This window comes from Terrapene carolina, unplaced genomic scaffold, assembly GCF_002925995.2.
Source record: "Terrapene carolina triunguis isolate 2854851 unplaced genomic scaffold, T_m_triunguis-2.0 Scaffold96, whole genome shotgun sequence".
NCBI classification, from domain to species: Eukaryota; Metazoa; Chordata; order Testudines; family Emydidae; genus Terrapene; species Terrapene triunguis.
Window position 1 is genome coordinate 58,933,507 of NW_020664447.1, and position 72,089 is coordinate 59,005,595.

The following is a 72,089-nucleotide window of genomic DNA, read 5'->3' on the forward strand; positions in this document are numbered from 1 at the left end:
CTTTTTGGAAGGTTGCAACATGACATTACTTTTTCTTAGAATCCAGAAGAACAACACACAAGAACCAAAAATCAGATAAAAAAAGAAGGCTGCTTCCTAAGGCAGAGAGCCGAAACTCAGCACAAACTTGCTCTAGGCTGGCTCTTTGCAGACTGACTGCTGAAGACCCAGATTGCATGCTTACAGAACCCCTTAGCCTGCAAGTGGGACCAGGAAACCCCTTGCACTTAAAGTGATAGTTTGTTATTTTAACAGTTTTCAGTACATCACAGAGAGCGTTAGCCATCAGTTACTAAGCAAAGGATAGGCACCCAAAAAGAGCAAACAAAACTATTTTCACTGCTATAGTGTGAAGTACCTTTTGACTGAAGGTTGAGTTTGCTGAGACCCAAAAATTCAACTTGCAGTGTCTCAAAAAAGGTATGACAACTGAATCCGGTGGATGATTTTCAAAATTCTTCAGCAGATGTCAATGCTCTTAGCTCACAACATAGTGTGGAGTTGGTTTTAAGAGCCCTACTGCCTTCTAAAAAGGTTGATGTACTAGTCTTACCAGTTTCTGCAGTGCATTGTTCTGTCTCTCTCACAACTGTGTCCTTCGCTAATTTCTTATCCTCATATATAATTACTACTTGAGATAAGTATATGAAAACATCTTCTTAAGTCCTTTGTCCTTCAGATTTTACAATGTGAACCTTGTTCTAAGATGGGTCTTATCAAAACAATTTTAAAAGAGATCTCCTGTGGTCAATAGATAAATGAAATCATAGAAACAATACCTTTCATATAGCCACAAGAGAAACTGTATTTCAGATCTTTGTTTTAATTGAGATTCTTTCCACTCTTATAACTAGCATGCTCATGATCTGAAAGGCTAACATTTCACAAGAAGCACTGTGGTATTTCTTCAAATCTGAATACAGCTTCTCTGTACTGTATACCACCTAAGTGATTTAAGGAATGGACTGCAACATTTATTTGGAGGGTGAGAAAAGTGACAATGTCATTAAAAGGAATTATTTCAGTGAAGCAAAGCATGATTTTTAACTTCCTAAATCTCTACAACTGTTGTACATCTTTCATCTGTGATTAGAGCTGGGCAAAAGGTTTTCCAGCCAAAACTTGTCTTTGTTGCACATTGTTATGAATAAAGACACGTTGGACCCAATTCAGCATTGCCCTGCAACTTGTGTTGTAATTTACACCTCTGCAGAGTATAGTCAAATGCTACCACTCTGATTTGGTAGCACTCTACATCCAACTTTGCATTCACTTTGCAGAGGTAGAAATTATAATACAAGTTGTCTGGAAATAGTGAATTGGGCCCTGAGTGTTCTTACTCCCATGTTCACAGCAGGCACTTCCCAGCTGATCTTTACTGCTCTGATGGGCTATATCAGGGATCGGCAACCTTTAGCATGCGGCTCGCCTGGGTAAGCAGCCTGGCGGGCCAGGCCGGTTTGTTTACCTGCCGCGTCTGCAGGTTCAGCAAATCGTGGCTCCCACTGGCCACGGTTCGCCGTTCCAGTGAGGGCGGTGGAAATGGCAGCCAGCACATCCCTCGGCCCGCACCACTTCCCGCAGCCCCCATTGGCCTGGGACGGCGAACTGCAGCCAGTGGGAGCCGCAATTGGCTGAACCTACGGACGCGGCAGGTAAACTAACCAGCCAGGCTTACCCTGCAAGCTGCATGCCAAAGGTTGCCGACCCCTGGGCTATATCATAGAATCATAGAAGATTAGGGTTGGAAGAGACCTCAGGACATCATCTAGTCCAACCCCCTGCTCAAAGCAGGACCAACCCCAATTAAATCATCCCAGTCTGGGCTTTGTCAAGCCAGGCTTTAAAAACCTCTAAGGATGGAGATTCCACCACCTCCCTAGATAACCCATTCCAGTGCTTCACCACCGTCCCAGTGAAATAGTGTTTCCTAATATCCAACCTAGACCTCCTGCACTGCAACTTGAGATCATTGCTCCTTGTTCTGTCATCTGCCACCACTGAGAACAGCCTAGCTCCATCCTCTTTCAAACCAACTGTACCGGCAGGGCTGCTGATGGGGGCGGGGCAAAAGGGGCAGCTGCCCCGGGACCCGGCAATTTAAAAGGGCCCCAGGCTACCAGCCCCCGCTGCTGCTATTCCGGGGCTCCAGTGGTGATTTAAAGGGCCCGGGGCTCCCAGCCGCCGCCGCCGCCACTACCGCACCTGCGGCCAGAGCTCCGGACCCTTTAAATCACTACCGAAGCCCCAGGTGGCGCAGGCCAGGCAGCGCTCAAGGGCTGGCTGGGGGGATTTTGGCCCCAGCCCTGCCCCTTCTGCCCAAGGTCCCACCCCTTCCGGGGGCCCAGAGTTGCCCCCCCCAACTTGCCCAGGACCCCAGCCACCCTGCGTACCAGTAAGTCATTTAAGTTACTTTCATCCCTGAAGGCTGCTGACTCAAAACAGTTGCCCTGGCTCAAAGTCTTCCCTCCAATCAACCACTCATGGCCCACCTGGAACAAAGCACTCCCAATTCAAAACTTGTCAAACAAACACACACATAATCAAACAGTCCCTGCAAGCAGCAAAGTTGAACAAATGGGCACCGCAGAAAGACACTATATGGTGAGAAAATCTCTCAGACCATTTGGTGCTTTGAAGATCATCACCTTGACTTAGACTCAGATGTGAATAGAAAGCTTTAGAAAAGATCTAACAAAAAGCCAAGCTCAAAACATTAAAAAATGTGGCTTTCCCAACAAGTGTCATCCTATACAACTGAGCCTGCTATACTTGTAGACACAATAGATACTACACACAAATGTGCTATTCTGCCTGGGCAAAGGAATAAGTGTGCAAATATTGTGCAGGTGTGAAGACCAGTTGAAAATATAGTCCATGATGTTTATCTAGGTTCAAAACTCCACTTAATGCATCTCTACCTTCCATAGAAACCACTTCTTCTCTATAAATAGCCTATTTGGAGCAGAGAAGTACATCCTCTGCACTGGGTAGCTAAATTGAGCAAGAAAACAAAATATCTATTTTAAAAGAAAGTCTGATCTTAAGAGAAGAACTAAACAATGGTTCGTGATCCAAACACGTATCTGTTGTGGTTGCAATTTATAAATTGTACCATCTCTCTTTACAAGTCAACTCCAGGAGAATGCTTTGTGGTCCAGTGTTGCTAAGTAACCTTGCTCGTCAGCAGCAGACATTCCAGTAGTAAGCAGTGGCCAGCTTCAAAAATCATTTCTTTGTATTCTATAACTCATTTCTTTAAAAATAATACTGAATATTTTACTATGATTAATCAGATTCAATGCCAGATAATATCAGCTATTGAACACAGAGATTTTTTTCCCCAGAGTAAATAGAACATGTCCAGTATGAGTTATTTTTCTGCTCTTCCTACCTATTTTATCTTTGATCAAATATTTTGATTTTGTTATCACAAACTTATCCCTCTCAGAAACATCTCTTTAATTATTGATTTTAAAATGGTCTCCAAGTTACTATTCCCTTTTCTTTTTAGTGACTTTAGGTGACATACCAATAATATTGTATTATTTGTAATAAATTCTATATTTCAATAACATGTTTCTACTTTGAGATTTCATAAGAGCAGTACTGGATGTTAAAGAGGAATATTTTTCAGCTGAACTGACTACTTTATGACAGTGTCACCTTGTCTATTTCAAATCTTCATCCATATGCAATTGTCTGTACCAGGCTTTAGGTGCTTTAAAACACCTTCTGCATTTCAAAAATCTCTTAGCCCCAACCATGATTAAAATAATTGGCAAACTTAATACCCCTGCAACACATTAGATTCCAAGTATTTTTGCAAAAATTGTGTTTGTTTTGCCAAGTTCCATAATTTTATTAAATATAAATAGTCAAAATTAATTTACATGAGCAAAAAACAGCTTTTCAAGCTAGTGAAGATAGAAGTAGGGCAGGTGGTTCAGATAAAAAGTGGTTTATATTGGATAAAACCTCAGACTTTTTACACAGTAGAACAGGGGTTGGCAACCTATGGCACGTGTGCTGAAGGCAGCACGCGAGCTGATTTTCAGTGGCACTCACCCTGCCCGGGTCCTGGTCACTGGTCCGGGGGGCTCTGCATTTTAATTTAATTTTAAATTAAGCTTCTTAAACATTTTAAAAACCTTATTTACTTTACATACAACAATACTTTAGTTATATATTATAGACTTCTAGGAACTTCTAAAAACGTTAAAATGTATTACTGGCACGCAAAACCTTAAATTAGAGTGAATAAATGAAGACTCGACACACCACTGCCGAAAGGTTGCCGACCCCTGCAGTAGAATATACTACGTTATTTTCTTTTGACCCATTTTTGTCACCTTTACTCACACCAGCTAGCACCTTAGGCCCCAGACTTGCAATCAGATCCATGCAGGAGGACTTTCGCACCTTCAGAGTGCCCCATTACATTGACTGAAGCTCTGTATAAGCTAGGGTTGCCAATTTTGGTTGGATGTATTCCTGGGGGTTTCATCACATCTTTAGTTAAAGATTAATCTTTAATTCCTAGAGACTGCAGGACAGTCCTGGAGGGTTGGCAGCCCTAGTATGAGCACAAGGGCCCACTCACACAGATCTGATTGCCAGTTCAGGGCCTCAGTTCTTAAGTCAGGATCAAAGCCTTAGTCCATGAGTAGTCCCTTCCACCCCGCAAACTGACAACTACTTGCAGAGTAAAAATGCTGAGGAGTAATATTGTAATCTGGCCTTTTGTGAATCTGATGAAATCATGATTTTTTTTCACCATCAATACAAGTTTTTTCTCTATACATCCATGTTATAGCTCACACACACACACACAGTGATTTTGTATCCATATACAGACCCATACATCCGAAGAGGATCTGAGCACTGAAGTCAAAGGCACCAATCCTGTTTTCCTTTACATTGGTGTAAATCAGGAGTAGCGCTATTGAACTCAGTGGCATTACCCAGTTTAAAAATCAGTAAGAGGGGAGAACCAGGCCCAATGGCTTTTGCTGGTGTAAAGCACATTTTAGGATTTGGCTCAAAAAGCCTAAACAACGTTACCCTCTTCCGCTGCGGGTGGGGGTAGGTGTGAGGCAGAACCCATTGTGTAAGAGTGTAGCTACTGACTCAGACTTTTACCTCAAAGTGGTATTGCTGGTCTCATATTCAGCTTTGATGTTCTGCTAAGATGGATAAATATTAGCATAGAGCAGGTGATTATTCAGAGCCTACCTATCCTGAAACTCAGCTGTAGGTATTGGAACAGATGCCTGTCCATGAAACAACAGCCATCATACATTTTCTTGAGTGTAGAGAAGTTTCTTATAACTGTGGACTTCCCTTCTCCCTACCTCTGCTTTGCTGACTTTTTACCACTTAAAAAAAAAAAAAAAAGACTTCTGGATTCAGCCACCATAATGGCTTGATATTAAAATATGTTAAGCTCTTTAAGTGGCTTTTGCTGAAGTTTGCCAGCACCATCACATAAGTGGAGTTCAGAGACAGGGATGCCACCATCAGGCCAAGCAAAATGTGAACTGAACTCCATCAATTAATTGCACACATAGGAAATGGGAAATGACTGCCTAGGAAGGAGGACTGCAGAAAGGGATCTGGGGGTCATAGTGGATCACAAGTTAAATATGAGTGAACAGTGTAACACTGTTGCAAAAAAAAAAAAAGTGCAAACATTCTGGGATGTATTATCAAGAGTGTTGTAAGCAAGACACAAGAAGTAATTCTTCTGCTCTACTCTGTGCTGATTAGGCCTCAACTGGAGTACTATGTCCAGTTCTGGGTGCCACATTCCAGGAAAGATGTGGACAAATTGGAGAAAGTCCAGAGAAGAGCAACAAAAATGATTAAAGGTCTAGAAAACATGGCCTATGAGGGAAGTTTGAAAAAATGGGTTTGTTTAGTCTGGAGAAGAGAAGACTGAGCGGTGACATGATAACAGTTTTCAAGTACATAAAAGATTATTACAAGGAGGAGGGAGAAAAATTGTTCCCCTTAACCTCTGAGGATAGGACAAGAAGCAATGGACTTAAACTGCAGCGAGGGCGGTTTAGGTTGGACATTAGAAAAAACTTCCTAACTGTCAGGGTGGTTAAGCACTGGAATAAATTGCCTAGGGATGTTGTGGAATGTCCATCACTGGAGGTTTTTCAGAGCAGATTAGACAAATACCTGTCACGGATGGTCTAGCTAATACTTAATCCTGCCATGAGTTCAAGAGACTGAACTAGATGATCAGGGCCGGCTCCAGCGTTTTTGCTGCCCCAAGCGGCAGAAAAAAATAAATAAATAAAAAGCCGCGATTGGGGGCACTTCGGCGGCAGCTCTACCGCCACCATTTCATTCTTCGGCGGCAGGTCCTTCCCTCCGAGAGGGACTGAGGGATCCACCGCCGAATTGCCGCTGAAGAGCTGGAAGTGCTGCTCCTTTCCGTTGGCCGCCCCAAGCACCTGCTTACTGCGCTGGTGCCTGGAGCTGGCCCTATAGATGACCTCTTGAAGTCCCTTCCAGTCCTACAGTTCTATGATTCTATCTTTGTCCCTCCCTTACATCATGAAATGCATCTTCTCAAATGATAGCTGAAACTGAGTGGGGCAACTGAGATCTCCCATCCTTCTGGCAGCTGGGAAGGAATGGTTTTTCCACCCTGCACTGGTTACTGGAAATACAAGACTCTCTCACTGTCCAAACTCTCTAGCCTACTACACTCCTTCTGGCTGCTAAAAGAAAGGGTATATTTCCCCCTGTAGTAAGGGATTTCTTTTGGATGGGAGGGGGACTTTTTCCTCCCTCATTGCTTTGTAGATTAACTCAAATAACACCAATCAATTGCAAAGCTTAGCAGCAAATTGAAAATCACTAATGGAACACTGCAGTTGATTCTTCCTATTAGGAGCCAAGAATCATGCATAATGTAACAGGTATTGTTAATTGCTCAGCTGCTGCCATTTAAACAGGTTTTGTAGATATTTAAAATGCATGGCAGGACAGTACACTGAATACTTTATCAACTTCTCTGTAACAGGAGCTTTCCTGTAAGTGGCACTGCAATTTTCATATGGCATTGCATGAAACAATTCAGGATGTCAGTATTCACTGAGTTCCACTATATCCAAGTACCACTTTATTTCATTATATTTTTATACATTATATTTTAAAAGGTATTCAATTTAAAAAAAAACACCACTTTTTTCTGAAAATGTTTTACTTATTATTGTTAAAAGTAAGGCCTAAAAGAATTATAACTGAAAAACATTATTTTTCCTCTGGGTTTTTTTTCTCAGTTTGTTACCTCTGTGCATTTCAGAGTACTATATGAGGTCAGCGTATTTGTTTTCTTCTCCCTAGCCATTCAGTCTGTCAGTTTCCCTTCTTGCTTCTGTTGCTTTCACACAACCAAGGGAAAAATCATTTATAATAAAGGAAATGGGATTGTAAAACCACAACATTTAGCAAACATAAAACCTGCAACTGAATTCATATTTTTTAAAATCAGTTAATTTCACATTTGATGTGGACCCTTTTAATATCACAATTGTATGTATGTGTAATACAGATTATGTTATATCGAATCTATCTTAGCAAAACATATTATTTCTACATATAGTTCAAATTTTCAAATGAGGTAGTTGGTAGGAACAAAGCAGAGTTTTAAAATAGCTGTTGAATGTCAAGAATGTAACACTGAAGGACTGCAACTATTGTAATTCATATTACTAGAAGTGGACTAAGGTGAAGACTGTTTAATGCATATGTATCAAATGGATTTCTTTATGTAGACATATAGACTTAGGGGACTTCCGGTGATGTAACTTAGTCTTTAATTACAGAAGTACCAGATTCTGCTATTCTTATGCATATTAATATTTTACACCATACCTAGAACTATTTAAACCAATGGGACTATTGGCACATTACTCCACGTTTTGTTTTGAAGACTATATTATATTAATGAGAGATCAGCCGAAGAGGCAGGGTTTGGATCTTGACCAGGGTTAGGCCCTGTTCGAGGATGAATGAGGTAATTTTTCTGAGTGTTATCATAAGATTTTGTTGAAAAATGGAGGAAATCCTGAAAGACCAGCTGTTCTCATAAGGATCTCTACCATCTTGGGAAGAATGGCCATTCTCAAACAATTTGAAGTGCATCCAAATAATAACCACACTTTTTCTGGTTTGGGGTCTGACCTAGAACAATAGAAGCAGGTTAGGCGATGAAGACTAGAGCTGGGCTTCTCAAAGGTGCTTAGGGGATGTAACCACCCAACTCCCATTGGAAAAATGAAAAGTTAATGAGATTTGGCCTGTCCAACACCCACCCTAGAATCTTGCCTTTCTGAAATTCGAAAGAGTTCCAATTTTGGATCACTCAAATGTCCACTTTTTAAATTTATGATATATTATTATTTGATACTTTTATTCCAGCACACAGAAATGCCTATCAAAATCAGAGCTGAAAAAACACACAAAGTGGTCTTTTACCTTCCAGTTTGGAAGAATCAGTGTTTGAATTTGGATATGGAAATCATATCCAAATTCAGCTTGATAAAGTTATGATTGTGTTGAACAGAAATGTATTGTTGGCTGCATAGTTCTCTATCTAGGCATTTATAACATGCTCATCACTACAGTGCTTGAGTGCAAACATATTTGCAGAAATCATTAAGGGACAGATTCTGCCACCCCTATTCAGGACATTACTCCTTCTGAAATCAATGGGATTATTTATAGGTAAAATATTGTTTGATCTAGGGCAGGAAAAATTTGGCCCCAAATCTGTAAGTCAAAGTTTTAAAAGAAATTGTAACAGAAATAGTTTATGTACAGCAAGAAAAATACACTACCAGCTTTAAAAGGAAGTTGAATCCAAGTTTATCAGAAAGCATGTTTTTCCCTAAAACTGTACATAAACAGAAATCCATATGGCAAAATGGGTGGGTGTCTTTAAAGGTCTCTCTTGTTCCAAATTGGGGTGTGCACTTTGTAATGAGAGAGTTTCAGGGCTGAAAGTAACTTAAAGGACTTACCGGTACGCTGGAGTCTTGAGCGGGGGCGGGGCCTCAACTGGAAGAGGCGGGGCCTTTCAAGATTTAAAGGCCCTGGGGCTCCGGCTGGGGCTTGGAGACCCAGGGCCTTCAAATCACCCTGAAGCTACCAGCTGCAGAGGCGGTTGGGAGCGCCGGGGCTCAGGAGCAAATTAAAGGGCCCAGGGCTCCAGCCTCCATGGAGCTCCAGGCCCTTTAAATCACCGTGGGAGCCCTGCCGCCGCTACCCCAGGGCGGCAGGGCTCGGGCAGGGATTTAAAGGGCCCGGTGCTCTTGCCACTGCAGGGAGCCCTGGGCCTTTAAAGCGCCGCCAGGAACCCTGCCACTGCTGGGGTAGCGGCAGCAGGGCTCCGGTGGCACTTTAAAGGGCCCGGGGCTCCCCGCAGGGGCTGGAGCCCTGGGCCCTGTAAATCACCGCCAGAGAAGCCGGTCCAGTACGGCACGGCGTACCGGCTCTTGCCAGTACGTCGTACCAGACTGGACCGGCTTACTTTCACCTCTGGAGAGTTTTCAAGACTAGTAACTTTCTGTTTAATATTGAAAAGCAGCTGAAGGAGAAATATTTTAAATCACATTAAACTGTTTGTAAATATACTGGAAATTATCAGAGCTATGGTTGGCATACATTTAAATAGTTACACATTTTTATGATTGCCTCTTCATCCTTTCTGTATATTAGTCCCTTCTGAGCACAACTGAAAGGTTTAGATTTATCTGCCAGGGGCAAAACTGTCTTATGAATATTGGAAATCCACACTTTAAATTTACTCTTATTCTCCCACAGGAAATGGCCAGCCTGATTTCATTTTATATGAATTTAAAGATTAGGTAAACTGCAAAGGACAGAGTTAATGGAATTCCAGCGTTTGCCAAGAAGTATTCTGAAATCTCAATGATGAGTAGACTTTCTTTTTAGACCTTAAGGCCAGATCCTTAGCTGGTGCAAGTCAGCATAGCTCCCGTGAAGTCGAGGGAGCTACACTGATTTACACTAGTTGAGGATATAGTCTTCAGTCTTTAAACTCCAGTCTTTAGTAAGTATATTTTGAAGTAGCTGGATTTTTTCCAAATATTGCTCATGATAACTGATATGGGAGCTTTACTCTTTTTTTAACTGACATTCTGTTATTTTCCTCAGTCAAAATGCCTTTCAGGATTGACAGTATTTAACTGTCACTGATGACTCAGAATATCAGCAGAAAATTGGACAAGAAATGTCACATTTTGGGAGGGAGTCTATCTTCAAAGTTAGAAGCAGCTCAATTCACCTTTCAGGAGCAAATCAGTGCTTTTCCTTGCCTGCCTTCACCTTTACATTAGTCACTCTTTACTTGGCATCATAGCATTCACCCAACATGCCATCTTTAATCCACAAAATATTTCCCTTGATAGCAAGAAATTGCAAAGAGCAGTAAGGCCTGTCTAAACTCAGCCAGTAATAAAACCAAGACTTCTCCAAGAAAACTATATACAGAGTAAATATATTTTATATATGGGTTAGCTCATCTACTCTGGGTGAGATATGCCCAGGCCAGTTGAGGATGGGGCGTGCAGAGATTATTCTAAACCATTTACATGCTGCTGTGATCTTGGCGTTGGCTGGGGATCTGCTAATTCTCTGGGAACAGACTGCCCACCTACCCCAGGCTCCAACAAGTTATTTTGTCAGACAGGGATCACCAAGGCAAGGACATTCTAGCTATCACACCTTTCTTCCTGAAATACCCACTATTCTGAGGATGAGGAGCAGGCAGACATACAGGTCCAACACAGGTTCTATGCCACCTGGGGATTTGCTTTACATAAAGAGAATCCTTATGATGCCAGTTAAACTGGTTTCTAGTACTGCAAAGCAGCCCAAGCTGACCCAAGCATCAGGGCTATTATAGTAAGGTCCAAAGTCTCATGACAGCCCTATAGGGTAGTTAAGTACTGTTATATGTATTTTACGGAAGGGTAATTTGAAGCACAGATTGATTTCAACTCCTGGTGTGGAGATGGCAGGAGGTGTATATTACCACCCTTCCCAGGTTTTCCACCAGGAGAGGGAAGTATAACTTGGGGTCTGGACTGCAGGAGAACTCTGCTAGTGGAGGCTGACTTGGGGGTGCATTAAATCAACTCATCCATGCAGATCTTGACTGTATCATCTGTCCCTGAACTACCCTGCTATCTTTTGGGGATGCTCTGTATAGCTGCATGCCTCCTGGTGGCCCTGAAGTCACAGGTACCCACATACTGCACCACCATAACCCCTCTTTCCCCACAGCCTCCAGCATCAGTTAGGCTTTCTAATGCACAGGTCTCTGCAACCTAAGACACCAGCACCACAGTGTATCAGGGCTCAGTATGCTCGCTGTTGCAAATTCCAACAGTTTCCCAAATGGCCCTTGTTACCTCCTTCTCCTAGGGCTAATTAGACAGAATTTATAAACTACAGCAATTCCATGAGCAACTAACACCACCTCCTTAAACTGCTGCTATTCTTACTTTGCAGCTGACCTTTTGGGAAGCTCTAAGCATGGAAAATTTCAGCCTCAAAATTGAGTTGATGTGGAATGTTAGAAGCTTGAGAGATTTTTCAACCACTACTCTATCAGACCCTGCTGGCACAACTACTATAAATTCATAATTGTATTCGTGTTAGGCAGACTGTTAACATGAGCAAGTTCAACACTTTTTATACTTAGTCTGGTATTTAAATAATAGTGCAAGCAATCTGATGATGAGTCTGCCAAAACAGACTTAATTAACCATCTATTATTTCCAACATTCTTATCTGCCTAATTTCAAAAATAAAATACTTCATGCACTAGACAGCAGTTTTGTAATTTAAAATGTTTTAAAAGAAAGAGTTTGGATATTTTTAGATCAGTTCACTTCAGATGGCTTGTAAGTGCTATATGGTCTAAATATAAATTTAGAACAAAAGGGATTTCAAATTAAATTGAAAAATAATCCAAATAATACTGATTCTATGTGTGCAAGCAAACTCATTCAAGGACAGTTAAGTGCACTTCCATTTTATTCACACGCCTGTTAGCAAGAAATATTAGTAGCAGTGTGCCATTTTTATTGGCATGCCACACTATGCAACTGGAATATGAACTGAGGTCACTGGGGCAAAAGCAAAATTGGAGTCAGCCTTTGCAAATTAGGATGACCTAAAAATATAAGAGAAAATCTCTAGAATGTGTATGTTTTGAGCAGGCGGGGAATGGTTAGGAGAGTTTGGCAATGGAAGAGAGTAAAGCTGCCCATTACTTCCCCATATTTCTATGCTTCTCTCTTTCTCCATCCTCCTTTCTGCCTCCCCAGTTGTCACCCTCACTCTCTCTGTAAGACTTATACGTGCCCGCTCTCAGTCCTTCATCTCCCACTCCCTTTTGTTCCACCACCAATTCTTTGCCACAGTTCAGGGCTTGCTTGTGGTGCAGGGGAGACGAACAGCTCCATGGATGCCAGCCCCAAATCTAAGCCAGGAGTTGTCTGCATTTGGTAGTTGTGCAACAGAGCTACCTATAGATTTTTCCCCAAAGTTTCAGGGAGTCTGGGTCCAGTGATCCAGCTGGGGCTCATCGGTAATTCTAATTATTCAGTAGACGTTCCTTAATCCTGACAGCCTCCCCATGTAACTAGATGACCAATCACACATCACTGGCAGCAGCAATAATGAATATACCCAGTGAACACAGTTCACACGTACTGAAATTTGTTCTTGTGAAACATTTAATCAATAATGACTAGCAAACAAATTAATAAAACCCAGAGCCTATTTGGACAGCACAAACAAAACAAAAAGGCTAAAATTAATCATGCCAATTGCTTGCATCAAAGAGTTTCACTAGTTGTAGTGCTGATAAGGATTTGATCATGGCTTATTATTAATGCACAGATGGCAGCAGCCTGCCTGGAAAAGCTATGCATCCTATATGTAAACAAACACTACCTATTCTGGAAGGTGGGATCTGACTTCCCTCTTGTTAGAGATCAAGACAGATAATATGTGGTGAAATCAGTCAATAGATGCTATATCAACTAAACAAAAGGGTAGTTGCCTTCATAGTGCAGAAGGGTAGACTGTTCCTCGGGGAAGGAACTGTCTCTTACTATGTATTTGTACAGTTCCTAGCACAATGGGGCTCCTATTCTGATTGGGACATCTGGGCACTACACCAATATAAATGTTAAATAATCATAGAAATGTAGGGCTAGAAGAGTCCTCAAGAAGTCATGTAGTTCAGGCCGCTGTGCTAAGGCAGGATCAAATAAACCTAGACTATCCTTGACAGGTGTGTGTCTAACCCTGTTCTTAAAAACCTCCAATGGCAGGAATTCCACAACCTTCCTTGGAAGCCCATTCCAGTGCTTAACTATCCTTATAGTTGGAAAGTTTTCTCCTAATTTTCTCCTAAAAATCTCCCTTGCTGCAGATTAAGCCAAATGCTTTCAAGTTTTGTACAACTAGCTTATTCCATATTCCTTCTTCTCCCATTTCCCCTTAATTTCCTGTCATTTCACATTGGTTCACTCTACCAGTGTGCTACAAAAAGAATAGATCGTTGGAAGTGTGTTCACCACACTCATTTGGCAAATATAAGGCCCATCTCCCTCCCAGACCCAATCTCTGTGGACACAATGGAGCCAAGATGCAATAGAATCACAGTTCTGCCTTGTCAAGCCTGTGTAGTGTGGCATCCATACTCCTTGCACTGTTGAGAGCCATGCTTTGCAATGACTGCATCAACAAGTGAGACATCCCGAGATAGTCAGGGCCAATGGGTTTGCAATTGCACGTGTAAACCATTAATTATTATTTATTATTATTATTAGGGTGACCAGATATCCCATTTTTAAAGGGACAGTCCCGTATTTAAGCCCTCCTGCAGGCGTCCCGACTTTTTCTTAAAAACGGGCAAATTGTGCCATATTTTCTGTCGTCCCCCGCCCCCCATCAGTGTTGACGGGTCCTGCTGCTGGCCGGATCCCTGCTCGCCAGCTGCCCTTCCACCAGTGGTGATTGGGGGGGTCCAGTCACCGACGATGTGGGTGGGTTTGCAAAGCTGGTGGCAGGGCAAAGATGCAGTGCACAGGGCCGGCCGCTCCCCTGCTGGTCCATCAACACAGCCCCTGTTGCGTGCCAGCTCTCGACCAGCAGGGCCCTGCTCCCTGTCCCATTTCTGGCTAGCACTGGATGCGCACTGTGAGCTGCGGTGGCTGGTGAGTGCTGGCAGGTGCCAGGCAGCGGCCAGTTACGTGTTGCCTCACCTGCCCACCCACCACCCTATACATGCTCCCCCTCTCACTGTCCTCTCCCTGCTTTGTCCCTTCAGCCCCCCAGCCCCACTGCACCTCCATATACCCACCAGCGGGGCACAGCCTGCTCCCAGCACTGAGCGGAGAACCAGCCCCTGGTCGGAGCACTCAGCTCACCAACAGCCTGGCCAGCAGACTCCTTCCTTCCCCCTCTGCCTGGGCTGGTGCCCTGGGAAAGCCCAGGACCCTCTGGCCGGGGCACTGGCCAGGAGGAGCCGAGCCCTGCATGTGCCAAAGCCTTGCACAGCGCTGGCACGGGGAAGCCTCTCCGCCCCTCAGCTAAGCTCTGGAGTGGCAGGGAGGAGGGAAGTGATTTCCAGCCTGTTCACGCCCCAAACCTGCAGATTCCACAGCAGCCCCCAGGCAGGGGCTTAGCACCCTCTTCACTGCCACCCCACCTCCGTGTCCCCAGGGAGCACGGGGACTGCTGTATCCCCTAGGCACCATCCCCTGCTGAGCCACCTCTCTGGCTGGGTTCGCTGAAACCCCTGAGTCAGGTTCCCTGGGCTCTGGAGCACAATGCATCCTTAGGGCTTAACCCCTTCCTGACCATGGTGTAGTTGGGGGACAGGAAGCAGCTGGGTTATGTCAGTGGCCAGCAGAAGCCTGGAGGTGTTAGCTGCCTTTTGACACTGTGCAAGTGAGTGGGCAGGAAGGGACAAGCTGCTTCCAGCCACGAGGCGGGGGGGGTAGAAGAGATGAGCTCTGCAAAGACATAGGCCTGGTCATCCCTTCCCACCCTCTCCCCGGTGGCTGGAAGTAGCTTCTGTCCCTTCCCTCCCGCACAGTGCTAAAAGGCTGCTGCTTGCCACATTCTGGTGTGAACCCTGGCAGAAATCGGGGGGTGGGGGGGCATGCGACCCTGTGTGCTTTCCCCCTCCCCCCCCATGTAGTCTCAGGAAGATGTGGGCCAGGTACTAGGAAAAGCAGGTACGGCCTGGGGGCTCAGCCAGGTGTGGAGGTTGCCAGGCAGGGAAGGTTGGGTTGGTCAGTCACACACACACCCCCCATGTGAGAGAGGTGTATGAGAGTGTGTGTCACCTTTCCCCGTGTGTGTGTGGGGGGGGAATAGAGGTGTGTGTGTCACCCCTCCCTGGGTGAACCCTAAAGCCTTAAAGATAAGAAGGTAAATAAAAAGAATCCAACGATGCAGTATTTCTTTTTAACGGGGGCTCAATCAATTTGATGTTAATTTGAACGTTTGTACTTCATGGTTCTGATTGATTGCCATTGTACTCTCTTGAATATGAGTAATTTTACCAGTTGTCCTGTATTCAGCATAGGGAAATATGGTCACCCTAATTATTATAATACAGGGGACCTGTCTGTCCCCCTCTAGTTGCTAGTCCACAACTAGGGGTTCGTGAATCTGTTACAGCCTGTGAGCTACAGACCCTGGATTTAGCAGCTCAGGCAACAGATGTTCATGCTATCAGATGGGGTACCAGATTCAAACTTCACAGATGACAAAGTATCCAAGCATGTAACATTTCATACAGGTCCACTGTCCATACTCCTTCTGCTGTAGGGAGGAGACAATGGGATGGCTGAGTAGTAATTGCAGAGCTGGTGCACGGAAGCTCAGGGGCCTCAGAGGGGAAACTCCATTCCCCACACACCCCTTGATACCCATGAAACTCCCTTGCTTACTCAGGATTTGTGCAGGCTTTGTGCCAGGTGAGCTGATTTGGCCTGCAATGCTTTCACTTCTATTATTTGCATTCTATAGGGCTGTCTTACGTATTATTTTGCTTGCTATTCAACATCACTATTGGTGAGAAGGGTAGGTAGCAGATGCTTGTACAGCAAACACATACTGAAAGTCTCAGACATTGGAATGACTGATGAAACTGCAGCCAAAAGAAACATTTTGTTACCATGTCAGACACATGGTGTTCAACGGAAAGAGATGTGGTCAAGTACAATTGAAATTCACTTCCTCTTTTGATCCAAAATAGCCCCAATCTGAGACATTCAGAGCATGCTACAAAGCGTTTTGGCAGGCTTTTGGAAACAGGTGGAATGGGAACGGTAAGGATGAGGATTTGTTATAAGGGAATTTGCACTTAGAGCTGCCTGGTTTTCTGGTAGTGTTATGCTTAATTGTATTGCTGCACTTTAGTTATGTTTGGGCATTACATTGATTGCATTTTTAAGTTATTCAAGCATGACAAAATGTAAATCTAAAGAAATAACATCAAGGTTCTTTTTTATCATCATTATAGAAAATCAGGGTATGTCTACACTACCGCGGTAGTTCGACGGCTGGCAATCGAACTTCCGGGTTCGATTTATCGCGTCTGGTCTGGACGCGATAATTCGAACCAGGAAGTGCTCGCCGTCGACTGCGGTACTCCACCTCAGCGAGAGGAGTACCGCGGAGTCGACGGGGGAGCCTGCCTGCCGCGTGTGGACCGCGGTAAATTCGAACTAAGGTATGTCGACTTCAGCTACGTTATTCACGTAGCTGAAGTTGCGTACCTTAGATCGAATTGGGGTGTTAGTGTAGACCAGGCCTCAGAGTACTTCATAGAGAAAAAAAAGAAATAAAGATGTACAGTTTTAAAGTTACCATTGCTGAATATAGGAAAGGAATTGTTGACAGTCATATAACAATGGAAGGATAATGATAGGTGTCAGCACAGCCAGAATCGACAGAATGAACCTTAGTATAATATAATTGGTCAATAATGGACAAAGAATGAGACTAAACAGCAAGTTCCCTAGACCATGCAATGAGACATCATTATATCATCAGCACACTGATGACACTCTACCATGTCTTTAGATATGATCACTAAGAGATCTCCTAAAAACATTATACAGCTGGGAAATAGGATAGATCTTTGAGAGACATTGCACTTCAAATCCTTTAATGACACATTAGTATTTCATCACCACAGATTAACTATCTTCTAGGTCTGACTGAATCTGCTAGAGAGCAGCTCCTGACACACCATCCCACCAGGGATTTTACAATAACCCAGGCTTCCTAAAACATTTCTAACTGTTGCTAGATTTTAATAATCTGTTCAAGTTAGATTCTGCTAAAGCACTTCACAGCACCCCCCAAAATTCTAAGTTGCTTTAGATTCAGAAAAATGTAAAGTCCACCACACACATGAAAAAAAATCATTGTACAAGCTTCAAAGCTAGTGAATCAATTTCCATCAGATTCAGGCTGTTCCTTAGCCAACGCTGAGGTTTGTATCTGCTAAACTTATCATTTGAGCATGTAAGACTGGAGAGTTGTTTGTTTTTAACCATGCAGGTTAATATGGCCATATGGATTTTTTACTGACAGTTTTCAAAGAGATGCATCTCTAGGTGGAGACCAAGCATGGAATATTTCAGCCCCAAAGCACTTTGTTTTAGAATATTGTGTGGGCACCTGAAAAAGGAGTTACATTGGAGCTTGATATACAGCAGTTGCTACCGCTGCTGCAATACCGTTAACTGTGGACAGCGGCGGCACCAGTGCTCCAAGCACATGCCTGGGGCGGCAAGCCGCCGGGGGCACCCTGCCGGTCCCTGCGAGGGCGGCAGTCAGGCAGCCTTCGGCAGTTTGCCTGCGGGAGGTCCTCCGGTCCCGTGGTTTCGGCGGCAATTCAGCGGTAGGTACGCCGAAGCCGCGGGACCGGCAGACCTCCCGCAGGCATGCCGCCGAAGGCAGCCTGCCTGCCGTGCTTGGGGCGGCAAAAAAGCTAGAGCTGCCCCTGACTGTGGATATACCTACCTCAATATCAGGGCCGGCTCCAGCATTTCTGCCGCCCCAAGCAAAAAAATAAAAGCCGTGATCGCAATCGGCGGCGGCAATTGGGGGGGAAAAAAAAAAAGCCACGATCGGCGGCGGCAGTTCAGCGGCAGGTCCTTCGCTCCTAGAGGGAGTGAAGGACCTGCCGTCCCCGAAATGCCGCAGGTGCCGCCCCTCTCCCTTGGCCGCCCCAAGCACCTGCTTGTTAAGCTGGTGCCTGGAGCCGGCCCTGCTCAATATTATATGAAACATGTATCAGAGGGGTAGCCGTGTTAGTCTGGATCTGTAAAAAGCAACAGAGAGTCCTGTGGCACCTTTAAGACTAACAGATGTATTGGAGCATAAGCTTTCGTGGGTGAATGCCCACTTCATCAGATGCATGAAACATGGCGCACCTGTCTGTATTGTCTCTTGTATTTTCTATCATTGATTTCACTTATCATAAGTGGACAAGCCTCTCCACAGCATCCAACCAGAAAGGTAAAAAATGAAACAACAATCAGTCTGAAGAAGTGGGTTTTTTTACCCACAAAAGCTTATGCCCAAATAAATTTGTTAGTCTTTAAGGTGCCACTGGACTCCTTGTTGTTTTTGTAGTCTTACTACAGTAAGGCAGCAACTGAGGAATTATGGTCTGACGGCGTACTTGATCTTGTAAGGAATGTGTCAGCTTCCAGCTATATAAAGACTTAACTTATACAAACATATGCCATGTGTGACAGTCTGTACCCTTATGTTTACCCTTTCTCCAAGATAATGATACATTTTGTACAAAGTATGCCTTGTGAGGTATCATTTGACAACTCAATCTGCTGAACATTATTGTCCTGATAAAATGTGTATGTGAAGTTATAAAATCCTACCATATAAGACACGTTCCAAGTCTGGGGAAGCAGCTTCAAACCAGTTCCTCAGGGACAAAAGGCTAGCGAGTGCCTCAGCCAGGTGTCAGCATAATCAAATGGACTATCACCAGGTTAAATGGCCATTCTTTCACAGACAGACGAGTATGAGCAAGAAATTTACATCATGGCAAAGGAACAGCTGGTGGTTTCCATGCAAACAGACTTTCTGTCTCCTGAACCTCAGATATTCAGAGAGGAAAATATAAGAATCAAGAACAGAGGACATAAATCATCTCTCCCTTCATCTCTACTCACGGCATCGATAACACTTGAAAGACCAAGGAAGCATCATTGGACTGGGGGGAGATCCTGGCTGAAAGAGTCAGCCAGTAAGACTGCTAGAACATGTGGTGAGAGAGACCCTTTTGCTTTAAGTTGACTTTGCTTGTTAAGTTAGATATTAGTTTGCATTTTACCTCTTATTTCTTTGTAACCAATTCTGACTTTTATGGCACATTACTTCTAATCTCTTAAAATCTATCTTTCTGTATTTAATAAACTTGTTTTACCTAAATCAGTGCATGCTTGGATTGTAGCATTTTAGAAACTTCATTTGGAATAACAAGATTTATGCATATAATTTTCTATTAATAGAATGACAGACTTTCTGTGAGCTTGTATTGTCCAGGAGGGTACTGGGCAGTAGAAAATGCACATTTCTGGGGACAAATCTGGGAATTTGCTGGTGTTGCTCTGTAATATAATTCAGGAGTGGCTGGCTAGATCACTCGTACAGTATAGGTGGGGGTAATTTACACGCTAGAGGCTATGTGTGGGCAGGCCAGGCGTGGTTGCTCCCACAGCAAAGCAATGTAAAAGGCACCCCAGGTGTATCTCCATCATACTCCATCATAGGTGCTGGAACGAAGGGTGCTGCACCCATTGGCTTGAAGTGGTTTCCATCATATACAGAGTTTACAGTTTTGTTCAATGGCTTTGAGCACCTCCACTATACACATTGTTCCAGCAACCCTGATCTCCACTGAAATGAATAGAGTTACTGGTATAAAAATGGTAGAAGTGAGATAAGCCCTTTATGCACTTTCACAAAAGTGGAGGTCAGCTATTGTACTGTTAATCTCAACCCCTTGGTTTAAATGTCTCTGGCTTGGGGGGAGGGGGGGGATTCCCAGTGGCAACCCTGGAGTTGGGAATTAACATCCACTCCTGGTTCCCCAAAGTCTGGCTTGTAAAAATCCTCATGGCAAGGTTCTAAGACTCCTGTAGTGATGGAGGTTTTTGTCTGAGGCAGTGTTTGGGGTGGGAGAGATGACATGTACAGAGCCAGGCTTAACATCTTTGGGTGGACTTGCTAAATAAAAAAATATTCAAGAGGCCCATTAAAATATTTTTGTTAGGCAGTATTATATGCATTTATATTCCATGTAACACTTCAAACACTTGTTGTACTTAGCTGCTAGTTGATAAGGAATGTTGATTGGCAGCCAGCATCTCAGTGATTTTCCTGGTTGCTAATAGCTTTAACACACTGAAAAATTGTCTCCTATTGGTGAACAACCTACGGTTACGAATTCAAAAGCAAGTAGTGACAAAACACATTAGCATGTTAATAGGACTTTGCACCCTAAGGTTCTGGCTCTTCAGATATTAAGAACACATTAGATATTCACACACACTGATAGGATTCATTAGCATGCAAATGCTACCTGAAAATATACAGCTGTTGTTGTACGAAGCTTTAAAGTCAGCTGTAATGATATAACATTTTAAAAGTAGACATGAACTTTGCAGCTAAGCAAACTCTGCCATGACTCTCTCACCAACAAAAGTCGATCCAAAAAAAAGATATTCCCTCACCCAGCTTGTCTGTCTAATATCCTGGGACCAATATGGCTACAGCACTGCATACAAACAGTATCTGTAATTGAATTTGCTTAGTGAGTTTTTGGTGCCTCAATTTTGGGCTGCTTATCCTGAGATGCCTTTTAAAATGGCCTGATTTCCAGAAAGTACTGAGCACCCACTGTCTGAAAATTAGGCTCTTGCAAAGTGTGTCAGGTTGGTCAACCCAAAAAAATATCAAGCCCAGTGAGAAAGGGCTTTACAAAACAAATCGTCATTAACAACTTGATTTGTATCCAGAAACAAAGGCAATCAGAGAAACAGTGGTCAGCATTGCTTTTGAAGAATTGGTGTTATATGTTCTCATCAGATGACATAAAAGGTGGCAGGCCAGCAGTGACACTCTGCACCAGCGCAGTGGTAATTAAGGGTCATGTCACATGGTGACTAGACTGGGTGAGAACTGCAAAGCTGTCTGGTTCTGACACTCATAATGAGAACAAGTCAACACTCTTGGGGCCAGTAAGGCATAGTGTGTTTCTGGTGCACAAAAGGGAGAGGTTATACAAGATAATACAAACAAATAATAGGCCATTTAGAGCAGTATATGCCCTGAGGGCATAAAGAGAAACCAGTCCCTGTAGTGCAGGGACAGCAATTGTGATAGGCCCTTGAGCAGTGTGCACCAGGTAAGGTAAGGCCTTTTACACAGTCCTCACTCACGCTGTGATCTCATACAAGGCTGGTCAGAGTCTTGTCTTTGCAGTGTAAATAGTGTCCTGACAATGTTTCATATTTTAAATGGAAGATTGCAATATTATTTTCTCACATGCAACATCTCTGCTGTTTCAATCTTGAACAGAAATGGATAGTGGAGCTCAATGTTTTGAAGGTTTTGTGATGTGGATTGGGGTAGAGTGAAAAGTAGAAACACAGCCTTTGTGAAAACCATTCAGGTGCAAATTTTAGTTCAACCCTCTGCATGACCCTTTTGTGTTCAGTTTCAAACATTTGAGAATTCAAACTTTAATAGGTCTCTCATTCATTTTTTTCCCCCTGAATTTTAAGCGCATATGCTGAAATACCTGCCAACACACAAATTTTGTTTTTTATATCTATAGAATCTGCAATTTGTGCAGTGCTGTTTAGTTAAATGAGTCATCAAATCAGGGAACAAACTCATTAGCACATAACATTAATTGCAAATAGTCGCACAACAAACTGTTAAAATAATGACCAACAGTTAAGAAATTCACAGATGTTATATAGTGACTAAACCTGGGAATTTTGTGACTTGTCTGTCAGCCATTCACAAACAGAAAAGAAGACGACATTCAAATCAATTATTCATTGGAAATTATTTGCTCAGCTCTATTGCAGACAAATTTCCAGCAGGCACTAAAATGAGAACACTGAACTCATTTTCACTTGCATCCTAATTAGGAGTTGAACCTAGGACACCAAGGTATTACTTTACTACATCATCTAGCTCTATTGATCCCAGCCTCCCTTAAAACATTATTAATATAAAATAAGCTGACTGGTCATCAGCCAGCATGATAGGCTGCTGTAGTTATACAAGACCTCAGAATGTTGACAAAAACAAAAATAGTTGCTAAATATTAGAAACCATTTATTTGCTTGTATTATTATCCATTCATTGGACTTTATCAGTTATGAAATCACTATATAGAGTACTAGGTATTCTCAGTCTTGCCTCCAATCCCCTGTACAGTGACAGGTATAGACTACATTTGAGTCATTTCATTAGTGTGACTATGTCTGATCAATGTTGCAATACAGGGTATGTCTATACTCATGATTTTTGATTGCTTGAAATTGGCAATGCTGTGTATCTTGAAAGAATAACTCCTCATGGGAAGGCACACTGCTGCAGGGCTTCCTTGATGACTTAGTGCCTTCCAGAGTAGCAGAAAATACAAGGGGAGCTCAGTTACTTCTACACCCTTTTTTTTTTTTTCTTTTTTACTACCTATCCCATAAGGTCATGGATAGAACTGGACAAACTATTTGCAATAATTTAACCATCACATTTATCCCACTTTTCTATTCACAAATTTTCCCTGAACAGAACAAGCAGCCATTGAAAAGGAACTCATGTCTTCAGAGGTTAAATATTAGCAAATACATGATGGCCACCATCTTGACCCACACACCCGGGAGTGAACCAGGAACCTCCACAGCTGAAAGTATAAATCTCTACTACTGTAACTAAAGAGACAAGCTCACAAGCTGAGAGCTACAACAAGCCCATATCCTCTGTGGGATGCATGACACATACTGACCAGTAGGTCCCACTTGCACAGCCCCTTGCTCTTTAATCCCCTGTTATAGGCCACTTCCCCCAGAAAAATATATGGCCCCTTTTTAAATATGTTTGTAACTGAATGTCCATCCTATGAGCTGGGTTGTGCAATCCTCACCCATGTTGGTGAGCAGCAACTTACTCCCCTCATGAAGCAGACCCACCCTGTTGGCAGGATGTGGGTGGAAGGAAGCCATGGACCCCTCCTGCTCTATTGGGAACCTTCAGGGAAGTAAGGACAACCCCTGTACTCTCCAGAACACAGGAACTACAATTCTACATGACTCTTACTACAGGTTTTGCAAGGTGGGAGAAGTCACCCTATGCCCTTGCTCCCAATACTGGGCACTGGTGGTAGGGGCAGTAGAATCTGGCCCATGGTGAATATACAGCAGGTTGGTCGGTAAGCACCCATAAGAAGAAAACATGAGTTTGCATCTTTTTTCAGTCCATTATGAACAAATTCAGCAAAAGTTTAAAAATTAATATGAAGCAAGTCCTTGTATCACAGATTTAATGTGATGTTACTTACTTTTCTATTTTGTTCAGTTGTTTCAAGTGGAGGCAGCTCTGGGGGGGCGGGGAGAATATGTCAACTTATTTAATACACTCTATGAAGCCTAATATGCTTTATTAATCTGCCCCATTGAACCCTGATCCCTCAACTACAAAATGGATAAAGGAACCTCAGTGATCACCAACTTGCCAGGAAAAGGGACACACATGGGGAAAAGATATTTAATAAAAAGCCATCTCTAATGGTATTCAATTTTATTCCCCTTTCAATTTGAACTGCAGGTCTGTCAAAGGTAAAGTTGTCACTGCAGAGCAATAACTGCTACTTTACATTTGGAAAAGTAATAGCAAACATTTTCCTTTTATAAGGTCATTTGAAAAGCATGCTATAACAATATTTGGACTTAGTCAAGAGAATAAGTTCATTAAAGTTTAACTGTTCCGCTATTCCTTCCATTCTTTAAATAGCAAGCCATGAAAGAGCATAAAGATAGTGACGGGTGATCATCAAAAGATTTGGATGTTTGGAAAGGGTCAGATTACCCTCCCAAAATTCTAGAAAGGAATAGAGATGGGATCAGACTTTTTTTGTGAGATTTTCAATACAGCCTGATTTGGAATGCTGGTCAGTAAGGCTGCTTAAACAGCCTCTACAACTATTTTACTTCTTTCACTTCCAGCTGAAACAAGCAAGGAATTGTGAGAAATTCACACATGCACAAATAAAGGTTAATCCCATTTTTACAAACCTGAAAATAGGTTCACATGCAAGTTTAAATTCTGGGCAGAGGTTGATACAAAACTTGTGTGGAATTTATAGAGAGGATCATGAGCTGGAGGAGGCAGAATTTTGGAGAAAGGCATCTGCTCACAAAACTTCCCCGTGCTAAGGATGTTAAGCTGCTGTTGGAGCAGTCTTGTAAATAATTGATTTAATAAAGACCGAGTTTAGTTTAATCAGAATGGAAGCATCTCATGTTATTACCCAGCACTTAACACATGAAGCAGTTTTGCTTCACTCTTAATTTAAGATGTTTGCTCTCTGAGACAGCCTCATGATTATTTTGTGATAGCCCCAAGGGAAGGTAATGCAGCCTTACAACACAGTGCTTCAATACCAGACAAACAGTATAACACAAGACACTCAATTGGAAGAGAGAAGAAAATAATTAACACTCACTATTATTGGGTGTGGGGAATGGGGTTATGTTGACAAAGTACTTAAGATGAATCCGTTGGTTCACTCGTCCCAAATAGCTTCACTATATTAAAAAAATCTGATCCCATACTATTGAAATCAATAGGAAAAGTCCTTGCATTTAGCCTTCCATAGAAGAACTGCAGGTTAATGAAAATAATTGCAATTGCTCTAGCAAATTGCTCAACCTGTAACAAGCTAGTATGGTTCTTTAATTGACCCACTCTATCAGCAGATGTTCTTAGAACTGTGCACATAGCTGCTGACTCATTGTGGAAGGTGTGGCTCATTAACTACACTAAGAATAACAGAGCAGTTGGAGTGGTTTTCTAGAGAGCAAGCATCTGGAAACAAGAGAACTAGATCAGAGGATGTCCTGGAGGGATGGTATAGGGAGAGAGAACAAGGAGTACTTGTGGCACTTTAGAAACTAACAAACAAATTTATAAGCCCACGAAAGCTTATGCCCAAATAAATTTGTTAGTCTCTAAGGCCTGTTCTACACTAGGAGGTTATGTCAAATTTAGCAGTGTTAACTCAAATTAACTCACATTGAGGGGGGAGGGATAGCTCAGTGGTTTGAGCATTGGCCTGCTAAACCCAGGGTTGTGAGTTCAATCCTTGAGGGGGCCACTTAGGGATCTATAGCAAAATCAGTACTTGGTCCTGCTAGTGAAGGCAGGGGGCTGGACTTGATGACCTTTCAAGGTCCCTTCCAGTTCTAGGAGATGGGATATCTCCATTAATTTAACCCTGCACCTGTCCACACAACAAAGCTATTTATTTCGACATAGAGGTCTCTTTAAATCGATTTCTGTACTCCTCCCCGATGAGGGGAGTAGCGCTAAATTCAACATGGCCATGTCGAATTAGGGTTAGTGTGGACGGAATTCGACGCTAATAGCTCCGGGAGCTATCCCACAGTGCACCACTCTGTTGACGCTCTGGACAGCAGTCCGAGTTCGGATGCTCTGACCAGCCACACAGGAAAAGCCCCGGGAAAATTTGAATTCCTTTTCCTGTCTGGCCAGTTTGAATCTCATTTCCTGTTTGGACATCGTGGCGAGCTCAGCAGCACTGGCAACGATGCAGAGCTCTCCAGCAGAGGTGACCATGCAATCGCAGAATAGAAAGAGGGCCCCAGCATGGACTGATCGGGAAGTCTTGGATCTGATCGCTGTGTGGGGTGATGAGTCCGTGCTTTCGGAGCTGCGATCGAAAAGATGGAATGCGAAGATCTACGAGAAGATCTCAAAAGCCATGATGGAGAGAGGATACAGCCGGGATGCAACGCAGTGCCGCGTGAAAATCAAGGAGCTGAGACAAGCGTACCAGAAGACCAAAGAGTCAAACGGACGCTCCAGATCCCAGCCCCAGACATGCCGTTTCTACGAGGCACTGCATTCCATTCTAGGTGCGGCCGCCACCACTACCCCACCACTGTCCGTGGACTCTGACGATGGGGTATTGTCGATGGCCGCTTCCTCGGAGATGTTCGCAGATGGGGAAGATGAGGAAGGAGATGAGGAGGACGAGGCAGTCGACAGCGCTTTCAACGCTGATTTCCCCGACAGCCAGGATCTCTTCATCACTCTCACGGAGATCCCCTACCAACCCTCCCAAGGCGGTAACCCGGACCGTGAATCAGGGGAAGGATCAGTAGGTAAGTGTTTTAAACATTTATTTTGAATAGAATAGGCATGGTATGTTAGCAATGGGTTTTTAATGATTAGTTTGCCCTAGGCGCTTAACTTTTTAGTCGTTGCCAGTGCAGCTACTGGAAAAGTCTGTTAACATGTCTGGGGATAGAGTAGAAATCCTCCTGGGACATCTCCACGAAGCTCTCCTGGAGGTAATGTGAAAGCCTTTGCATCAGGTTCCTGGGGAGAACGGCCTTATTGCCGTTGGGATAGGAAACTTTTCCGCACCAGGCTAGCAGCAGGTACTCCGGTATCATTGCCTGGCAAAGCATGGCGGCGTACGGCCCTGGTGTTTGCTGGCATTCACGCAGCATGCGGTCTTTCTCTGTCTCCGTAATCCTCATCAGAGTGATATCACTCATGGTGACCTGTTTTGAATTAGGGGAATTTTAGTATGGGGGCTGATTTCCTGTTCCTTTAAATAACTGTAACCGGCAGTTTACAGCCACGCGGTGGGGACGGGGAGGCGAAACGTTCCTGCTGAGCAGTTCGCCGGCAGCGTGCAGGGATCTTTCCCGGGGACAGCCGCGATGGGGGTGGGACAAGGGCAGAGTTCATGCTGGCCGGATCGCCGGCAGCAGGAACTGGCCAACGCTAGGAGCATTGCTTGGAACATGAAAGGAGGGCACTGCTGTAAATTAAGCTTTAAGCAGCCAAAAGTCTACGGCTTACCATGGCCGCCTGCTAGCAGAATTCGTTGTCCGGCCCCGCTTGTGTGATCTGTACAGCAAGACACCAGGCACTCAATGTGAAGACAGAAAATTCGACCTTGTACTGAGTGCACATGTGATAGGTACTGTGCATGGTCTTGTTCACAGAGAAAGACTACATTCATTGTTTGCAAAAATGTATCTTTTTGAGGAATTCACTCCCTTTTTCCCATCCCACAGCTGCGAGTGTCTCCCGAGCTACCCCGGCATCCCCCTCCCAGAGGCTGGCGCAGATCAGGCGGCGAAAGAAAAGGACACGGGACGAGATGTTCTCAGAACTTATGGTCTGTTCCCGAGCCGAGGTGGCACAGCAGACTCAGGGAGAACATGTCGCAATACCAGCGATCACACAGCGAACGGGAGGACAGGTGGCGGCAGGAAGACCAGCAGGCGACTCAAACGCTGCTTGGACTAATGAGGGAGCAAACAGACATGCTCCGGCGCCTTGTAGATGTTCTGCAGGACCGGAGGCAGGAGAACAGAGCACCGCTGCATTCTATCGCTATCCGCCCTCCCCCGCCACAAAGTCCCATCCCCCCCCACCCAAAATCCCAAGAAGGAGGAACGGCAGGGGCAGTGAAAACAGTCACTCCACCACTGCAGACTGCTCAAGTAACAGAAGACTCTCATCCCCAAAGATTTGATACGTCCTTTCCTTCCCTCCAAATGCACCTCACCCAAGCCCCCGTCCCAGTTTCACCCCCTAACTGTGTAGTTCTTAATAAAAAATATGTTTCTGTTAATTACTGTTTCTGTCATGTTCTTTTAAAGGACAGTGTGTTTGAAGAGGGGGAAAGGGGGTTGGTAATTGGAGAGGACAGTCACCTTTACCAGGGTACAGACACGGGGGCAGGTTCAGCAGAAGGTCACACACACACTGCAGTCACTAGGCACCCTGGTCAGTCTGGGAGGTGGTTTTCATGTTCTGTGTGGGGGGGCTATGTGAGTTTGTGGCGGGGGAGGGCGGTTACAGATCTTATGCAGCGGTCCTTAGCCTCGATGACAGAGCCACGCAGCAGGGGATCTGTAACCGCCCTCCCCTGCCACAAAGTCACATAGCCCCCACACACAGAGTCCCGAAAAGGAGGGGTGGCAGGCTCCATTGAAACAACCAGTCCACCACTGCGGACCGCTCTAGGAGCAGGAGCCTGTCATTCCTCGAGTTTAGAAGCGTCCTTTCCATCACTACACCCGCTCCCCACCACAGTCTGCGTCCCAGTTTCAACCCTTTACCGCGAAATCCTTAATAAAGAAAACGGTGTTAATGAACAAAGTTTCATTTATTTTATTTTTAAAGGTGTGTTGGAATGGGGGGGAAGGGGGTTGGTAACTGGAGAGGATAGTTAACATTAACTGGGTAAAGAAACGGGGGCAGGTTCAGCTTCTGTTTAAAAAAACGTAATAATCACAGGTTACCCTGGTCACTCTGGAACCTAGCTTTCAAAGCTTCCCGGATGCACAGCGCGTCCCGCTGGGCTCTTCTAATCGCCCGGGTGTCTGGCTGGGCGTAATCAGCAGCCAGGCGATTTGCCTCGACCTCCCACCTCGCCATAAACGTCTCCCCCTTGCTCTCACAGAGATTGTGGAGCACACAGCAAGCTGCAATAACAATGGGGATATTGGTTTCGCTGAGATCAGAGCGAGTCAGTAAGCTTCTCCATCTCCCCTTCAGACGTCCAAAAGCACACTCCACCACCATTCTGCACTTGCTCAGCCGGTAGTTGAATAGTTCTTTTTCACTGTCCAGGGTGCCTGTATAGGGCTTCATGAGCCAGGGCATTAGCGGGTAGGCTGGGTCCGCGAGGATCACTGTAGGCATCTCCACATCCCCAACAGTTATTTTGTGGTCCGGGAAGTAAATACCTTCCTGCTGCTGTCTAAACAGACCAGAGTTCCTGAAAACGTGAGCGTCATGAACCTTGCCCGGCCATCCGACGTTGATGTTGGTAAAACGTCCCCTATGGTCCACCAGTGCTTGCAGCACCATTGAAAAGTAGCCCTTTTGGTTAATGTACTGGCTTGCCTGGTGGTCTGGTCCCAGGATAGGGATGTGAGTTCCAGCTATAGCCCCACTGCAGTTTGGGAATCCCATCGCAGCGAAGCCATCTATGATCACCTGCACGTTTCCCAGGGTCACTACCTTTGAGAGCAGTAGCTCAATGATTGCGTTGGCTACTTGCATCACAGCAACCCCCACGGTAGATTTGCCCACTCCAAATTGATTCGCGACTGACCGGTAGCTGTCTGGTGTTGCAAGCTTCCAGAGGGCTATGGCCACTCGCTTCTGGACAGTCAGGGCTGCTCGCATCCAGGTGTCCTTGCGCTTCTAGGCAGGGGACAGCAACTCACAAAGTTCCAGGAAAGTTCCCTGACGCATCCGAAAGTTTCGCAGCCACTGTGATTCATCCCAAACCTGCAGCACTATGCGGTCCCACCAGTCCGTGCTTGTTTCCCGGGCCCAGAATTGCCATTCCACAGCATCAACATGACCCATTGCCACCATGATGTCCACAGCGCGGGGTCCCGTGCTTTGTGAGAGGTCTGTGCCCCTCTCAGACTTAATGTCCTCACCGCGCTGCCGTAGCCTCCTCGCCTGATTTCTCATCATTTGCCTCTGAAAAAGGTGGATGATAAGGTGCGAGGTGTTGACAACGGCCATAACTGCAGCGATGGTCGCAGCAGGCTCCATGCTCACGGTGCTGTGGCGTCCGCGCTGTCAATCACCAGAAAAGTGCGCAAACTGATTGCCTGCCGGCGCTTTCATGGAGGGAGGGCGGGAGTGAGGGTTGAATGACGACAGTTACCCAAAACCACCCTCGACACATTTTTTGCCCCAGCAGGCATTGGGGGCTCGACCCCGAATTCCAATGGGCAGCGGGGACTGCGGGAACTGTGGGATAGCTACCCACAGTGCACTGCTTCCAATGTCGACGCTTGCCCCGTTAGTGTGGACTCACAAAGTCAAATTACTGTCCTTAGTGTGGATACACACGTTCGACTTTGTAATATCAGTTCCACAAATTCGCTTTAAGTAAAATCGAACTACTCTCGTAGTGTAGACATACCCTAATGTGCCAGAAGTACTCCTCATTCTTTTTGCTGATACAGACTAACACGGCTACCACTCTGAAACCTATAGGGAGAGAGAAGCTAAGGGAGGAAGTTTAGCCTAAGGTTTCACATTATTATTTTCTAAATTTCCAATACAGCTATAGCTCAGGAAAAACAGAAAAGTAGGATATTAATTCAGGATCTGTGTACTCTACTGATGTTTCAGTAGGGATTCAGCCTGTTCATAGAGCCATATAATTCACTATCTGCATGACCGTTTAGGGGTGGAAGTTTTAAAAATACTTAAGGCTCGGGTCTATGAAGGGACTCTAGTGTTGTAATGCTGAGCGTTGCAGAGCCTAGAAAATCCCAGGAATGACACTGAGATCCCCAATACCTGAGTTACATGCCTAGGCTATGGTGCTGACACAAACAGCCAGCCTATACACATGCAGGTCACATCCAGGCTTGCACTGACCAGTTACTTTTTGCAGAATGACTCCAATGCCCCAACTTTCCCCGAACTTGTGTGCCCGCCCTATGTGATAATCTGCTGAGGTTCCCAGAACTGAGTTACTGTTACCCCCTTGGCCTCCACAAGAGAGAGTTTTGCTACTGCTAAGCTGTGTGACAGCTCCCTGACACACTCGTTGTCTGCCTTGCTAGCAAACTCACCAGGACTCCGCCTGTCCAAACCTTGCCTTGCAAGTAACAAACCGTGAACCTGCACACCCCAAAGACATCTCCCTGCAACGTCCAACCCTCTCCTGGAACACCCACACAAGCTGCTCCTTTAAAGAAACGATACACTACAGCTCACTAATTTATCTGGGGTCTGACAAACACTCTTATTTCAATCATGGCCCTGAACTGGTTGACAGTAAAAGTAAAACAAGTTCATTTAACAAAAGGACATAGAATTAAGTGATACCAAGTATAAGGAATAAAGATAGAAGGGGTCACAAGCAAACAAAAGCACAAATCCATTTCTAAGATGAAAATTTAATTTCAGCAAGTTACAATCTTTGCCTAAGCAGGTTTTTCACCTAAACTCAGTTCCCAGAGACTTCAACCCACTTGGCTGAAGGATCCAATTTTCTGCTATTTCAAGTTCTCTGGCCCCTTTTATCCCCCAAGTGATGGATAACTCTCAAGTGTCTTCCCCACCCCCCAACTTAATGTCTCTGTTTTAAGAGCCAGGACAGCTTCCTGCTGACTTCCCAATTCCCTGCTGATTTTTAAATGGAGCTTCCATTGTTTTGATTCCTCACTGCTTACTTTACATTGGAGACAAGTAAAGAGCCGTCTTCCCTCCTGTCTGGGAACAAATCTGTTTTCCCTGTGTTTGGTCACAGATTTTAAAGTATAATATCAGTGAGTATCCATGATTCTTCCTATTGTGTTAATGCAGACATTTCATAATTATATTAATCAACAGGGTGTCACAGATTTTCATAAACGACCTTACTCGATACACTCTTATAATACAGAAATATTGTATACAATCAGTTGATTCAACTGCTTATTATATTATTATTCAACTGTCTTTATAGCCCCCTAAACCTTTGAAATGTATTCTTTGAAAAGTAAGGTCAGACCAAGCTTTTCTCTCTTACTGGGGTGTAGCTGCCATCCTGTCTTCCCAAACTTCATTGACCCTGCTTCAAGGGGCAGAAAGAGGCCCCAGGGGTGCAATCGCCATCTCCCTTTGAGATTGTTAAGTATTCCTCTTGCCCTGGTTGCTCTCCTGTTGGCTTTTTTTTACCTTGCATGTAAATGTACTTTTTCTTTATCTTTGGTCATACCTCGTCTAATTTATATTAGAGACACATTCAAGTGGGTGGAACCATAGTCGCTGACTTCTGCTCCCTCCGGAGGGTGCTCAACCCCTCCGGAGGGTGCTCAACCCCTCCTCCGGCCCCACCCTGCCCCCTCCCACCCCTTCCCCAAAGTCCCTGCCCCAACTCTGCCCCCTCACTGTCCCTATTCTGACTCCTTCCCCAAATCCCCGTCCTGGCCCCACCTCTTCCCCGCCTCCTCCCCTGAGCGTGCCACGTTCCCGCTCCTCCCCCTCCCTCCCAGCACGCTGCCAAACAGCTGTTTGGCGGTGGCAGGGCAGGAAGCTGGGAGGGAGGTGGAGGAGCAGGGACACAGCACGCTCAGGGGAGCGGGGGTGGGGACGAGGGGAGCTTGGCTGCTAGTGGGTGCAGAGCACCCACTGATTTTTTCTCAGGGGTGCTCCAGTCCCAGAGCACCCACGGAGTCGGCGCCTATGGGTAGAACCATATTCCTTTGTCTAGAACTGGCATGACTTAAACACTACTTGCCAAATGCATTTTAAGAACATAACTCTAGTACCTATTTATAACCCTGTACATACATCACACAATGGATTTTACCAGTTTCTACACAATACCTTACATGACACCTTTTAGATACACATTATGACAAGTGCATTAGGTGTAGTGAGTATGTCAGGCCTGACAAGAGTTGCTGACAGAGTAGTGAACCACCAATGGACTCTGTGTCACAGAATACCAGGTTCAATTTCCCCCTCTCTGCCTAAAGGGGAGAAAGCATTTGAACAGGGGGTCCCTTACCTCTCAGGGGAGTGCTCTAACCACTCAGCTATGTGGTATTCTGATGTGGGGCTCCCTCCATCTCTCCTGTTAAAGCTGTTCCACTGTGGAGAAATAACTACAGAGTCATTGGACCGGAGGACTCTATGCTGGGTGCCCTAACTACCAGGCTACAGAGTCATTCCCACAGTCAATCTTGGGCCCAATGACTAAGTACTGAGAAGTGGGACCTATTCAAATCCTTCTCCCCCATCAAGCAGGAGGGGAGAATTGAACCTAGGTCTCCCACATCCTAGGTGAGTGCACTAACCACTGGGCTAAAAGTTATAAGGTAAGCAGCCACACCACCCTCTCCTCCAACCAGATTTTTAATAGGCTCACCTATTGTATTGGGCCCCACACACAAGGTAGACATTCTTCTGCCTATCCTCCCTCAGTTCATGGATTGTGTCATGGCTTAGGCAGGAGATAGGAGTCCAGAAACCTATACTGAGGCAGCAGTGCTCATGCTCACAGGCAGGAACACCCGTACCCTGAAAACTTAGGTGCTGAATGAGTTTGGGCACCTACAGGTTCAGCAGGAGTTTTGTGGATCACAGTGGAGCCTAAAACTGGCACATAGGTACCTAAACCCCAGACTTACATGCCTAAGTATCTTTGTGGATCAGGGCCTAAGGGGCTAAATTAAAGTCAATGGGCTGTATGCTCCTAAGTCACTTAAGCCCTAGATTGCTAGTATTTAACTGTGTATATGTGTGTGACCTAGAATGCTGAATGAATTTTTTCTTCCTTATTGAAATCATGTTATCACCTATAGATTCACAGCAAACCATAGATCAAAATAGAGATTGGAACCTATACATTAACACTGCCATTTGTTCAGTATTTTATTCACTTATCTTTACTTCTCTATGCTTACTCTTTTCTACAATAAAACCTAATTTGAATTAGACTTTATCATGTAAATTCATTTCAACTGTGTGTAGGTTTCTTAGCTTGTGGAGTTTTTATCACTCACACAATTAACACATAATATTGCATGCTTTCAATGAAGATTTAAAGCTTTGTTAACCTGTCAGGACTCTTCCCAAAAAACAGGAATTTCAAACAAAGGAAGTCAATTTGTTCACTGATAAACTTGTTATGCAATTAAGATTTCAAATCTGCACATATGCTGGGAGAGAATTGATAAACATACCCTATACCCTGAAAAAAAAAACCTACATATTTCTATTCTATGGCAGCACCTTGAAGTATTATTACTATAATAGAAACAAGTCTGAGATGTCTTTTGTAAGGTACTATTTTGCTATCTGAGGGACAAAAAAATCATTTAATAAGTCAACCAGAAGATAAGGCACTCCAAGTCTAGGGAAATACCTCTCTCACACCAATAATCCAGTTATTTAGCTTTTAACTCTGAGTTCTGTGAGATAGTTGTTGTTCAATCTTCCAACCTTATTGCATTGTTGCTGGTAAGAGATAGAAATCATTGCTTTTTCAATTAAATTTTTTCTAAAAGATACTAAATTGTTGCAACCATGGTTTCTATTTTAGTTCTTCAAAATTCTCCTGTGACAACCTATGTGAGCTGTTGCAAGAGACATCATGATTGTTTAAATTTATATGTTTGCTATTCCTGCTCTCAATAATCACAACAAGGCAATTTCAAGTGGGGGTCAAAAGGCAGAAATATTACATCAATCTATTAGGCTCAGCCCTAACTAAGAGGTTCAAGAAAACCGGACCTCATCCTGCAGTCTTCATGCAAACAAAACTTCCATTCCTCTTCTGAGCAGAAACTGAACCAATGGGAGTATTATGAGTAAGAACGGGGCCTACAATCTGTTAGGCCTATATTCCTCTCTCATATTGGAGGTGGGAAAGGTAATTTGAAATATCCACACGCTAATAACAGAATAATCTCTTTTAAAAAATATTGTTCAACCTGCCATGTGTTAAAAATACGCTATGTTACACAGGAAAACTGTGTTATCCGTTTTCCAGTAGCACACTGTACAGTAAGTGGAAGGGACGATGAGTGGGTTATTCAAATACACCTCGGTGCCTTACGAGCAGAAATTCCATTGATTTTCAATGAGGCTTCTGCTCCAAAATGATTTAGGCACTTTTGAAAAGCCCATCTCCTGTCTTTTCACATTTCTATGAAATGCTTCACACACTTTCAAAAATAATTAGTAACTAGCTGATTCCCAAGATATTGGACTTTAATATTTTCATTGCAATACCTAGCAATACTTTTGTGCTATGGTTCCAAGACTAACTATGGGACCAGACCTCAGACCAGTGTAAATTCTATTCTTGTCAACCCTAATTTCCTATCATTCTGAAAATCACATTTAATGTTATCAGCATGTGGGAAGAAAATGGAGAAAATTGAAATTTGTCTTCATGATAACACAGTAATGTCCTTTGGTAGGACTTGTGTTCCTAAATACTCATGTGCCTTATGGGTTTTTGAAAATCTCCCCACCTTCCACCCTTGCTTTTGTTTTTGTTCACTGTTGAGGCTTAGAGCTCAAACAGTGCTCTGCCACACCTGCAGTTTTGCTACATAACTTTTGACTTTGGATTTCGTAACTATAAATTTAACATAAAAATACTTTCCAGTAAAGAGGCTGAATAGTAGACTTCACATAGGGCCTAATCCAATGCAAACTGAAGTCAGTTGGAATCTTTCCACTGACTTCAGTGGGTACTGGATCGGGTCCCTCATGGAGAAGGCAGGCAAGCATATTTCGTGTCCATCAACAGCTACACCTGATACTTAATAAGGAGTGACAGTGAAAGACTTGGGGGGAAATCCTGTCCAATACTCCTCAGCCAGAAGGTTTTCTGCTGCTACATTAGGGGGAACCTTTTGAGTTTGGGATATGAGACTCAGAAGAGTGACAGGGGGCTTTATGGCTCTGAGAGGGATGTGCAGATTTAAAACAACAAAGTGCTAAGAAGAGCATGACCTTGCATTTTAGTGGATTTTAAACCCTTGAGAGTGCAAAGCTATGAAAACGCACGTTCCCACTGACTACAACAGAAGCTGTGTGTGTGCATCTAAGGGCATAATTTAGCCTATGTATTTTCCAATATAATTCATCCCTCCCCTTGTTTGAAACTCTTATTACATCCCAAAATGCTATTTTCTTTTACAGACTATTAAAAATTGTGATAAAATGCCAGCTACACTTTATACAGTGTCTATTCATTTCTGTTCTGTTGAAATGCCTGCAGTCTCCTTCTGAAGTGTGTTTGCAGTACTAATGTCATCTTGTGCTAATCAGGTATCGTAGAACAAGAAATAGCCATGCAGTTCAACATGGCCCATTCCTACATGTTTGCCCATAGTTGTTCTGTAAATGATCTAGGTGTTTTTCCCTAAGGAGCAGTATCTGTTGGGCTGCTGCATCATTATTTTGCTCTGAATTATGAAAATTGTTCCCAGACATTACAATTTACATTTAATATTTCGTTTAGGTTCTTTTGTTTTAGTCAATTCTGACATTATCTATGTCAGTGGTGTTGTAGCCAAGTCGGTCCCAGGATATTAGAGAGACATGGTGGTGAGGTAATATCTTGTATTGAATTAACCTCTGTTGGTGATAGAGAAGTTTTCAAGCCTACAGAGCTCTCTTTAGGCCTGGGCTCAGTGTAAGAGCCTGTGTAGCTCAAAAGCTAGTCTCTCTCACCAACAGAAGTTGGTCCAATAGAAGATATTACCTCACCCACTTTGTCTCTCTACTGTCTACACCAGTTATTTGTGTGGCATCTTTTTCTCTCCAGAAAAAGCTTTTCTGTGCCAGGATGGGATGGTTCACAGGGGGTGGGAGTCTGAGAAAGGGCTAGTCCATAGCCAGCCAAACAAATGTGGAGAAGTTGTCATTAAGCAACAAAAAATTTAATTAAGAGGGTTGGGATCCAAGGCGCTCACCTAGAAAGAGGGTTAAGTGCCAGGTGAAATTTCCTGAATTTTAAGCCATGTTTACACTACAAACTTTGACCAACACAAATTACATCAGCATATAGCCACTGAAGTTCGTATATAGCTTGGGCACATGCATACTTTGGCTGCTTGTGTTGGCGCTGCACATACTCGCCAGAAGCACTTGTGTCAATGTCAAGTGCAGTGCACCATGGGTAGGTATCCCAGTATGCCACATGCTGCCATCTGGCAAAGTGCCTTTGGGAAATTTTCTCAATGTGTTGTGGGATCGAAATGACTTGCCCAGGGATTGTTGGGAGTCATGTTCCCAACATGCAATTTTCAGCATCTGCCATCTCTGACGGAAGCAAGAAGCCCACAGACCTAAGCACTTTGCTCGTGCATGTTGCAAATACAGGACACGCAATCCTCCTGTATTTGCAGACCTGCAATAAGTACTGCAACAATAGAGAACATGGTGATTTCTTCAAGGATCGTTTGCTGAGGGACACTGAAAAAAACAATTCAAGGTTGTTAGTGTTGTTCATGGAGCAGCTGCAGATGGTGAAGCACCACTCTGGGCCCAAGAAATGAGCACTGGCTGAACGGATCACATCGTAATGCAGGTTTGGGAATGATGAGAAGTGGCTACAGAACTTTTGGATGCAGAAGTGCACATTCCTGGATCTGTGTGCAGGGACACCAGAATGAGAGCTGCACTGATAGTGGAGAAGCAAGCGGCGATCACATTCTGGACACTTGCAATGCCAGATTGCTACCATCCACTGGGAAATCATTCCTCCACAGTGGCCATTATCATGCAAGTGTGCAGGAGCATTAATCATATCTTGCTACGCAAGACTGTGGCTCTCATCAGTGTACAGGACATAGTGGCAGTAATGGAGTTCCCGAACTGCAGTTGAGCAATAGACAGCACACATGTCACTATTTTGGCACCAGCTTACCTTGCCAGAGAGTACATCAACAGAAAGGGCTACTTTTCTATGGTCATGCAAGTGTTGGTGGATCCGGGGACACTTTACCAATATCAGTGTGGACTGGTCAAGGAAGGTGCATGATGCTCACATCTTTAAGAACACAGGACTCTTTCAGGAAGCTGCATGCAGGGACATTTTTTCCTAACCAGCAGATTACCATTGCCAATATTGAAATGCCAATAGTGATCCTGTAGGATCCTGGGGGACCCAGCCTACCCCTTGCTTCCCTATATCATGAAGCCACACACCAGCCATACTCAGCAAGTTCAACTGCCAGCTCAGCAAGTGCAGAATGACAGTTGATGCTTTTGGTAGAATGAAGGCATGCTGGCAGTGTTTACTCACTCGATTGGATCTCAGTGAGAAAAATATCCCAATGGTTAAAGCTGCCTGTTGACTCCTGCATCATATATGTGAGGCAAAGGGGGGAAAGCTACTGCAAGGGTTGTGTGCTGACTTTGAACAGCCAGACACAAGGGCTATTACAAGAGCGCAATGTGGAGCTATGCAATTGAGGGAGGCTTTGAAAGAGTGCTTTAACTGTCAGTCACAGTAGTGTTCTGTGCTGGAGTATTCTCTGGGCCTGGAGCTTTGGGTACTGCTGAGAACTGTGTTGTGCTTGCTGTACATTTATAAATACGACTGGGTGTTTTCCTGAAGCTATGAATTATATGGTGCTTGCTGTACATTTACAAGTACTTTTTGCTTGGAGTACCATAGGTATTCTCCAATATGTATTGTAAACCAATAAAGACTATTTTATTCTCCAAAAATAGAAATTTATTGAGTGGGTGAAATAGTGCAGAAAAACAATGTGCGAAAACACAGGCAATGCACTACAAATATTTAACATAAATTAATAGAGTGGAACTTTAAAATTGGAAAGGCGGCAATCATTTCTGTCCATGTCAGTGCACAAATGTAATCCATTGTGGCTACACATACTGACCTGTGAGAGCCACAGCTAGAGTGTATATGAAGCTGTGGTTTTCCTTGCTCTCCCCTGGCATGGAGTGGAAGGGGTAAGGATGTGGCCCATGATACAATGTGGCACGCTGGTGTGTAGGAAGCAGCAACCATGGAGTTCTTGAAGAACTGCAAAGGTGGGGAGTTCAGGATTTTTGGACCTGCAACTCAACCAAGGTCTGCACCATTTGGGTTTGCTGCCTGAGAAGACCCATAATGTCCTGGTGCATTTCCCACTCCTTGTCCTGCTGGGACTCCTGGGCGTCCATGATCTGAAGCAACACCATCTTGCAGGCTCACAGAATACACCCTCCCTAGTCCTCTTCCTTCTCCTCATCATCAGGGTCAGACGTTCTGCAGGTGTGCAAGGGACAACCTACAAGGCCACCATGCAAAGCAGCTGCTGATAAAAACAGAAAGATGTACCACTGGATTTACAGTCATAATGAAAAGGGAAAGATAAGTTTCAAAACTCCATTCCCTTATTGGCATGATGTGATGAGTCACCCCTGAGTTACCTCTTTGAGCCTGCTTAAGCCTGATGAGTCATCCCTGAGCCAGAGAATGTGAAGAGTCATCAAATTACCCGCAGGTCTTGGGATAGGCTCCACACCATTCAACCAGTGTTCAGTCAATCCACAGGCCAGGATCCACCCAGGTGACAATGCAGGTTATCCCAAAGCAGATAAATAGGCTCCTAAGGGGAGCCCTCTCTCCAGTCTGCTCAGTCCAGGCTGGGATCCTTCCCATTGCCAGGTTGCTCTGACAGATACCCCTTGCTTCTGTCCCCATTCCAGCCAGCCCTTGTTCTATCCTGCGTTTGTTTCCATAATAACCAGCCCCTGCTCCAGCAACAGCTGGCTGCCAAGCAATTCTGACACAAACACTTTTAAAAAGCCTTCCCTATTGATGCTTCAACTTCGGAGCATCTCGGCACAGCACCAATCTCCAGCCCATGTCATGGTGAATATGGCCTGCCTGGAATGAGGGGGCAGCAGGGTTTTATGTTGCATGAAGCAATACAATGTTGGTCCCTATTCCAGGGGTACGAGAATAGGGCAAAGCAGCGAATATTGGCAGTATTACCCACAGGTGGTGGTAGTTTTAGCTAATATATCACTCCTGAGGGCAACAGGCACAGAGAACACAGCTGCTACTGGAGTCCCGAAGCCGCGTCAGCCCATATACTGCTAGCCTGTTTATTGCAATGGTACCAGCCAAACTCATCACAGAGTGGCGTGGGATGTGTCCCACCTCAGAGGAAGAAATAAGGCAGTCATCCCTAGAAACCTTTGGGAGAGGACTGCAAAGTATCTCCATTAAATTTGCATTGATATCTCTCAGGAGGATAAAAGGGACATCCCTATATACATAAACAAAGTGTTCCGCATACCCCACTACCACTCACCTAACCCAACAGGGGAATGAAAACCAGATGCCAACTCTACCTCTGTTTGTACCTGTATTTCTTCTCGTACAGGTAAAACAATGAAAAGTCAATACCTGTGTCTTGTAAATTTGGAGATGGGCTGGGAGCCATTTTTAAATTTAAACATTATAAGGAAAAAATGCATACACACACTTACCCAATGTTTCTTCCCCTTCATCAGGTTCATCCGTGCTCACGTGGCAGGACTGGCTAGACTGTAGAGTCTCAAATAGGTCTTGGCTCACTGCATGGCTGAAGCAGGGGCGGCTCTAGCTTTTTTGCCGCCCCAAGCACGGCAGGCAGGCTGCCTTTGGCGGCATGCCTGGGGAGGTCCCCGGTCCCGCGGCTTCAGCGTACCCACCACCAAAGTGCTGCCAAATCCGCGGGACCGGCGGACCTCCCGCAGGCAGGCCGCCTTCGGCGGCCTGACTGCCGCCCTCACAGGGACCGGCAGGGCGCCCCCCGTGGCTTCCGCCCCAGGCACGCGCTTGGAGCGCTGGTGCCTGGAGCCACCGCTGGGCTGAAGCTGTCTGCTGCATCTCCCTCCTCCTCCTCCTCGCTGTTCACATCATTGATCTCTGTCCTGGGCTTCTTCAAGGGTTCTCTCCGTGGACACCAAGTGGAATGAGGCTGCACAGCATCATCAGTTTCAGATTTGGTTGAACAATGATATGAAGGACAAACTGGCTCTGGTCGAGCTGCCATCCCATCTTGATAACCTAATCAGCCTATGTATCAGAATTCACAACTGCCTTATCAAACAGTGCCATGAATGTGGCCCAGCCCCTCGAGCCTTGGCAATGCCCTGGCCTCCCGCCCTTCAACTGCGCACCCCACTTCAGGACCCGGAACCCATGCATGTCAACCAGGCCTCTCCATGCCTGTCTGAGGCTGAAAAGAACCAGCACCAAATGTAGGCTTGTGTCTGTATTGTAGGAGCAGCAGACACTTTGACCTTTGCAGGGCATCTTAAGGCAGACCAGCCTCAGGGTCAAGAAACAGTAAGTCCCAACCCCAATAAGGGGGTCTGGGCTGGACTGATCCCCTTCCCCCCCACAGAGACTTTCAACCTCCACACACTTCTCTTGGGATAGCAGCAACTGTGAAACCACCCTTGATGCCTCTCTGACTGCCACTACGCCGCCAACTCCCGATGAGCCCAGCAATCCACTGGAGGTTCTAGTCAACTCAGAGGCCTCAGGCAATTTTGTGGACCAGGATGTGGCTAAGGCCCTTGGGATCCATGCTATAAGAATTCCCCAGATCTGGTGGAAACCGTTGATGGGTTGGCTCCTGGACTTGGGGCCAGTCACCCACCAGATCACCCTTTTGGATTCATTACTCTCTAGAGACTCTTCAATTTGGGTTGATTTGCACCCCCCACTCTCCAGTCATCCTGGGAATGCCCCAGTTCACTGCCCATGACCCCTGTATCCACTGGCGAAAAGGGACAGCATGCTTTTGTTCCCAGTATAGCCAATGATATTGCCTTCCCAAGGCCAAAGAGAGAACCAGTATGCTCTGCAGCTTGTGCATTTTGTGGGGAATCCCTGCTGTGAGAGAACGGGCCCATGGGAGTTTGACACACCCTCACTTGTCCCACCTGCTACCATTGAAATATCTCACAAGTACCATAACCTTGCACATGTATTTGACAAGAGAAATGCGGACACCCTGCCCCAGCACCACAAATACAACTGCCCATTGACCTTCAGCCATGCACCGAAATTCCCTTCAGCCACATATATGCACTTTCTGAAACAGAGCTCCAGGCCCTTTGTGTTTATCTGCAGGAGAATCTGCAAAAGGAGTTTATCGGGCTAGCCACTTCTCCAGCAGGGGCCCCAGTCTTCTTTCTTAAAAAGAAAGATGGTTCCTTGAGGCCCTGCATTGACCATCCATCCCCAATAAGGTACAGTTCAGAACCATTAACCACTTCCCCTCATTCATGAACTCCTAGACCAAGTACGCTGTGCCCAAATTTTTACAAAGTTTGACCTCTGTGTGGCCTATAACCTGGTGCAAGTGTGAGGAGGAAATGAGTGGAAAACCACCTTCCACACCCACTATGAGCACTTTGAATATCTGGTTATACTGTTCAGTCTACGGAATGCTCCCGCAACCTTCCAACACTTTATCAGGGACATTTTCTGGCACATGCTAGATCAGTTCATTATTATCTATGTCCCAGTTCGTTTCCCACTTTTGGTAGGAATTTATGTGCTTCCTGGGCATTGAACCTTCCACCTCAACCACTTACCACTCTAGTACCAACCCTAATATTCTATGATTCTTCATAAATTATGGGTTCCATCCTTGCTATCACCCTGTAATCCTCCTCAACTCGTCAATGCCCACCATTGCTGATCTCACCACACATATCCCCAGGTGTAGGCCTGGCTTGACACGAGTAATTGGACATGGGTTAAGTCTCATTTCTTGGGAGAAAGGTTAGGGAGGTAAATGGATCAGCAGGCTGGAAACAGAAATGTCTGTACTAGCTAAGATAAAGGGGAACACCCAGGGAACCCTTTACAATGGATAAAATAAGTCTGGACTATAAGATTAGGTAAAGAATGAGTCATGCATGAACAGTGTGTGCTGTACAGGAATTAGATCCTACAATGTCACCAAGCCAATCCAAAAATGTATGATGCAGTGTACAGCAAATGCAATGTAATGTGTAAATGTATATAAAGGAAGAGGTTTGCTGTGTAACTTCGGATGTGTCTACTCCTAGGAGGGTGGTCCCAGGACAGGAAAAAGTCCCAGCCTGTGTAGTGAAGATCTGCAACCTGCTTGTACCATCTGTCAGGGTGAGACTGTTTTAGAGATATCCTATCCTATCTCCTAGAACTGGAATTCTATCCTGTTTAGTTTGGAGAACTAAGACTGCAAATTTATTTTTATTTCTTGGGTAACCAACTTTGATCTCTATGCTTGCTATTTATAATCACTTAAAATCTATCTTTCTGTAGTTAATAAATCTGTTTTGTATTTTACCTAAAATGGTATGTTTAGGTTGAACTGCTTGGCAAATCTCAGCTCAGTTTACAAAGACTGGTGTATGTCCTCTCCACATCCAGAGAGGGGCGGACTGGGTAATGAACTGACACTGGTCATGTTTCTGACCAGTACAAGACGGTACAGTTCTGGGGTGCAAGACTGAGGAGCTGGGAGGAATTGGCTGGAGCCTCTCTATTGTTGGTTCATGGGAAAGCATTCATGTAACTCAGGTGGGTGTGTCCTTGCCTGTGGATGGCTGTGTAAATACACTACCTGCCAGAGGTTTGTGGCTTGACACAGCATCACAGAGTGAGAGGCAGCCCAGGTTGGTTGTATAGAGGGCTCAGCGGTCCCACAGTCCAGGTAGCACCCTGGGGATCCCATCAGACCCACAAAACAGATTCACTCCCTGGAACTCCTGCAGACATCTTCACCTATCCATCTTACATATATACTCATACACTCACTCCTCTTCCTCTACTCCACTCAATTGTCACTTCAATTCAAAAACACTTGATTGGCATGTGTGAGGATTTGAGAATCTGTCTGTACAATTAATTCTGTATGGAATTATGAATTGTCTGTATGCATCTTTACCAAGCTGCAGCCTCCATTTTTAGTGTAGGGACTAGTTTTCTTGTCTATGGTCTCTTTACCTCCATGTTGGGCTGAAATGCCAAAGTGCATTGATGCAGGGCTGACAATGGAGGGCCATTAAGTCAGGATGATCCTCTATTGAAATATAATCCTAGGCAATGAAAACAATCCTAGGCAATGAACGGTCTCCTATTCTGAAGAACTCGTGTTTCAGGGGAAATGTCACCTAGTAATAAGGCCACCTGTTGGGACGAACAACGAGGTCATCTGACAGAGGTTATAAAAGGAAGGTTTAAAAGGACAAGAGTAGATCTCTTTGGTGTCTTCAACCATTTTCACCAGCTCAAGATTAGGGAAGCCGTTGCAGGAATCAGATGAAGCAAAGGAAATCCTGCCTTCCTGAACACAGCTGGGCTGTCAAGGGAAGGGTGATCTAATGAGTGGCATTGTGTTTAGGATGTTTGTTGTTTTCTAACTGATCTGTACTCTCTTGTGCTTTATCCATAAAGAATGAACAATGGTTTTATAATTCTGTGCAAAGTGTGTGTGTGTGTGTGTGTGTGTGTGTGTGTGTGTGTGTGTGTGTGACTCCTACCATGTGGGGCTCATACCTTTGGGTAGAGAGGGAAGGGGCAAGATGTCTCCTAAACTCTTATGACTTTCACATTTGAACAAGAAGAGTTGTACTGTGATGCAGTCTGAAGTCTTGTGTTAGGACCAGTAGGTGATTTCATACGCTTCAGTGACAGTGCTTCTCTAGTAAGTGACATTTATGGATACAGGAAAGGAAAGGACAATTTCAGAATTTAACAATCTACCCAAGGGAAGGATGTAGCAGGAAAGTTTCTCATTCTCCTTTTATTTTCCCAAGGTGACTTAAGCCTTTGTGTCCTCTACATCCATTCTTCAAGCACATTTAGAATTTATATACCTTACTTTATACATTTTAATTCTAATGAAACTTGCTTGTCTTTTCCACATCTTTTCAAGCAATAAAAAATGATGTGATGATCAAATATGAACAACCTGTTCGAAGTACCATCTTACAAGAGAAAGGAGTACATTTATTGTAACTGATCCTAAAATTTACACGTGCTGCTCCAGTTACTGTGTCCTGTACCTAAGCATAATAGCAGGTTTTTAAATAATTAATTCTTCTCTTTAATAAGACCCTTTTAGAGAAACAATTAGCATTTTCTTTCAAAGGTTTATCCCATGTATCCCTATTCATAGACCATAGGTTAAAGTATTTGTGTTTTCCGTGTGTGTGTGTGTGTGTGTGTGTGTGTGTGTGTGTGTGTGTGTGTGTCTCCTTTAAATTGCCATAAAAGATGGGGGAGATTATGATTCTTTCTCTCTCTCTCTCTCATGCACACGTGCTTACCTTCTGACCAGCTCTAACAAAAATAGAAAAATTCATGTTAATGTACATCATGGGAGGCTACTTAGAATGCAATACATTCAGTTTCTCATTTGCTGTGTTATGTTAAACTGTTTTCATCATGCAAAGAGCAATTTCCAGTTTAGATCAACACAAGTCCTACTTCCCTATTCAGAAGAGACTCTTTTGGCTCACTAAAAAACTAGGGTGAAATCCTGTTCCCATTGAAGTCAATGGCAAAATTCCCATTGACTTCAATGTGGCCAGATTTCACCTTGATCTATTCCAGACTGTGGTATAACAAGATCCAATAGTGGTAAGATGAAGCAAGAGAAATTCAAACTGGAAATCAAGACTGTCTGTCCTCCTAATATATGAGCTATAGGTCAACCACAAGATAATGGGTTTAATGCAGGAATTACTAGGTGAAGTTCTCTGACCTGTGTTATGTAAGAAGTCAGATTAGACAATGAATGTTTCTTCTGCCCTTAAAATCTATTAAAGGTGCTGAGCACCTTCCATATGCACTGAGATTTAAGAATAATTAACAACATTTAACCTCAAATTCCTCTGTTTAAAACACATTAATTCCCAAGTATCTTGAAATCCGACATCATAATCAATATATTTCCACACTTTAGGTGAAAGGTCTAATTCAGTAACAGGGCATCCTAGTATTAGTTCTAATAATTTCCAGAACTAGTTATTCACTCCTGTAGTTTAGGCTCATAAATCTCTTCCCCCTCCTCTGCCCCCCCCCTCCCCCCCCCCCCCCCCCCGGCCAGGTTACTGTTACTGAAAGAACACTTCTCTGAGCCATTGATTAGGTTAGACTTAATGGCATGCTAGTAATTAAATAACAACTATATGTAGATCTCCCTGTGGCATTACACCCCATATTCTTCATAGAGATATTCTTATGATATGATTATGGCCTAACTATGATTTTATACAAGACAGGTCATGTGAAGTATCATTGAAAAGGTTATGATTTACTGAATATGATTATCCTATTTGTATGCATGTATCATTTTTGTATCTGAAGTTAGGAATATTGTCTATGCATCTATTACAAGTGTGTTTACACCTGGGAAATGCCCACTAGACAGAATGCAATCAGTCTAGTTGGCTCGCTGGGAGGGGCAGTCTAGGTTAGGTGATTTTACAGAAGCATGAGGATTGTTTGCAACCAGTGGCATATGCATCCAAAATCACTGAGTGAGGCAGAAGCCAGATACGCCCAGATCTAAAAGGAGCTTTTAGGAATCTTGTTTGTGAGAGATTCAATTAGTATATTTATGGACAGACAGTGGAATTTGAAATGGACCACAAGCCCCTGATAGCATTATTTAGCTAACCGCTAAATGACTATTTTAAGGATTCAAAGAATGATGATAAAGTTGCAAAAGTATAATTTGGTTGTGACCTACATGCTCAGAAAATTCATGTTCACTGCAGATACACTTTCCAGAGTAGTGGCTCCCACAAAACCAGAGAAGACTTTAGAGAGCTGTACAAGCCTATGTAGATCTGATTGTAAAGTAAATTCCCATAGCTAATAGGAAACGGCAACAAATAAGAGATGAAACAGAGAAAGGTGAATCATTGGAAATCCTTAAAGAAGTGATAATTAAAGGGTGGCCTGAAGAAATAAGCAGTTGCTGGCCAAGTACGAGAGACAACTGGAACTGCAGACATGAATTTACTGTGATAGATGGGGTGATTTTCAAGGGCTGTAAGGCTGTAATTCCAATGAGCCTCCGAAAAGAAATGCTATAGAAGATCCACGGGAGTCATTTAGGAATTGAGAAGTGCCTACCACAAGCACAAGAGGTGCTGTATTGGCCGCGGATCAATCATGACATCACTAATGTGGTAAGAAACTGCTTTTCATGCTTGAAATACAAGCTATGCCAACAGGCAGAGCCACTGAGACCTCATCCAGTCCCACAAAGGCTTATGAGAAGGTAGGCACTGAGTTATATACTTGGCAATCTAAAGGATTATTTAATAGTCACAGATTATTATTCTCTAATAATACAGTACTAATAGTAAATCAGTGATAGCTGGCATGAAGGGAATCTTCCCCAGACATGGAATTCCAGATGAAGTCTTTAGCAAAAATGGGCTGCAATTTTCCACTACAGATTTTAGGCCATTTGCCATAGATTGGGAGTTTCATAAAAATGACTTTTCAACAGTGGGAATGATTTGTATAGAGCTCTACTGGTTTACCAAAGTACACCTCTGGAGAATTGCTTTTTTCCAGCTCAGCTGTTAATGGGAATAAGGATCAGATCTAATTTACCAATTACTGATAATTTACTGAAATCTCCTAACAATGAAACCATACGGAAGAAGAAAGAAAATCAGAAGAGGAAGCAGAAATATTATTTTGACAAAAGGGCCGGTGATGTCCCATCTCTTAAGTCAGGTGATAGAGGTGTGATTCCTCAGGCACACTCTAATACTGGAGGTCAAAGGGGTACTATTAAAGAACAGCTGCATCCAAGGCCTTATGCAGACAGACCAGGAGGACACATTTTGATGTAATCAAAGGAATTTATGAGTAACCCCAGAAAGTTCCAATGCATTGGCAGTAGATGTGAACTCTGGCATTTCCCATCTGACTGATCCTTTATCAACACATAAAGGAGAAACTGTCAAGGAACAAGAGAACAACTCAGATGCTAATGAAAAGCTGATACTGAGAAGATCGGAGTGGGAGATTAAACATCCTGAAAGACTCATAGAGACTTGCTAACCTGTCTGGAGAAAGGGTATTTGAGGAAAGTGAGTGGTAAAGACTCACTCAAGAGTGATGTGCTCATAGCCTCTCCTCTCCAGGTAGTTGATATATTGGGTTTATGGAAATGTCATACATGAGTTGAGAATTTAATGCATGTGTTATTAGAGAGTTGTTAGCTGTTTATATATGTATCTAAGAATTCATTTGTTTTTCTTTAAGAGGGAAGATGTAGAGTTATATTTGTAGAAGATTATAATTTAGAGACACTCCCTCATAAGGGACAGTATTATGAACATAGGAATTTGGAGATGTACCCTGGAGGTGGGGGTTAGTAACACCAGGTGGCCGTGTGCAGCAGCTCGCTGCAGAAGCTCTCTAGTTTGTTTTATTAAAGTTTTATTCCTTTCTCATTTACTGGTTTGTTATTTAATGAACCGCAAGATCATTACACATGCCAGTGAGTGTCAGGGACTGAAGTACTTGACCCAGTCTATTTAATTGAACTAGAATTGCATCCACAATAAAAGAGATCATTGCTGCTCTTCTATTTGAGAATAACTGCCAATGTCAACTGAGAATAACTGCCAATGAAATATATATACATTTCAGAGACTCATCTCTTATATTGTGCAATTTACTGAGAATAGGTGACACTAGCAGATTTCTTATCATCCCCTAGCAATGTTTTCTAGCATTTGCATCTCTTCCTTTTGTCACTTTTAAATATGGATCAAGGTCTTGCATTCAAGATCCTTAATGCAGAGCCTTGTATCTGCATGAGTGTCCCTCTTGAGAGTCCAAAGATTCTCTGGTGTGACTAGCATAACATTCTACTTCTGAGCTCACCTTGGCTTTCCACAAGGTGCTCTGCCTGAGAGAATGTGAGAATCATGACAGAGGATATGTGTAGTGTGATCAAACAGTTTAACCTGCTGAGGGGTGTGATACCTTGGTCTAATTCTGGTTGTTGGGTTTAGCATGTGGGTGGCTGGGCAGTGTTAGTAGCAGTGCAACGTATGGGTCTGACTAGATGATCTGGTAGTGCCTGCTCGCCTTCAACTTTGTGGCTCTGGCTCATTTAGGATGTATGGAAACTGCTAACTTCTGAAGGTGGAGACAAATTTAAAATACAGGGTGTGCTGAAAGAAAGGTAGAAGGACTAGCTATGAGCTGTGAATACAATACAGAAAATCAGTGCAAGAGGAGCTACCGTAGTAGATCAAAGGTCAAAATGAATTATAGGGATCCACCATAGACCAAGTGAAAGAGACACCAGTAAGAAGCAGTATATACTAAAACAAAGCGTAAATAAAACAAGATTGAGATTATAGGTGACTTCAAACTCCCGAATATTCTGGACCTGATTCTGCAAACATTTAATCGAAAGTTGGAGAGTTTTGCAAGAGTAATGATTGCAGTGCTGGATCCTCTGAGAGAAACTTACCTCAAAAGAATTTGTAATCTACCACCATAAAGACAGGAATGATTGAGTCAGTAAGTGTTTGCATTTTGAGCAAATCTTTTAGACACCTTAATCTGACTACTGTTAGTCTTGGAATGTAACAGGATTGCAAAACTGGTGACTCACTAGCATCAGTTGAGTTAAACTTTGCCTCCTGTCAGAGTCTAGTCTACTAGAAACAAATGAATGGCTCCTAGAAACTGAACTGTGACCAAAAAAAGATACAAATAGCAGAAGATGCAACTCAGGATAATAGGTGAAGCTATGCTTGAAAAATGGTGGACATGGAGTGAAAATATGTACTTCCTTTATAAGGATAAAGAGACAGGTGCCCATGCAGAAGAATTAAAGGGAGTAATATGGGCTCATGCCACAAAATCTGATTGCTGCATTTCAGACACTTGGAAAATTCCTACGATCTCTAGAGATGAGGTTTGGTGGAGGTGGAGTTTTGAGAACTGAACCCCTGCCCTGGGAAGGCAAGCACCTGGGTATTCTAGCTCTACATGCCATGTTCAGCCACTAGGATTATCAGAAATCAGCTGTCACATGAGCCTATGGTACCCAGCCACTTCTGTGCACGTTCAATCATTGCTAAATGACCCATTGCACTTTCCTACCCTGGGCTGCAGATACTCAGCAGGAAGACATGCAGTGTCAACCGGTAATAGGAACAGACCACACATACAGAAGAAAAATATAGAAATGAACGAGCTACATGATAGATAAGGGCAAATAATATATTTGCTAGCTCAGGCTAGTGAGAAATGTTGCAGGAAAAGAAAAAATGGGATAATTGGCTGCTGAAACATGCTTTTGCCACAAAATCATTCATATTCTCTTCCAGGTCCAGTTTCTGAACATCATCTTCGTACTAAACCCCTTCTCTCCAACCCCTCATTTGCAGGCTTCCAAAAAAATTAGCAAGATCAAGAAAGGAAAGGATGAGAGTGGAAACAAAACCTCACAATAAGGTGGAAATAATGCTTAAGAATAATACTGAGCGATATTAATCAATGTTGGATTTTTGCAATCTGATTTTTCTGTTAACAGATGTTTAATAAAATGGAGAGAAGCATTTTTTAAAGGAAGAAGAACAACATCTGAGTCAAATAAGAGAATCTTTTTAATTGCATCAGCAAATTCAATGTTATGGCATATTTTCCTCACTTTTAAGGTAAAAGGAAATATAATTATGTAGCTAATGAAAGCCATTTTATTTTCACAGGTGGAGGAGAGTTCAACAGGAAAATTCACGTAATTAAAATGTTCTCATTCGGTCTTTGGTGTAGACCATACTTGCTCAGAGAGCATAGAGAAGTATACATAAAACAAGCACAATCCAGCACTGAATATAGCTATTTTTTATTCAGTTGGTATTTTATCACAAAAAAGATAACAGAAAAATAAATGGACTCCAATGCACCTGGATTCTGGTCATATCCTTAAAATATACCTGCCTCCAAAAATTAATTTGTAAGATGTTTTTAGCAAATGTGACAATATATTATTTTTGTGGGTGCTGTTGTTTTGAGATTCCTTGCTAAAAATGGCTCTTTTCTAAGGATGGAGAGAATACTTTAAAACTATTGCTGTGCTGGAGGTGTGTCCTAAAGAGGACACTGGAAGTGGTGCCCATGGGTCCTATTCCTGGCTATAAAAAAAGTCTTATTGTTGTAACATCTATGATTCACTTTACCCATTTCTCAAATAATACTTTCTTTCCTCAGATGTGTTCTTGAACTGGGTGTACAGACCCTTTCAGGCTTTTGATGGGATCCCTTCCAGACCAGTACTACCCCCAGTTTGAGAGTTAAAAGATATTTGGATCCAGGAATACAGTCACTGTGGGAGAAGGGAGGAAGTGGTTCAAGGAAGCTGTCTGGAGCCTTACAACAAAGCCTATGCTGAGGACCCAGGCTTTAGGCTGAAGTTCCAATAGCAAAGTGGGCTAGAACTCCCTTCCTCCATCAGCGGTGAAGGCTCACGTTACTTCCTGATGGTTCCAACCAGTCTCTGTTTTAGACTCAAGAGAGCAGGACAGGCTAAGAAATACAGTCACCTACAGCAGGCTTATTATAGTCCTAGCCTGGGGCAGGCTTGCTGGGAAACACATAAGCCCTGTATTTTCCATAGCTGGAAAGAGGTTGTGCTGATGGTCTCTCCTTGAAGGGGCAGAGCAAGTAAGCCCATTTTCTCTATATTTTTTAAATGTTGCAAGCCTTTGTTAATAATAAATTTTGGAGCATACACCTCTGGAGAGTGTCCAAATTCACCTGTGAGCATGTCTGGCTTTCTTTTTGGGTAGGCTTAAATAAATAGCCAGACAGGGAGACCTTGTGTTTATAAGCTCTAAGGATGTGCCTTTTTTCCTCCAACCTGTGACAGGTTAATTCACTTTTGCAATGCACACCCAGATTTTCGGGTATTGGTTTTGTACTATTTGATATACACAGTGTTGATACAGTGGTTGCATCCAACAGCATTATAGGGAATGCTGCAGTAACTCATTTAGCTACAAAGGTAAGTGAAGATTTTTTAAATAGCAGCCACTCTAAGAATAATACGCAACTCTAAGAGAGACAAGGTGGGTGAGGTAATATCTTTTAATGGACCAACCTCTATTGGTGAGAGAGAGAAACTGTTGACCTTACATAGAGCTCTTTCTCAGACCTGAAGAAGAGTTCTGAGAAAGCTCAAAAATTTGTCTCTCTCACCAACAGAAGTTGGTCCAATAAAAGTTATTATATCACTTGCCTTGTCTCACTAATGTCTGGGACCAACACAGCTACAATACTGCAAAAATAACCCTCTAAGAATAGATGAGATGCATAGTACTTCCACACAAAGGATTAGATGCTGAAATCTTGTTGACATTGTCACAAATGGAATCAAATCTTGAATAGTTTAAAAAAAATACAAAGCCAGGTATGTTTCCATTGATATTTAACATCAGTTACTCAAAGTAAGAAAACACCAAGTGTATTTGAGAGGATTACTTTTTATTTTGCTCTGTATTGTTTAACATTGTAAAGCATTCAGGGATGAAGTTTATAAGATGCTATATCAGGGGTAGGCAACCTATGGCACGCGTGCCAAAGGCGGCACGCAAGCTGATTTTCAGTGGCACTCACACTGCCCGGGTCCTAGCCACTGGTCCGGGTGGCTCTGCATTTTAATTTAATTTTAAATGAAGCTTCTTAAACATTTTAAAAACCTTATTTACTTTACATACAACAATAGTTTAGTTATATATTATAGACTTAGACAAAGAGACCTTCTAAAAACGTTAAAATGTATGACTGGCACGCGAAACCTTAAATGAGAGTGAATAAATGAAGACTCGGCACAGCACTGCTGAAAGGTTGCCGACCCCTGTGCTATATAATGTAAGATCCCGGTCCTGCAAACCTTGCAATGCCAGATAATGAGCTCCTTCCTCTCATTGAGCAGTACCTTACTTTACAAATAGCCCCATTCAACAGGGCTCTTCACATAATAAGATACTATCCAATGTGAGCAAGTGCTTCACACTATGGCCCACAAGTAGTCCTTTCTTATTCGAGTAGTTCAACTCAAATCAACAGAACTACTTGGATGAGAAAGGGCCTAATCAAGTAAATGTTTTCAGGAATGGGCCCTGGACTTGTATTGTCAGTGGCATAGAAAGAGAACATGTTTTGTATACACATTAATCCATAAATGAACACATAAATAATCCATCTTTTGCTTCTAAATCCGGGTGGATTATATTGTACACATGCTGTATTTACAGATGGATTATGGTACATATCCTCATTACATGCCTCCAGCTATTGTTTCCTTTGTTAGAAGATAGAAATGTGAAACAATACTGTGGATCTGGAACTTAATAAATCAGAAGGGGGAAAAAATCCTTTGTAAGGGCTTTATTGTTCCATTTTATACCCAGCTCTGCAATGGGAGCAGTCGGGGGTAGCACAAGAAGGCTTCCTTGGATGGTCAGCTCTGTTGACTAATGTATGCGAGTGACAGAGCCATGGCTGCCCCACCCCATCCTCTGGGATACCAGGCATACCGAGAGGAGAACAAAGCAACCAGGCTGGGTGGAAGAAGGATCTGTCTTTGTATTTTTAACTAAACTGAGTGGTAATTGATACGAGTGAGGGGTTTTTGTAGTAAGTAATGTTGTATGTCTCGTTATGGTATACAGGAAACTGATCCCTTGAATAGGAAAAGGGATATTATAATCTAGTAATTTTTTCTGACCTTTACATATATTTCTGGAAATTTTAGAGAGCTAAGATACGATTGCATGGCTGGTGAGAGATGAATGGATGGTAGGGTAAAAGAAACCATTTTGTCCCTTAACTGTTCATATACATAACTCCCCTGGTCTCCTTCCCCATGGTCCTTAGTATGTGGTAGCCTATTCCATGCCTCCTGTGGACCTCTGACCCACTCCATGCCTCCTGTCCTTGCTGCCTTCAATGTCTCCATTCCTTAGTACCCCCTCTATTCCACCCCCATGAAACCCCTTCCTCTAGCCTCCATCATAGTCTCTCCATGCTGAGATCAAGAAGCCCAGCACCATGTCACCCCTCCATCTGCTCTCTAGTTTCCTACCTCCAGGTCATTTGGCCACCTCTGTTTTCCCCTCTACATCAACCCTAAATACTAGTCAACCTCTCTTCCTCAGCACAGCAACTGCACCAGAACAGACTGGTTTATATACATAAGTATTTTAAAACAATTTACTACCCTATCATTACAATTTATTTTTGTGTATAATGTACATAGAAAGTTAATTCATACATTTCCTTATGTTTGTTATATTATTATTATTAAGGCTACGATTTAGTCGCGGAAGTCATGGAAACCATGACTTCCAGCAACCACCATGACTTCAGCCTGCGATGGTCAGGGAGCTGCAGGGTATCTCTGCCGCCTCTGGGGGCCCCCAGAGCTCCACACTGCCATAGGCAGCAGGGTACCCCCAAGCTCCCGGTGGCAGGGGAACCCCCTGAGCTCCCAGCTGCCAGCAGAGTCACGGGAAACCCCCCGAGCTCCCAGTGGCTGGGGGTGATGGGGGAACCCCCTGAGCTCCCGGCTGCCACGAAAGGCGGGGGAACCCCTGAGCTCCTGGCCACCATGAGCGGAGGGGGAACCCCCAAGCTCCTGGGCAGTGGGGACCCCCGGAGCTGCCAGTGGTGGGGGAAGCCCCGAGCTGCTGGCCACCATGGGAAGCGGGCGAACCCCCAAGCTCCCAGCCACCGCGGGCAGCCATGGGAGACCCCACGAGCTGTGGGCAGCAGGGTGACCCCCGGAGCTGCGGGGGTACCCTGCAGCCTCCAGCTGCTGGTGGTGGCTCCTAGCCTCTGCACAGCTGCCCACTTCAGATCCTCATTTTGTCATGGATATTTTTAGTAAAAGTCACTGACAGGTCACAGATTCTGTGAATTTTTCTTTTTTGCCGGTGATCTGTCAGTGACTTTTACTAAAAATATCCATGACAAAATCTTAGCCTTAATTATTATAAATCTTTTATGGTGCCTATATTTAGATATAAAACATTTCCAGGTTTAAAAATTCTTGAAATATACATAATTATGAACTGAGATCACAGTGAATACAATTTCTTTTTATTCTTATAGTAAACTATGTACAAAGAAAAGTCTAAGCAGTGTGGTATACCCTCCTTTTCCAGTCAGAACCACACAACTAATAGCCCACACGCTGACACTTTATGAATAAGGATTGACGTTAATAGTTATTTTAAGATGTATATTAGATCATTATAACTACAAATAAATTTAACTTTATGTAACTGGAAAAAATTCAGAGAATTTAAATGTGTTGCCAAACTCTCAATCTGAAACATTTTTGCCTGATCAAAACAGGATTTGTATCTTCCCTTCCTGCAGAAAATATCTAGTGAGCACTTTTATGGAGCTGCACTCAGCCTATGGGACCTCAGAAAGGCTGATAATCCAAGGCTTTATTTAAGATGCAGTGATGCCACAAGACTTTTTGACTTGCTGTGGGACATGAATAGTGAAAACTAAGCAGGCCATTCTTAATTTCAGTGTAATACTTAATACTTTGAAGTTCATGTATTTTTGCTATTATGCATTTTCCACTGCAATAAAATTTTGTTATGCTGGATGTTGTGCGAAACCTCATGGAAGCTTGGGGACATAATAGCCATCCTAAATTCAGGTTAACTAGATGAAGCAGTTAAAGCTTTTTTTGTTGTTTTTTTAGTATGATAGTTGAAACAATAGGAGCTACCACCCAAAACACAGGTCACATGCAAGACTGGATTGAAGCAGAGAAGGTGGAGGAGTGTTGCTGGCACTGAATGTAAATTCAGGTGAGTTAGTATTGATTGGTGAAGCTCTGTGTATGGGAGAAGCAACTAGCAAGAGAAGCACTGGTAATGTCGCCCAGAGAGAAAACCAACAAAGAGAGAGTGTTTGAGGCAAAGTGCTGACTGGAAAAAGGCTTGGAACTGTGAGTAAAGAAACTGCCTCCTGTTTGATCCTACTGCATTCAAGGAAACAGGACTTTACATGCATTCTTTGTATATAAACAGGATTACATCAATAGGATTGCATCTAACTCCATTACCAATTGCTCCTACTAACAGAAATGACTCACAAGACCTTGAATATTGGTTAATGGCTCAAGTCAACAGGTAACAATATTATGAAACTAAGAAGAGGTCAGGGAAATCTGGAGAACAAGCTGAAGCGAGAGAAGAGATGGGAAAAGAGAAGTAGGTAATAAAGAAGGATGCAAAAGATAGGTAAAGGGGACAAAAGAGCAAATGAAAACTACCTTTCTTTTTCCCAGCTGCGTTCATTTCATTCCCTCCCCGATTTCTAGTCAGATATCTCCTTAGCTAACCTAGAAGGACATCCCCATGGTACGCATTTTACCCTCTGAAATCCTCTTGGAGTCAGAGTTCTGGCACATATCAGGGCACAGTTAGTAAAGTCCCCTGCCAGTACAGAATTGTTCACTCTGGTGTATTCTCTAGTGATTTGTCCAGTCTTGATTTAAGACAGCAAAAGGCATTATTTAACTCTTGGTCCCAGTGAAGTCAAAGAAGATTTTCCCATTGGCTTCAGTTGGGCCAGGATTTCACCCATGATATGTAATTGCAACATTGGTAAATTAACCCCAAAGAACTGAACAAAGTGGTAAACACAGATAGTGACATGACTGTGCAAGCAACCAGAGCAGCCAGCACAAACTCAGCAATACCTTTGTCAGGAAGACCATGAAGGTTATTTTTTTAGAACGGGAACGTGGACAAGTCCCCTCCTATTTCTGAAAAAGTGATAGGATATATACACCTCTCACCTAGACAGACAAGACCTCCATTTATATCTACTCCAAAGCTCCAGAGAAGTAACAGAACTGAACTTGTACATAAGTTATTGACAGAAGCCTTGACATTATAATGGCTTGCAGACTTCCACCTAAATATGTATTACTAGATAAGGAACACGGGAATGTATCATACCACTTGGTTAAAAATGTACATATAAAGGCAATTCTTGCTAATTTACATAACAAAGCTAGGTGAAATGGGAGAAAATAAGCAAGTTACTGATCAACAGTTTATGTTAATTTAAGATGTTTGCTAATAAGTGATTTTGTGTTAGGACATATTTACCCTGAATTTTGGATAAATATGTTGAGTGGATTTATGCTGGTAGTAAATCTAAGCCTTTTAAAATGAGCAAAGAACAAACTAGCTTTGTACCTTTATAATCTATTTTAAAAGACCTGAAAGTAAGATTTAGTTTTCTTTTTTGTTTTTTCATCTTAAATATCAGGAGTATTCTGCTCAATTTATTTCTCACCATTATACATTTACAGCGGCCACTTTAGTGATGAGTGAGGTATAAAACACGTGTTTGGTTAGAAGAAGGAGTTTTCTCTTTGCCAGTGTTTGAAATTCCTGCTCCAGCAGGCAGACATCCAACCCCCAGAGTAGTGCCACTGTGTGAATGCAGAGGTTAATATCTGCCCTTCTTAATTTGTGCCCACCATTATCTGACACTTCTATCAAGAAAGAAAAATTCTTGAGAAAATTCCCTTTCAGAAATATTCCAGCTTACTTTAAATATCATGTTTTCCTGTGTTGTGAGGAGTTCTCATATGGTTCCATTTCGTTGACATCTTTTCTGTACCAGATTGTTTTAAAACATGAGTATCAGCCTTGTTTTTTGATAACACACCAAGTGTGAATGAGGCTAAACAATCATATAAAATGTGAATCTGATTACATGATAATTTTGAAGGAACCACAGATGTCACAGGTAACTGCTATTTAGGCAAAATCATGACAATGTATATAACACACATTTTATACAGCGATAACACTGAAAATGCAAATACATTATATGGTCACACTTTGACCTGTCTGCACTTAAAAATTAGATCTACCTAGCTATATTGCTCAGGGCTGTGAAAAAATTCATGCCCTGTGCAATGTAATTAGATCAACCTAACCCGCATCTTCCATTGACCTAGTCACCACCTCTCAAGCGGGTGGATTTACTATAACAACTACTGCACTTGTAATGCAGACATACCCTTAGATTCCTGAAACAACTTGGTTGTGGTCTTCTGTCTTGTAACCAAAACAGGGTTGCATTAAGCCAGCTCATGGTGACTTAACAGGCTGGAATTTTCTGTTTGTGGCTATGTCCTGTGCTTTTTTGGTTTGGTTTTAAATTTCCAGCCATTATAATTGTAAAGATAACTTTCAGAAAGTAAATCAATACAGTGAGATCCACCTGAGTCTGCAGCCAGTCAGGAACACCAGTTCAGAAAGATGTGAATTGCCACTGTTCATTTCAGCTCAAGCCTAACTATGATCGTTTTACTATCATTAACTATTTCACTCTTGATCAAAGCACTCAAGAAAGAAATGAACAATTATATTATGAAGATCTGTACACTTCATTGTGAATAGCCTCTCATTTTGTCTTCACAAGGGAGCAGGGCTTGGTTGTCGATGGAGTTTAGACTACTACCACTTTCCTGCACATACACTGACTATTGTTCATAACACACCTAAAATTAGTGAATGTTTAATATAATTTTATAGTTGGTCATTTAGTTCTGCTTATATGATGTTTTATTGTATGCCAGGTTTAGACTGGGTAGCCTGGTTTATCAGAGTATTTTCTAGTAGTTCAATACTTGAAGGAAGCCATTCATCTCCTTTTAAAAACTACTCAATATGTCCCTACTACATGATACAGATTATATTTAAGCATACAGCAGAAACTAATTCCACATTGCAGCTTGGATCATTAGTTATTTACAGCTTAATAAGGGGCACCCAAATCTGTAACTACATTTTACCTGTGAGAAGTTAATCTGCATTACTTTACTTTTGTATTTTGGAAGCTAGATTTAATGGAACATACAAATAATTCTAGACTATTGGCTAAAAGAAGCACAGTTTTATCATCAATAAGTAGTGCAGCTTTTGGCCATGTCCATGAAATGTTGTTACATCATTAGATTATCTTAACAAGAAAGGTGATAAATTCCCAGAATTCTCCTCCTCTGGGCTGGATCAGGAACTTGGCCCTGCTGGGCCTGTAACCTGATTGAAAGGGCCAGCACTCCCTGTTACTGTGGCTTAAATCCCGCTTTGAGATACCCCTTTCTGAGATGTGCTGTGCACTCCTCAGTTGTAGCCAATGACTGAGTCCAGCATGTGACTGTGTAACTAAGAACTATTTTAATGAATTAAGGCAGTGGTTCTCAACCTTTCCAGACTACTGTACCCCTTTCAGGAGTTTGATTTGTCTTGTGTACCCCCAAGTTTCACCTCACTTAAAAACTACTTGATTATAAAATCAAACATGAACATACAGAAGTGTCACAGCGCACTATTACTGAAAAACTGTGGACTTTCTCATTTTTACCATATAATTGTAAAATAAATCAATTGAGATATAAATATTGTACTTACATTTCAGTGTATAGTATATAGAGTGGTATAAACAAGTCGGTGTCTGTATGAAATTTTAGTTTGTACTGACTTCTCTATTGTTTTTTATGTAGCCTGTTATACAACTAGGCAAATATCTAGATGAGTTGATGTAGCCTCTGGAACCCCTCTGTGTATCGCCAGGGTATGCATACCCCTGGTTGAGAATCACTGGATTAAGGTTGTAAATGTGTAAGGAAGGATTGGAGGATTTCCCTGCCACTGAGATATCTCTAATTGGAGTATTTGACTCTAGATTCTGTTAGAGGATTTATCCCAAAGCTCAAATGTGCTTCTCGAGAGCTTTCCTCCACCTCCAGCTCCCCCACTATAATGGACCAGAATGTACCAAACATAAGGGGTATCTTTTCATGAGAATTTTTGTTTTATAAAATACCTTCCAAGATCCTCATCCCAACCCTTCATTTTCAATACTACAGGTGGAACACTGTGCTGTACTGTCTGTTTAATGAATTAGTTTGCCAGTTGGTGTTTCCTCTTTCCTTGTTAAAGTTATGAGAAAACATTTCTCTTTAAATGGAAAAACAAATTAAAATATTCCCCAGTCTTTCACACTTCCTCTTGGACTAAGGGAGACATTCTTGTGGAAGTTCTTTGATCAAATATTGGCAGCTCTCAGTGTCACAAGCAAAAACTGGTCATTGGTCATCTAATAGGCTGTGCCAAAAGACAGACGTGGCAAAAGTAGACAGACGTAGCAAGGGTCTTTATCCCTGGTAATAATAACCTTAAAAGTGCAGCCAAGAAAGAACAAAATTCTATTTATGATGCAGTATCTGGACATTAATAACTTTTATAAGGCATGCAAGGAGATTCCCTTAAATCTCATGAGCCAGAACCAACTTAATACTCACCCTCTGCAGAGAGCTTTGAAGTGACAGCCCTATTACCAGACTAACGCTACTCATAAATCGCCAAATGAATTTTTCCGGCTGAATTAAAAACCCCTTATGAACTTCAAACTTTCAGATGGCCCATCGTTAATGAGAAGCATTACCTTAACTCATTGCTCTGAATCACTAACTGAATGACAAGTACATAATGCAACCAAAATATCCAAGTTGCTACTAACATACTCTTATTAATAGCTGGTTAAGTATCCTTGCATTGCTTTTATATTATAGAACAAATACTACTATGTTGTAATACAAATATGCAAATAGCATTTACAGCATACACACTGCATCAGAATCTTCTTGTGATAAAATATTGCTCTTAATGGGCTTACCTGAACACTGCTGGTAGCAGCACTGTGTAAGCCTAACAACTGCACAAAGTGTCACAAAGGGTCAATGCTATAGTGTTTTGTCCAGAGACTTTTATTGCAAATTTTATCAATGTACTGGGCAATTTTACAACTGTGACCAATCCATTCATTACAGAGGGAAAGGATTTCTAAAACCTCTCTGAGGACATTAACTACTAGAGTTAACAGATCTTAACAGTTTCATACAGAAGCAAGATAAATTATTTGAGATATCAAATTCCAAAGTGTTTTCTAGGTCCCTGAAGAACAGTCACTTAAGCTAACATAACCGTATTATAGGGTCCCTAGTGTATTTTCCGGGAACCAGGGTCCCTCTGGCACAATCACCACAAAAACATCCACACAAATTGCCCTGTCATCTGCCTGCCATTCTCCATAATGGAAACACATACTCTGGTTTGGGGCCTGCTCTTCTCAGAACAGCTCAAGTTCCCAGATTAGCTATTTACTGCAGTAGCTCCTCTTTCAACACATTAGCCAAAAGAAGCCAATATCATTTCAGATTATAACAGAGACCCCACTAGGTCTTTTAATGGGAAGGACTCCATATTGCAGCCTTTTATAAGATATTGCAATCAGTTTGGGTAACCACCAATCCTCCTCAGGCATGCAAAAAAAATATGTTTACAAATTTATTAGAAATGATAATACTTTAAAAAGCATTTGTTTCAGTGCCCTGCAAATGCAAATTAGTGCTCATTCAGTTCCGTTCCTCCTTTTCTTCTATATATCAATAATTTCTTATCGGGAGGTTCTTTATTAATGGCTCTTCTATCCTTATATTAGGTACCAAGTAAATTTAGTTTAGTGGCACATCAGTCTATTCATATCACAAAACCATCATGGCAATAAACTCTAGAGAGACTGCACCGAGATCAAGGCTCTCACTAGATTTTATTGGGCTCTTCCAAGAGATCAGCACAAGATTTCAAAGAGGCCAAGCTTTTGTCAACGAGTACTCTCCTGAACTGTGTATAAGCAAAGTCGTATCAGAGAAACTAACTAACTCCTCTCAGTGGGGAAATCCCTATGTTTATACAGTACATCCAAATACTTTCTTCTGTTAGAGTTGTATTAAACATATGAATTTTATTCTGTGCATACTTCAAGGCCCACGAAAGCTTATGCTCCCAATACTTCTGTTAGTCTTAAAGGTGCCACAGGACCCTCTGTTGCTTTTTTCAAGGCAAAAGTTTGTCTTGTAGTTTTTCTTATAAAATTTAGCAATATAATATAATTTTTTGACATTCTGGGTAAAATTCAATCAGCCCTTGCTTATAATATAGCAGATGGAATCAACAGAAGACTCTGACTGCTCAGCACTTTTGTAAGTCAAGCTACGTATTTTAGGCACTTAAAGAAGATCTAGGCCTTGGCAAGTGAATCCAAGTTTTGTAGCTAGAGCCATCTCTAGATTCATAGCTGATTTTTTTTATCAACAGTCTTATACCACACAGAGTGGTAAGCCACAATTTTGTGCAGATGGGCTTGTGACAAACTGCTGAGGTTCTCAGGAACCAGGGGGGGAGGGATAGCTCAGTGGTTTGAGCATTGGCCTGCTAAACCCAGGGTTGTGAGCTCAATCCTTGAGGGGGCCACTTAGGAATCTGGGGCAAAATCAGTACTTGGTCCTGCCTAGTGAAGGCAGGGGGCTGGACTCCATGACCTTTCAAGGTCCCTTTCAGTTCTAGGAGATGGGATATCTCCATTAATAAATTGTGAGTTACTGTGTTACCCCTCTCTGCCTCAGCAAGTGAGAGTTTTGTTAGTGCTAAGCTGTGTGACACACCAGCGTGTCTGCCTTGCAAGAAAACTCTTCAGGACTCTGCCAGTCCAAACCTTGCCTTGCAGCTAACATTCAGTGAACCCCAACTCCCAAGTTCCCCAGAGACATCTCCCTGCAGTGTCCAACCCCCCTTGCTCAACATTCACAGAAGTTAAGTCCATTGCAACTTTAAAAATACAATACACAGCAGCCTAATAGCTTAACTGGACTTCCCTTCAAACAGTGCACTGAATTGGTTTATGTAAAAGTAAAACAAGTTTATTTAACAAAAGGACATAGGATTAAGTGATACCAAGTATAAGGAATAAAGATAGGAAGGGTTACAAGCAAACCTACTAAAACTTAATTTAACAAATTAGATTCTTGTTCAAAGAAGTGTTTCTCAATACATTTCTTTTCCAGAACGGCTGACCAGACTCTATGGCCAGGACCCTACATAGATCTTAAAGTGCTTGGTTCCTTTGTGTCTTCAGGTGAAGGATACCAAAATGGCTTTCTGTTTCTGCTTATATCGCCCAAATTTCATTGACCCTGTTACAAGAGGGCCGGAAGGCTTCCTGCTGTTCTTCCCTTCTTGTTGACTTCCCATCCCCCTGATGATTCATATATAAATGGAGTTTCCATTGTTTTGATTCCATAATGCTTAATTTACATTGAAAACAGGTAGGTAGCTACCTTCCTTCCTGTATGGGAGAAAACCTGTTTCTTCCTGTGTTTGGTCACAGACTTTAAAGCATAATATAGGAGAGTATTTAAATTCCTCAGACATTTCACACTTAATCAACAGTGTGACACAGGCTTTCATGAAAGCTTTTACTTGATACACTCTTATCATGCAGTAATATTGTGTGCAATCAGTTGATTCAATTACTTATCATTTGAGGTTCAGACCCCCTGTCTTTATAGCCCAGTAAACCTTTTAAATGTATTTTTTGAAAAGTAACCCCAGACCACGCTTCTCTGTCCTGCTGGGGAGTAGACACCATGCTGTCTTCCCAAAGTTCATTGACTCTGCTTCAAAAGGCAGGAAGTTTCCTGCGGGGTACAGTCTCCATCCCCATCCAGATTAAATATTTGTTTTTCCCCATATGCTCTCACTCCCCGTTAGTACCTGGCCCAAGCCGAGAAAGCTAATGATCCAACCAGCAGACCAAATTCGGTGATGAATCCTGGTCCTGTGCACTGGAGGCATGTTGCACGTATGTTAAGAGGATGGCTTTGTTTACCTTGCATGTAAATGTGCTTTTCTTTGTCTTTGGTCACACCTTGCCTAATTTACATCAAAGACAAATTCAAGCAGGTGAAACCACATTCCTTTGTCTGGAACAGGCATTTTAAGATCACATTTGCAGCATATATCTGTAAAGTTCTTTGTGGGTTTACCATGTATTCATCACACAATGATTTTTGGGACCAGCTGTTACCAGTTTGTATATATGATAATCTGTATTTAAAACTCATTTAAGTTATGACAACAGTGTGTTAGGTGTAGTGAGTATGTCAGGCCTGCCAAGTGTTGCTGACCCAGAGTCAGGGGCGTGAACTACAAAATGTGGATCTCGGTTTGGATTTTGAATCCCTCCAAAATTCCCCATCTCCATGTAAAACATTAAAATAACAAAACCGTTTGGATTCAATCAAGCAGATCTGAAGAAGCCGAGGAAGTCAATATTAAAGATCAATAGTTACATCATTTTATGGCCATTTCATCATACTGTAGAGAAATTAAAATTGAAAGCCTACTGCTCCCAGAATGATAAGCTGATTGTAGAGTATTGGCAAAGTTATAAATCTGCTCTGGATGCACTGCTCTGGCAAGGATACATTTCCTTCTTCTTTAGTAAGCTATATAAATATATCAGTTTATTTACAAGTGTGTTGCCTCATCCATCAAGATTGCACTGAAGAGACTGCATTTAGTAGGTAAGTGAAGTATGGCACACAGTGATAAGGAGGAAAAATGATTCCAACTCCAGCTCTGCTAATTCTGAGTTATGTACTGTAAATGCTTTCACCCACTGTTACCACTTCCCTAAGACAAGTTCAGCCACATTCTTGACATGTGAGTAATAAAATAGCACCAACAGATTCAAATGGAAGCTGGACAGTTATGTATCTTTATTAGCTGATTTAAAATTAAATTGTCTTTGGTTAAATTGATTCCAGTAAAACTCAAATCCCAACACAGCAGACCCAATATTATTTTTTTAAGAAATAGGTGTTTTACTTGAAGAAAAAATGTCCCCCAAAAATGCAAAGTCTATCTACAGTAACACTAGCATCTGTTGTATTATTAGAAATAAGATACCTTGAAACTGTGTGGCTCACATTAAAAAGTCACTTAATTACCACCCAAGGGTATGCAAGATATTTCAGTATTTCCCTGGATTTAGTAAAAAATAACTAGTATTAGATACAATTGTAGTAACTGTTGGTAGATAGTAATGGCTGCCATTCTAAATACCTCTGTTTTGCTAAAACAGGATGGGGATCGGGACGGAAATCAAACTCTCAAAAGTGATCGCTTACTAATTTTATAAAGCACTTTCCCTCCAGACTGAAAGGATCGCAAAAGGATTTGAAAAATTGGAGACCAAACTCAGGATTTGCCCCAAGCCCCACAACACGCTGCCCCAGGAGCACCCTGGAAAATTTATTCTTTCCCTGCTCCATGGTGGGTGTACCCTACACCAGGTCTATACCTGGCACAGCTTATGTCCATCTGAGCTAAAGCTCCACCCACTCCTGCCACCTGTGCAGGAGGAGGATTAACAGCTATCGAAAGACTTTTCCCCCTCCTCCCTGGGATGTTGGTAGCTAGAACAGGGGAGTAAGGTGCACATGTTGAAGACATCTACTTTTGCCCCAGTTTTACAATCTCAAAAATGTGTTTATGCCAAGAAATGGCATTTTTACATGCAGATTAGGTAGTCGTATAAGCCCAATGGCAAGAAACTCCAAAGAGGAAAGAACTCTACTTTCTCTACTGGTGACAAGGGAAAGGTGCTGCCAAAAAGAACTTTATTTGCATAGGCTAACTACCCACAATCCTCCAGCAACACTTGAGAAGTCACTATAAATATACATGAACTTGGATTTTGGGACGGTGGTAGTGGGCTCCCAGAGAAGGGAGAGCACTCTTACCTTGTAGCAAAGAGTTCATTTGCAAGTAGCTAGGACTCTGCGCAAGGGTCTTAAATGTTCTTGGCTCTCCTCCTATAGTGAATTTGTTGCAAGTTATCATGGAGGACTTGGTGGCACATCTCTAAAGTAAAGTGAACTTTTTCCCCCATGGAATTTCCACATATGCGTATTATAATTATTACACACACATATATATACTACATAAAGAAAGTCAAAGAAAAAATAAGCTATTCAGCTTGCAAAACTTGTAAGTTTCTTGAAGCTTCCTGAACCCAGACAACCTTAGCCTACAAACTACCTGAACCAGACCAGATGTAATGGAACTTTGCAAACTTAAACTTCTTATGATGCTCTAACTCTTCTTTTTGAGGAAATGACGTGAGCCTTCTTCATAGCATGCTCTCAAAAGCTAGAGTAAAATAATGCCAAATATTTTCTCTAATGCAGGTGTTCTCGACTTTTTTCTTTCTGAGGTCCCCCTAACAAAAACTCCATGGCCCACCTGTGCCACAACAACTTTTTTCTGCATATAAAAGCCAGAGCCGGCATTAGGGAGTAGCAAGCAGGGCTGTTGTCCAGGGCCCCACACCACAGCGGGTCCTGCAAGGCGCAGTTGCTCAGTCTTCGACTTCAGCCCCAGGTGACAGGGTTCAGTGTCCCGGGCTTCAGCCCCGCATGACGGGGCTTCAGCTTTCTGGCCTGGGCCCCAGCAAGTCTAACACTGGCCCTGCTTGGCAGACCCCCTGAAACCTGTTCGCAGCCCCCCAGGGGGCCCCAGACCCCTGGTTGAGAACCACTGCTCTAATGTATAGTGTGAGGAGTCTTGATTCCCTCTGGACTTTTTCTCCTTGGAGGACAGGATCTAGTCCTAGGTGTATTTAAGGTTTTTGGCACAGTCAAAAAATGGGAAAGATATTTCATGACAAGTTTGTCTCCTTATAATTGAAAAATTTTGAAATTCAGAATTTCTCTACCAGCTTTCTAGCTGATGGGGAAAATGGGACGAGTTTTCACATACACACAACTCTGCAAAAAAATTGTCTGTTTTGGGAGAATCATTTTGAATTTTTGGACTAACTCTATTCTTTAACCTTTTCCCCCCCAATACATATCACATTTGTTATTTTATTTTCATTATTTGACCTAGCATCTTGGGGAGCTGTAGCCACTTTATAATATTTCCTTCTAGGCTAAAACAAATCCTGCATAAGCACACCTACCTTTGCAGACCATTACTATACAGTACTCCAGTGGACTCCACCACATGTAGTGCATTGATCTAAAATTATAAATAAACTAGTTACAACTTCTGTTCTTCTAATAGCTAGCAAGGCATAGTAAAGGAATACAGGATATTATATCCACTAGGCTTTATCACGGATCCTTTTGATCCTTTATAAATATATTGAGGGGCAACAATATTACAGTCTCTTTATATTTGGTTCTACAAATTAATTACATTAAAAAGATTACAATTTACATTCTGTTACTGTTTTGGATTGCTGCAATGTTTGTAGACATTGGAGTCCAGTGGAGCTCTGCATTATTCCATTCTGTTTTAAGGTGCTTTAGTGTAAGGTATGGTAACTTCAAGGAGTTATAAGCATGTTTAAACTGTTTTAAAGCTATTAAATATGCATGATTTGGTAAAGACATGATCTTATATTTATAAAACCTTTTGTCATAGTTGCAGGGCTAGTTGCACTTCTGTCCCCATCTGGTCTCTCTGAGCACACTCCCTCAGGCTTGCCTTAGGCTGCCTTAGAGTGGAATTTCTTAATTCTCTCTCTCATAGGGGCTTGTCTGCCTTGAATTGCAATGCAGACTACAGGGGTGTGAATTGCAGAGTGCTCCAAAGCCGTGCACTCTAACTGGTCCATGTGGATGTTGCTGGTGCAAATTAAAGGTACCTAGTTTGCGTCAACTTAGTCCTCTTTCAGACAGGACAACATTAGTAGAAACTAAGTACCTTTAGTTTACACCAGCAGTGTCCACATGAGGTAATTAGAGCATAACACTTTGGTGCACTCTGCAATTCACACCCTTGTAGTCTGTACTGCAGTGCACTGTAGACATAGCCTTAGACCAGGACTGGGCTATAGTACCCTCTGTGTGAACAGTCATTACCCTGTAGGTCCAACTGGATTCAGTCACCCACCATTCTTCCCTTCAGGAGCCTATGATCAATGAGAGGCACCAACAACCCTCTTAAAACAAGAGTACACCTCTACCCCAATATAACGCGACCCGATATAACACAAATTCGGATATAATGCGGTAAAGCAGCGCTCCGGTGAGGCGGGGCTGCGCGCTCCAGCAGATCAAAGCAAGTTCGATATAACGCGGTTTCACCTATAACGCGGTAAGATTTTTTGGCTCCCGAGGACAGCGTTATATCAGGGTAGAGGTGTACATTTATTGAGCAGTAGGAACAAATCATTAGAGAAAAAGGGATTGCAAAACAAAGTGCTTGCACATATCTTTATCGTACCTAAAGTCCTACCATCCCATAATGGCACCCTAGGTCTGCCTAGCTCTTCAGACACCCACTGGAGTTCCTATGTCTGAGTCTTGCTTCAGTCTGGTTCCCCCTGCACTGTTGAGAGTGTGCCCTTTTTAAACTCTGCTAGACCTCTTTGGCCTGTTGGTGAGCTTTGATCCTTCTGGTCAAACCAGTTCTGTAGGTTCAACAGGAGATAGAGCCAGATTCATAAAAGCCAATGCTTCTGCCATTGTCCCTTAATAACTTACGTGTATCCATCTTCTCTAGCTGTTACTACTCAAGAAAGCGATCTTGGAGTCATTGTGGATAGTTCTCTGAAAACATCCACTCAATGTGCAGCGGCAGTCAAAAAAGCTAACAGAATGTTGGGCATCATAAAGAAAGGGATAGAGAATAAGACAGAAAATATCATATTGCCTCTATATAAATCCATGTTACTATGTGCAGATCTGGTTGCCCCATCTCAAAAAAGATATATTGGAATTGGAAAAGGTTCAGAAAAGGGCAACAAAAATGATTAGGGGTATACAACAGCTTCCATATGAGGAGAGATTAATAAGACTGGGACTTTTCAGTTTGGAAAAGAGACGACTAAGGGGGAATATGACAGAGGACTATAAAATCATGACTGATGTGGAGAAAGTAAATAAGGGAGTGTTATTTACTCCTTCTCATAATACAAGAACTAGGGGGTCACCAAATGAAATTAATAGGCAGCAGGTTTAAAACAAACAAAAGGAAGTATTTCTTCACACAACCCACAGTCAACCTGTGGAACTCTTTGCCAGAGGATGTTGTGAAGGCCAAGACTATAACAGGGTTCAAAAAAGAACTAGATAAATGCATGGAGGATAGGTCCATCAATGGATATTAGCCAGGATGGGCGGGGATGGTGTTCCTAGCCTCTGTTTGCCAGAAGCTGGGAATGAGCGGCAGGGAATGGATCACTTGATGATACCTGTTCTGTTCGTTCCCTCTGGGACATCTAGCATTCTCCACTGTCGGAAGACAGGATACTGGGCTAGATGGACCTTTGGTCTGTCCCAGAATGGCCAATAGAATCATAGAATATTAGGGATGGAAGAGACCTCAGGAGGTCATCTAGTCCAATCCCCTGCTCAAAGCAGGACCAACACCAACTAAATCATCCCAGCCAGGGCTTTGTCAAGCCAGGCCTTAAAAACCTCTACGGATGGAGATTCCACCACCTCCCTAGGTAACCCGTTCCAGTGCTTCACCACCCTCCTAGTGAAATAGTGTTTCCTAATATCCAACTTAGACCTCCCCCACTGCAGCTTGAGACCATTGCTTCCTGTTCTGCCACCACTGAGAACAGCCTAGCTCCATCCTCTTTGGAACCCCCCTTCAGGTAGTTGAAGGCTGCTATCAAATCCCCCCTCACTCTTCTCTTCTGCAGACTAAATAACCCCAGTTCCCTTAGCCTCTCCTCATAAGTCATGTGCCCCAGCCCCCTAATAATTTTCATTGCCCTCTGCTAGACTCTCTCCAATTTGTCCACATCCCTTCTGTAGTGGGGAGACCAAAACTGGATGTAATACTCCAGGTGTAGCCTCACCAGTGTCTAATAGAGGGGAATAATCACATCCCTCGATCTGCTGGCAATGCTCCTACTAATACAGCCCAATATGCCGTTGGCCTTCTTGGCAATGAGGGCACACTGCTGACTCATATCCAGCTACTTATCCACTGTAATCCCCAGGTCCTTTTCTACAGAACTGCTGCTTAGCCAGCTGGTCCCCTGCCTGTAGCGGTGCATGGGATTCTTTCTTCCTAAGTGCAGGACTCTGCACTTGTCCTTGTTGAACCTCATCAGATTTCTTTTGACCCAATCCTACAATTTGTCTAGGTCACTCTGGACCCTATCCCTACCCTCCAGTGTATCTACCTCTCCCCCCAGCTTAGTGTCATCTGCGAACTTGCTGAGGGTGCAATTAATCCCATTATCCAGATCATTAATAAAGATGTTGAACAAAACCGGCCCCAGGACTGACCCCTGGGGCACTCTGCTTGATACCGGCTGCCAACTAGACATTGAGCCGTTGATCACTACCCATTGAGCCTGACGATCCAGACAGCTTTCTATCCACCTTATAGTCCATTCATTCAATCCATACTTTTTTAACTTGCTGGCAAGAACACTGTGGAAGACCATATCAAAAGCTTTGCTAAAGTCAAGATATATCACATCCACCACTTTCCCCATATCCGCAGAGCCAATTATCTCATCATAGAAGGCAATCAGGTTGGTCAGGCATGACTTGCCCTTGGTGAATCCATGTTGACTGTTACTGATCACCTTCCTCTCCTCCAAATGCTTCAAAATGGATTCCTTAAGGACCTGCTCCATGATTTTACCAGGGACTGAAGAGAGGCTGGCCGGTCTGTAGTTCCCCAGGTTCTCTTTCTTCCCTTTTTTAAATATGGGCACTATATTTGCCTTTTTCCAATCATCCGGGACCTCCCCCGATCGCCACAAATATTCAAAGATAATGGCCAATGGCTCTGCAATCATATCAGTCAACTCCCTCAGCACCTTTGGATGCATTAGATCTGAACCTATGGACTTGTGCACATCTAGCTTTTCTAAATAGTCCTTAACCTGTTCTTTCACTACTGAGGGCTGCTCACCTCCTCCCCATACTGTGTTGCCCAGTGCAGCAGTCTGGGAGCTGACCGTTCTTATGTTCTCTTTCCTAGCTGTATTCCAGATCCAGGCACACCCTAGGCCTTGTCTTCACTGCAAAAAGGGGTGTATTCTTATCTCCAGTTAGCTAATTTGAGTTAACACCTTCTTTATTTTATTTTTGTGGTGAAGACAAGGCCTTAATGAGAAATACATAAACCAAGGTATTTCATACTGAAAACACCAACTCAATAACCAAGCATTAATAAATTACAAGGCAATCTATATTCATCAAACCTTTCATCCTGATAGATTACAAAGTTCATTTCAAGATTTGCTGAAACTCAGTAAGTTCAGGTCTAAGTTCACTAAGGTCAGTGCTACAAAGTAGTGTTTTGTGGGAAACGTTTGTCCAAGCCAACAAAAAGTAACAGAAAATATTTAGTACTGTTAATCAGTGGTTGAGGGAGAGGGGGGAATAAGCCACTACAAGCTTGCTTCTCCTTCCCTCCTCCCCACCCAAATCAAAGACCAATAAATTGTAATTGCTTATTTCAAACATGCATCTGGTTGTTTGGCAAACAAGAGTGCTGACTCAGTTATTCTAAGAGAATATATAAAAACAATTTTGTTTTATCTGTTTCATATTCTTGTGTTTTATATTTTCTCTGCACCACTGAGCCCCTTGCATCTTAAACAGCAGTCATACAGACTTGCTTTTAGTTCTGTTTTCCTTTCAGAATATCAAATGCTAACACTTTATATGTTCAAAACACTGTACAAACAGTGACCAGTTAACCTCAAACACCTCTGGGAGGTGGGAAGTCTCAGCCTCACTTTACAAGTGAGAGCACTGACTTACTCAAAGCCACACAGTGAGAGTCAGTTACTGAGTCAGGAAAAGAGCTCAATTTTCAGACACCCAACATGGTTCAGTACTCCAGGCCATGCTGCTTTGGTCTAAAGGCTCACCTACTGAAGAGAGTGGTACCAATTTTAAACATCACTGGAGTTTCTAAAAATTATAGATGATAATTTTCTAGCACAAGGTAATACGTTGGACCTCATTATGTCAGATAAAGATAAATTAACCACTGGGGCTGGAAGTTGGTGGTTACCTAGGGACCAGTGGTTATGACCCAATTGCATTCAGTATGGGCAAAGAGAGGACAGTCCCAACCAGTAATATATAATACTTGGTCCTTTGAACAAAATTGATTGGGATGAAAAATCCAGATAGCGAAGTGTGAATGAAAATTGGGAGTTCTTTAAGACA